Raw genomic sequence first — 72,089 nt, forward strand, 5'->3', positions numbered from 1 at the left:
GTTTTTGCATTTTGAAGAAATGGTATTCTTTAATTATTTTTTTAAATATACTAAATATTTTTCGAATGGAGAAAAAACATTCAGATTTTACCTAAAAAGATCTGTTGCACAGTAAAAAGTTTAATAAGTGGCTTGATATTTATTTTCAATACATTGTATTATATTTTTAAATTTTAAGTTTTTTTTAAATGTATGACATTGTTGAAAGGAGTGAGCGATATGTTTGAGGAATCAATAATTAAATTCAAATAAGTAAATTGATAATATATAATAATAATAAAAACAAAGACCTGAGTTAGACTCAGTTTGGCACCATTAAAATCGTAAGTACAATACAAAATTGAAACAAGAGTCAAAATTGGCTAAGGCGAAAATAACAAATAGTACTAATAACGTATTAAATAGGATATAAATACAGGGTTTTCCATTTAGAGTGATACAATTTTTAAAATTTAAAAACACACATAAATTTTTCAGCGAGACACAATTTTTTGTTTTTGTTTTATTTGAAAGGTTAAATTATGCCATTATTTATGAAGATCATATCATTCATGTGAGCACCGCGATTTTTCTGGACATACCACATTCTATCGACCCAATTTTCATGACTTTTTCATATAAATTTGGCTTTATTTCAGCAATAGTACGTTCATTCAATGTTGTCTTTAATTGCTTAATTCTTAGCATACATTTGTGACTTAACAAAAACCCAAGGAAAGAAATCACAAGATCTAGGCGGATAATTGTCTGGATCATTTCGATAGTGAGTAGAATAACCGAATGATATCGTCCATACATTCTTAAATTTCTAATTCTTTTTCTTCTCCGTCTTATTCCTCACTAATGAGGGTTGTGACCCTTGTCGAAGCACTGACTCTTCTCCAGTTATTTCTTGACTGCAGTGCACTTAGCGCTCCAACCACCGAGGTGCCTGTAGCTGTCTTAACTTGATCGGTCCATCGTGTAGGGATCTTCCTCTCCCTCTCTTCCCCTCCAGGCTACCGATCATAACCAGTCGTTCCAGGCATCCTCATTGCCACGCGCAACGTGTCCAAAGAACTGAAGATCACTTATTTTGACAAAACAATTCGACAAATTCAAGCGTGTATCTTTCTATGATTAAATGGCATAACATATTGAACATGAATGATATGTTTTTTGTTTTTCACTGCTGTATAAAGGCATCTTCCGTATGCTTTCATTTCCTTTGGTAGGTTGCTGTTTGCAGCCAGTTTCTACACCTCAACAGCTGTTATGTCGTTTCATCATCTCTTTTGGGGTCTTCCAACGCCTCTTTTATTCTCCCAAGGTCTCTATCTCAAAAAAATTGGAGTCCATCCTGTCCTACAATATGTCCCACTTATTGCCACGTGATTGATGATATCCTCAATTTTGGTTTGGTTCCTGATTTCTTCATTTGTTACTTTATTCCTCAGACTTAAACCAACCTTTCCATGGATCGCTGTGTGCATTTGATCCTCTCTGCGTTTCCTTTTGTCAGAGCCATAGTCTCTAGTGCATATGTGAACAAATGACATAAGAAACTCAAAAAATAATGAACAGTGTTGCCACTATAGTCTTTTAAAATTGTATCATTGCTTTTGAAAAACACTTTATAATTAAGAATTAAGACATTTTTTATATGTTGCTTGTCGAACTTACTGCCTATCTCTCTACCTATCTGACATGTGTGGCGAATGATAAACGTTGAATAGAATTGCATAAAAATGCCATATTTTAAGTTTTTTTTACACGTATCATATAATATTTTATAATTAATTTTAACTACAATAAAATGATGGTTAAATTTATGTTAATTCTCAAAGAAAAAAGTGGTGTTATCGTTCTAATTCATTATGTATAAATCTATAAATTTCTATTAACTTAAGGCACTCCTGTTCTTGAAACATGAAAACATGCATATCTGTTATTAGGTGGATGGTCACTATGGGAAATTTAACGGCAATGTACCCCAAAAGTAAGTTTGAAGTTGTTTAGACAAGGTATTAAGGTGTAACTCGCGATCCGGATGATTCAAAATACGCTCGGCTGCGCGAAAAGCCGGTCGAATCTCTGCGCACGATTTATAAAAATATATATTGATATTTTACTTTTTTTTGGAATATATATTGAAAATTTTAATCTTGAATTTTTATTAATTCCTTACCTTTTGATAACTATTTTCTTTTCAAAACCATGTATTTATTTTGAAGAAAAACTTATTTTTTCAACACAAAAACGTCATTTTAAGCAAAAAATTAAATTACGTCAAATGTGACCATGTGTTTGAAGAATATTATGTTGTGATTTATCGTATATCGGGACTTAAGGCGGCATATTCCATAGCCAGCAAACTATTTTTTCTTGAACCAAGGTGACATTTGACGTTTGACGCAAATCTTGTATGGAGGATAACGAAACACCAATCCAAATTCTCTATAATTGTGACGCACTCGCTCGCAAACAAAGTCACATCCTTGGAGGATCACTACTGGATTCCGAGAAGGTGAAGCTCTTACCACCAAGATAAGTCGTGAGTTACTTGACTGATGTAGGTCTTGAGAGTGAGCTATGACACATAGGTTGGTCACAATAGACTTAATATGGTCGCAGTTACATAAGGATGCAAGATCCCTTAACCTCACAATATTTTTTTAAAGGTAACATTTTGCTAAAACACCGTTTTTGTATTGAAAAAAAAATTCTTCGAAGCAAAAATATGATTTTGAAAAAAAAAAGTTATTGAAAAGGTAAGGAGTTGAAAAAAAATGATAATTTTTTTTCAATAAATATTCTAAAATATTCGAAGACACGTGTGACTCCTGGCACAGCCGGTCGCGTTCTAAATCATATATTTGCGACCCCTTAAGTGACCATCGACACCGAATAATACTATATTATGTAAATTCTTAATATATTATGAGGTTACTCGCTAAGGAATGTGCAATTAGGAAATACTACGATAATATTGGTACATTTGAGTAAAACTACGCGATATTTTAATTCAAAATGTCGTATATAGTACAAGGATTGACTTTATATCTTGATGATATTATTCATTAAGTATAATTTATATGATTCGCCAAATAGCAACACATTTTAAAGTAATTACAAGTATACAAGAGCGATTGTTAAAATTTTCGATAAAAAAAAATCCTACGGCTGATAAGTATTGGTATACAGTATATAATTTTATTTTTCATTTATGCAATAAAATGGGATTTTTTTTTTAAATTTTGGCGTGTGAGATTATTTCGAAAATATTCGAAATTTTTAGCAGTTTTTTTTACACGAGTGAGGGACCAATCATGACCGGATATTTTTTCAGGTATACGACGTACTAATCATCGTGCTATCTTCTTTATACGAGTACCTGAAGGGCATCTATCTCTTTTTTTCATTCCACAAAATGGACAGAATTTGATTGGAAATCAAAAATTGTGGATGAACAACATAACCAAAGAACTAACCAACACACAGCTTACCGAAGGGGTAGGCAGAGAAAATAGGATGCCACATCGATCTTTATTTGTAAGCAATCGTTGCCTGTTACATATTCATGCATCGCCTCATACACATCCTCCGATTATTTCGACTTCTGACCTGACCATTTTCGAATATTTGAAATACTTGATCATGCCAACTTTTCCTCGGTCTTCCTTTGCTTATATTTCCAATTATATTCGCCTCATATTTTTTAATCTGTTCTATTTTCACACATTTAATTGACATGTCCAAACCATCTCAACTCACCTTTCTTAATTTTATCCAAAATGCTTATCTCAGCTTTTCATTCATTCTTTATATCACCGTGCGAATATCTATCATATGTATATCTTTTAGCTACACATTTGTCTGAGAGATCGCATTTTCACTGTATTCAGTCTACTTTCATCTTTCTTTTTTGTAACGCCATGCTTCACTTCCATACATGGTTGGAACCAGGACTCCGTTTTACGTAAAAAAATTACAAAAAAAGAAACAGCTACCTTTCAGGTACTAGTATAAAGAAGATAGCATGATGATTAGTACGTCGTATACATAAAATAATGAGTACACATCGTCATGATTGATCTCTTGAATTATTTTCGCCCATTTTACGTCTCCTATCTGCTCTTTTCGATTCAATTCGTTTAACAAAAGTAGTTTTCCGAAAAAAGCAAAAATTACAAAGAATCGCATCGTGTTTTGGACCCAATTTTAACAACATAACTAAATGAAATCATACGATCTATATTTTTTTCCATATTATAATAAATTTGACTATCTAACGACCTCTTCGCATAATATAATTTCTTAAAATATTTTGTATTTTTATCCCTACCGGATATTACTGTACACACACGACTCGTGATTTTTTTTCATCAAATTTTTGCCTCACACCGCAAGAAATGATCGATCTCTCGGTTTTCTTATAATGAATTCTTTACTCTAACTATTGAAAGGCACACTTAAGTAAAATATCTTTAACCTTTTAATATACCTGAATTCCTTGTACAGGTTTTTTACTCCAAATTGGACGTTTTACGAACCAAATTGGTTGCATAACACATCAAATGGACGTTATATTGTATTTTATGAAAAAAAAAATACAAATATATTCGTATTAGTACTACATATGCCTCCGTAGTGTAATGGCAAGGGGGGTAAAATAAATATAAGTGATTTTGTTCACTGTCATATTTATTCAATATTACCCTGGACTGGTACCTGAAGCGGAGGGCTGATCACCTTTCCTTCATGTGTAAACGATCAAGATAACACTGCGTTTATATGACGCAGTGCCCTATGCACCATTGGGGTGCGGATAAGGGTTTTATTATTATATTACTACATATACTGCCAGTGTTTATACTGGACCACATATTTTGTTCTTAAGACTAGCAAGTGCGTTAGTCGTCAAGTTGGCAAGCCTGCGCGGCGCGCTCTCATAGTCTGTGCGCGCGATGTATACGCAAGTTATTTTGGTACTTTGACTCATGAGTGCTATTTTTTTCAACCGATGGTGCATACCGATGGCACTGCATCGTATTGACGCAGTGTTATCTGGATTGTTACTTATACAAGGCAGTGTGATCAGCCCTCAGCTTTAAGGATTATTCCAGGGTAGTATTAAATAAATATAAGAGTGTACATCACTGAAATTTATTTTACCCCACCCCCCTAAGAATCGAACCCGAGACCTCCAACACGGTATCTAAACACGCTAATCATTACACCACGGAGGCGAACGTAAATTGATTCATGAATGCTACTTTAAATGTATTTTTAAGATTTTTTTGTGAACTACAATATTTTTCCAATTTGCCTTGCAAGTTTTAAGGTTTAAATTTTATTTGATATTATTTATTAAAAATTTAATTAATTTAACGTCCAATTTGGTTTGTAAACGTCGAATTCGATGTGAAAAACTTTTATCATACAATATGCAGAACGTACATACTCGTAGGTACAGTACGAAGAGCAGTTGTAATTCCAGCTTCCTTAAATATTAACAAATTTTACCAGTGTACAGTAACTCCGATGGACCACCGTTGTAACAGTTAGACTATTCATAAGGATTTAAATATCTAATATAAATATTATGTTTTAATTAATATATGAATAGGCATTCGATTAGATAGTAATATACCTTAAATAAACGAAAAAAAGAGGCTATCTCCACCTTTGGAATGATTTTTAATTTTTACACTATATATCTTTTTCTCTTTATTAAATTGACTTAAATCATTTTCAGTGGTGGCTATCAGGGCATTGAATTTTACTACAAATATTGAAAATTAAAATATCAAATTGTTTCACCTGAAACTCAAATAAAAATTGATTACATAAAAAAATTAAAAAGGTTTCAGTGAAGAAGTACGAATTTTCTATATACGCATGTGAAAATCCTCTCAGATATCATTATTTAAAAAAAAAAATCCTGGAGATTGGTTATATAGACGGATACATTTTCTAAGATGATAGAAATATTATAATTCACAGGTTCTCAAAAAGTTTTAAGTCAATCACCCTCTGCTAAAATATTTTATCGATTCCGGTTACGATATTGCCCTGTTTTTATTGAGTACGATTTGAGAACCTATGCTGTAATTAAACATTGATAAAAACAACATTTTCATTATCACTCATCATTCACTTTTTGTAATACCTCTTAAAAACTTTACATCAAGATACCTGATTTTGGAAAAGCCTTTTCTCAATTAGGTCATCAATGGAATATAAAGAGAGAATGATATATACTTATATAGATTTCTACATATCGTCACTTAAGGAAACCCCGAAGGACGTAGATCCCCAGGCAGACCCTTGAAAAGGTAGAGAGATAGCTGGCAGTCGAAATCCCAAGAGGAACGAGCGGTGGTACAGATAGATCCTTAGGATCTATAGAAAGATGAAGAAGAAAAATATATATAGACTATAGACTATATAGAAGGAATAAATCTCAACCGGTAGTCTTAAAGTACAGTTTTTTAAGTAGTATTACACAAAGTGAACGATGAATAATAAGGAGAGTGTTAAATTACCATACCACAAAGAAAATAATGCTTTTAAAATACAAAATGAACTGAAATTAAAAATAAAACACTTATTTTTTACCACTTGAGTATTATACTATTGTTACAATCAGGTTCGAAAACTAAAGATGCTTTCCATCCACGGGTTTATATATTGACGTAAGTCTATGGAAGCATCTGTAGCTTTTGAAAGTAGCCGTAAATATTATATATAAAACTCAAGTTATAAAAAACAAGTGTTTTATTTATAATTTCATCATGTCTTACAACAAAGTGAATGCCGAAACAAGAAATAATATAAACTCAATACATTTGATGGTGAAATCTAAAATTTAACCTATTTTCTATGGAAAATCATTTGGAAAGACATCGATCTGGAGTCATGGATAGCTTGGAGTCTGATTTGTTTGCTTCGAAGGTTCAGTACGAGTCCTCGCACTTGATCTTCTTCCCCCTAGCTGCCCAGTCATCCCCAGCTTCGGGCCACCCTTCGCGACCCTCCCAGCCCTCCTGCAGCCCTTGCGAGATAGCCTTGCTGACCATCTCCTCTGTGATGGCTCCAGCGCTGGTGAAGGCCTCCGAGAAACGCCCGATCTCGGTGGACCCGAAGGCCTGCTGGAAGGCCGGCAGAGGCACGGCGTCCAGGATGGGCTTCGCCACCTGTATCGGCTCTGCCGGGACTTCTTCCCTCGGCTGGATCTTGGGAGACTTGTTTTTTCTTGTCCTTTCTGATGCGAACACCCTGTTTTCTTCTTTTATTCTTGGCTGGCGCTGCTGGCGTTGGGCGGGCGAGGCAGGGCGGTAGCGAGGGCGTGGAGTGCTCCTCTCATCAGCGTGATATGGTTCCCAGCTGCACGCAGAAGCCATCTGAAATACAAAAAAAAAATACAAAACTTTAAACAAAACAAAAAAAAATGCTTTGCAAGAGAAGGTCTGTCAGGAAGCCTAGATCAGCATTATATTATGTCTATTATCCTTGGTTCTATCCGACCGAGTTACTCCAGGGTATGCTTGGCTACAACAGTTTAGAGACAAGAAGGAATGTGTATTTTATTACGCATTTTATCGATTGTTGAGCGGTATGATCGATAATCCTGAAATTATGGAAATATGGGGTGAAAATAAATATAAGGGATTTTTTCACTCTAATATTAACCACCCTGGACTGGTCCCTGAAGCGCAAAAGTGATCACCTATGTGAGTAAAGATCAAGATAACACAGCGTCAATACGATGCAGTGCCCTAAGTACCACTGGGTAGGGATAGCGGTAGGAATGAAATGAGTAAATAGTTTTTTAGGGCCAGGAGCGCATGAAGAAGGAGGAGGTCGCGGATAGCCTCTTCGCTCGTACCTTGTCCGGCAGGGAAGCTCCCTGCATGGCAGCCATGCCTCTGAGGGGGTCTCGGTGGGGGTACAGCAGAGGGGGTGGCGGCGGTGGCGGCGGGTACCCCCCCTGGAGCGCCACCGGCCGCACGGGGTATGCGGAGCGCCCCCCTCCAGACTGCCACCCGTTCTGAAATCATTGACTCAATTGGTACAAGATTCTTACAATATCATGACAACGCTGAAAGAAGATACTTCAAAGTGCAATAGATTATTTTAGGCAGACACTTTATACATATTTTTTCCGCCTCCATAGTGTAGTGGTTAGCGCGCTAGGCTACCATGCTGGAGGTCCCGGGTTCGATTCCCAAGAGGGTCAAAATAAATATAAGTGATTTTTCAGTCTAATATTTATTTAATATGACCCTGGACTTGTTCCTGAAGCGGAAGGCTGATCACCTTTCCTTCGTGTATTTAACGATCAAGATAACACTGCTTCTATACGATGCAGTGCCCTATGCACCATTAAGGAAGACGAAGAAGACTTTATACAAGGTGGCGCAAAAGTTGTGACGTGATGTTTTTTTGCTGTAATTTTTAATATGGATGAAAAAGTTAAGTTCTGTTTTTGGATTGCGTTCATTTGATGTTTAAACTTTTTTTCTATTAAGTTGAGAAAATGATATCGGCCAAGTGACAGCAGCCAGCATTGATGACAATAAGAGCTCGATTCATGGCATTTTCCATCACTCTTTCTAGATCACTTGTGTGCCACCTTATATTTTCTCTTTTTATTGCATTATTTTTATTTCTTACCTTTCTCTTTTTATTTTATATGACATGAATGAAGGCATATGTTTTTTCGTTGTTTATAATTTGATTGAACAATAACTTCAAGAAATCGAACACAAACTGGCTCATCGAGATTTTAAAAATTAATTTATTGATTTCTTTTATTTGTATTTTTTTTTAATATCAAAAGAACACTTGTTACTTGAAAAATTAACATTTAAGGTAACGACCTTAACTACTCCTATAGACAGGCAAATGATTTGCAAGAACGCGCAGAATACGTTTTTCTCTCATTTCGTGTCTATAGCAGTAGTTTTCAAACTTTTTTGGCGACAGAACCCTTTCGAAATACTTATGGAGCCCGAAATAAGTAAAACTTGGTATAATGTTCATTATTTAATTATGGAAAATGTATAATGTATTAAAGATGTATGATCGATATTCGAACGGTGAAATAAGGAAAGAATGCAAGGCATTATCGATAAAATTAAGAAAAGCGTGTTGAAATGGATTAAACATGTGGAACGAATTAGTAAGGAAAGAACGGTAAAACAAATTTGTGAGGTGAATGTATTGGTAATAATAGTAGAGGAAGAAGAAACATTGCGTTGCATTAGCCTTTGCTAGATCGTAGAGCCACTTTGACTTTATGTAATAAATAAAAAAAGTCACCTGGTGATAATAAAATAAATTAAAGAAATCGATTATATATATTATTATTATAACCCTTATCCGCACCTAATGGTGCATAGGGCACTGCATCAAATTGACGCAGTGTTATCTTGATCATTACTTACATGAAGGCAAGTTGATCACTCTTGCGCTTCAGGAACCAGTCCAGGGTAATATTAAATAAATATGACAGTGTTAAATCACTAATATTTATTTTCACCCCCCCCTGGGAATCGAACCCGGGACCTCCAGCACGGTAGCTAAACACGCTGACCATTACACCACGGAGGCGGACAGTATATTATTACTTTTATATATTACTTATATATTATTACTTTTAAAAATTCTACAGTTAGGATTTTTTATACTTTTTACAATTTATTGTATATATGTACGAGAGGGTTTAATAGCATTTTGTGCTAATTTTCCAAACAATGTCGAATCTTACACAACAGCGAGAGATAAAAATGCGAATATCCCAATTAATTTACAAATTGAGAGTTTACGCGAGTATTCTTATGTTTTAAAAAATAAAATCGAACACTGATTTGAGTCTACCAGGTTGTATATATATATTTTTTTAAACTAAAAATTTCATTAAAAATATGAACAATAACTCATATGACTGAATTATTACTTAAGTGCCTAGAACTGTGGACCTACAGTCCATTTAATCATCACAGTAATTTTTTTATATAATACCCTTTTTTTGTTGTTTAATCTCTGAATGTTTTTTAATAGTTTTATAACATAAATGTGGAATTGTTTGATTGGCTTTTTTTTTAACCTAACCATTTTTTGTTAATGTAATGTAATGTTTACTATTGTTAATGTAACTATTGTTTATTTTATCATTTTTTATATGTAAGCTGTACAATTCCCGAATAAATAAATAAAATAAAATAAAATAAAAATAAATTTGAAAATGCCTTAACAAGGTGAAACAATAAAGAGTTCTACAAATTAAACTCAAAGTCAATAAAAAAATAATATTCTTACTTGATAGTAGCTCCACGGTGCATCCCTTACGCTCTCGCCGACCGGGGGTAGGTACGCTCCTTCCGCCCAATCTAATGCACCCTGAAATCAATATTTTTCAGTTACACTATGCAAGGACTTCGCGACACGATGCCTTTCAGGTTTCAGGAAGATTAATGTACAAGGCTAAATATAGTGAAATGGTTTCTAAATCGGATTTGATGTAATTTAATACTTAGTTATATGTCGCATGCTTTTGCTTAGGAAACCACTAAATATTTAAAAATTCTTCACCCCTTCTACATTCATGCATCTCCTCATACATACCTGCCAATTATTCCGACTCGTGACCTGACTGACCTGATGTAAGGTAGGCAGCTAGACTATGAAACGCATTACCTCTCATTGTAAAAAATACACCATCTCTAATAACTTTTCAGAAACGTCTGAGACATTACTATCTATCATTAGATTCCTAACTGTCCATCAAACCTCCTTCCTTAGTTTTTCCCTCTACCTCCTTCCCTTAACTCCCTTTTTTCCTTTACTTACCTCACTGTCATCATTTTGTAATTTATATTTTTCTTTAAATGTTCAAGTATTGTACTATCTACCCTCTGATTGCAAACAGCTATATCGCGCACTCCTTTCAAGAACGTCATAAATCAAAAATCAACAATTTTCAGTTGTGCATATTTTCGGAATGCCCAGAAAATGTTCTATGTCCCAGCAAAAGAAGCATATTTTTAACTTAATATTTACCCGCTACTGGGCAGAAAAGGGTTGTTTTTGCATTTTGAAGAAAAGGTATTTTTTTTATTATTTTTAAACAAACTAAATAATTTTCAAATGGAGAAAAAAACCTTCAGGTTTAAGCTAAAAAGATCTGTTGCACAGTAAAAAGTTCATTAAGTGGCTTGATATTTATTTTTAATTCATTGTATTTTATTTTTAAACTTTAAAAACGTTCTCCTGAAAAATCAAGTTATTCGATTTATGACGTTCTTGAAAAGAGTGAGCGATATGTGGTATCAAACGTTTTGACCAACATCACTAGTCTGTTTTTGGTTGGTTGGAAGATATTGCATTTAAGCAATAAGCCTACCAATGTACTTTTTTTTTCAGTATATGAAGCTTAAATGAATAAATATTTAAAAAAACAAAAACAATTTGTTAGGATGTTCAAATTACGCAGAAATGTCCGACTGGAGGGAAAGTGCCGTAAGGGTGTAACGCCGGTACAATATCAGTTAATACTCTGAGGGTGTTAGGCGCAGTGGATCGATGTGTCGAGCAGCCTTCGTCTCCCACCCCCGCCACCCTGCACCCCCATCCCTTAGAGTGTCTGACCGTCAACAAAACGTAGCCAGATTCATCACGTAACACGCGCGCATGGGATGCGTTTTTTTGACATGTTATGATGCATGCAACGATATGAGTAATTTCAGGAATTTCAGGAATTTCAGGAAATTCAATCACATCACCTCACTACACAGAATAAGTAAAAACCCAGTAAGATGTAACCCAGTAAAAACCCAGTAAGGTATCGGGTTCCGTGGTTAGTGTCGCGGACTCTTGAGTCAGAGTTTCTGGGTTCGAACCCACTCTACCATAATTTGATACCTGTTTTCATGGCTCACAGAAAATGTATAAAATTTAAGTATTTTTGTAAATAACAAAAACACGAATATTTCCTTTTGTTGCATTTAACAATGAAACATAATTTTTCTTTCTAACCCTTATCCGCACCCAATGTTGCATGGGGCACTGCATCGCATTAACGCAGTGTAATCTTGATCTTTAAAATTAAACGTATAGCCTATGTGTGGGTATTCATTTAAATTTAAGTTTAAATAAAGAGTACTGTGTGTATAAAGTGTATAATGAGAATGTGTGGGTGTACATATAATTTAAAGTTTTAATAAGAAGTACTGGAAGAAGTGTTGAACTTGTTGTGGAAAATCAAATAATTGAGCACGTATGGTCACCAACGCAAATGTGACAGTTGCTGACTGATATCAAGATCCGGAAGGTGTCCTATCTGGGGCATGTGCTGAGAGGAGAGAAGTACGAGCTAATGCACCTAATAGAGGGACGACGAGGTGTGGGCAGAAGACAGATCTCCTGGCTCCGGAATATACGAGTTTGGACGGGGATCAGGACCGTCGAGAAGCTGATTAGAGCTGCCCAAGACAAGGACTCAATTAATAGTCGATATCAGGGGGACTTGACATGACACGCACAGAAGAAGAATGGAGTTGTAAGAAGTATTTGGGAGTTAATATCGGTAGTACTGGCAACCTCTATGATGAAACTCTAAGACAGGCCAACAAAGCGGCTGTAATACAAAGGATGCTTAAGAGGAAAAAAACAAGAAGGGTAAACAGATGAATATTTAAAGCAAAGTTAAAATATATGAGACATGTATAAGACCGATTGCCACATATGGGATAGAGACCAGAGCAGACACAGCGAGAACCAAATCTCTTTGAAGAACTTCAGAAATGAGGGTATTGATGTGTATAACAGGAAACACGTAAAGAGACCGAAAAAAGAATACGAAAATTCGTAAAATGTGTGGTACGGAGGAAATAGTCAGACGAGGAAGACAGCGAAGACGGTTCTGGATGCCCATGTCAATATAATGCAAGAAAAAAGACTGGCCCGAATTGCTCTTCAAGAGAACCCAGATGGAAGAAGACCACCTGGAAGACCTCCAAAGCGATGGCGAGACAGCTGGTAGTCCAAAATTCAATAGACAAACAAACGGAACAGATAGATTCGATGATCTATAAGAAGGAAGAAAAAGAAGTCACAATACCCCATTACGTCACTAACTCTACTGGTTATGCTTTTCCGAAAGGGTTGAGTGTAAATTCTATATTTTTGGCATATTTATTCTATCGTCGATAATTATAAAATAATGTGGAAAATAATACAAAAAATTGGGCTATCCATTAATATGACCATAAATGTCAATCCAATGCATGTGCTTACTCAATACGGGAATGGGTGACATATGTGCAACGAAATGTCAACTGGAAAATTGTCAGATATTTATGATGGTAGCCATTTACATCAAACAATGCTAGATCTAATGATATTATTAATTCATTCATGAAGTCTTACTGGCCTACATTATTGAAGGTATATAATCGTTTAGAAAAAAAAACAGGAAAATGTAAGTGATTATGAGTGGTGATTTCAAAATCAACTTCAACTTGCCGACCCAAAATGCCGAACCATTTTCTCATGGAATGGAAGGCCTGTAGATGACAGTCAACAGTCTGTCTTCTCCTGATAAATTTGACGTGGTTTTCTTCAAGCAATGAGCAAATGCTGACAAGTTCCTGATTTGTCCACACTAGATTATCCCTCCTGTTCCCAACACAGCCTAAACTTAAACATTTTTTTAGCTAGAAGAATTGAAAATTGATCTTTAAACCTTATACATAATAAGCAAAGTAAATAATAAATGCAACTCTCAACTTAAAAAAATACATCAACCTTATATATAATATATATATATATATATATATATATATATATATATATATATATATATATATATATATATATATATATATATATATATATATATATATATATAAACCTTATTCCAGTGGTGCATAGGGCACTAATTTATATAAAAGCAGTGTTATCTTGATCGTTTACACATGAAGAAAAGGTGATCAGCCCTCCGCTTTAGGTACCAGTCCAGGGTAATATTAAATAAATATTACAGTGAAAAAATCTTTTATATTTATTTGACCCCCCTAGGAATCGAACCCGGGACCTCCAGAACGGTACCCAAGCGTGCTGACCATTACACTACGGAGGCGGACATTAGATAAATTTAAAATTGAACACTAACATAGGCCAGTCTACAACCAGATCGACGCAGTATTTTCTCGTTATATATATGAAATTTTCATTCTCAATCATTTGTATTATACTTCAGCTATCATAAACCTGCAATTTTTTTCTAACAGTTATTATTGGTTTATCTGGGAGGAATGATAATGATTGAAATAGTAAAATATCATTTTATTCGATAAATACCATTACGTCCTAAAATCTATTGTGACTGCTATTTCTGAGGAACTGCTTGCTACTTTTATATATTTATTCATTATTTGTTGTTTATTTTTATCAGTGTGAACATAGACAGTGGGGCGAGGATTTAGTCATCGTCGAATTATTTATTATGGGTGTGTTATTATTGTATTTTATTTTTATATTTTATAGATGGGGCAAGTGAACAAAGCTGCAGCCATCTCGGGATGCCTGAAAAATGCTATATGGAAAAACCCTGAGATGAAGATCGGCAGCAAAATCAAGATCTACAAAACTTGTGTCCGACCCATCATGACGTACGGAATCGAAAGTAGAACAGACACCGCTGCCATAAAAAACGCGCTTAAAGTGTCAGAAATGAAGACTCTGAGAAGCGTAACAGGCAAGAGTCTTCGAGATAGAATCAGAAATGCCAGGATAAGGGAAATATGCGAGATCGAAGATGTCGTTAGGTGGGGAAGGCAACGAAGGAGACAATGGTATACGCATGTGAAGAGAATGGAACCATCCAGACTCCCCCACATCGCACTATACGGCCAACCCCATGGTAGACGACTCCCGGGCACACCACCAAAGAGATTGGTTGATAGCTAATCCCTCTAAAAAAACAGGCCGCAAGGCCTATAATAAGAAGAAGAAGAAGAATTTTTTATTTTATTGTTTCAAAGTATTGCAGTTTATGTTTTTTTGTAATGATAGTTTTTAGGATCTCCAACTTATAATTGTTTTATTTGTACATTTTTTATTTGTTGTTTTAATTTACAACTCTAAAATTTAGTTGGAGTTTTACTTATACAAACCACTATTTCTTTAAATTTTATTTTCAAACACCGTATGTGAAGTCCAACTTTGTCAGGAGAAAAAACACGTGTCGCAATAGATTTTAAGAATAGTAGTTTTTACTAAGAAAAACATAAATTTAAAATAGATAGATTTTACGACAAAATGACTGCCGAATTAAATAATTAAATTCTAAAATAAAGAACTAACACACGGTATTTAAAAACGATGCGGAATGCATCAAAACACCTGTCACAATATATTTTAAGAAATAGTGGTATTTACCAAGTAAAAATTTCATGTAAAAAATATGTTCTAGATTGATTGTATTTCCCAAATTAGACCGATGATCACGTGTTTGAATATGTATACTACAAGTGCAAAAAATGTTCGTCAGCGATGGCTCTCCCATCGATCTGCATCGACAGCGTCGGAGGGCGGGTCGGGGGGCGCCGCCCTCGCGAGGGTGGCCGGGCTGGGCGGCCCCTATCGATCTCGCAGCCCTACCAGGGCTAGCCGCCCTCACATGTGTATTACACGACTTTTTCAAAACTACCCTGCCACATCGCTCACTCCTTTCAACAACGTCATATATAAAAAATCGTCAATTTTCAGTTGTGCATGTTTTCGAAATGACCAGAAAATGTACTATATCCCAGCAAAAGCGGCATATTTTTAACTTAATATTTACGCGCTACAGGGCAGAAAGTGTTGTTTTTACATTTTGAAGAAGAGGTATTGTATAATATTTTTTTTAAATATACTTAATATTTTTCAAATGGCGAAAAAACATTCAGGTTTAACCTAAAAAGATCTGTTGCACAGTAAAAAGTTCAATAAGTGGCTTAATATTTATTTTTAATACATTTTATTATATTTTCAAACTTTAAGCGATCTCCTAAAAAATATGTTATTTGATATATGACGTTGTTGAAAGGAGTAAGCGACATGTACCATACATACAGTCTGCGTAGATACCACAGGTTCAATCTTTATACTGACATTTCTTTGTGGAATGCATTTTATAGACAATAATAAAAATAAAATTTAACTTTCTAATTATATTTTATTTTCATTAACTGATTTGGCAGTCATTTTATCTATCCAATAGTAGTATTTAAATATATTATATGGTACAAACACATATAATATATATTAAAATTTATATATACATATATAGATATTCATATGTAAGTAAGAGTATAAAATTACACATGTACAGCGGTAAGCTTGTCGTGTAGATTACTGGGACTTCACGTCTCCAGGGAAACAATTTAAACTGATACTAGCATGCTTGTATTCTGCGTCTGCTTATAAATAGTTAATCGTCTATGCGACATGTTTTCTTTTTATTAAATTTTTAAAGAACCTCCGAGCTGAGTCAAAAATCAAAACCATGGTACAAAAATTTACTAGGTCCAAATTTTGGTTTATAAATTGTCGATTATTTTTTACTTGGAAGTTATTTAAATGAAGTTGTTGTATTGTAAGTATGTCAACAAAGATCAAGGGAGATTCTGGGCTGGTTTAAGTGGTGACTTTAGACGAATATCCGGTAAAACGATGTACGATAGATGTTCGAATGGTGAAATAAGGAAAAAGTGTAAGGCTGAGATAAGCATTAAAGAGAACTTTATAAAATTAAATAACTTTGTTTTAATAACTTTTATATCGATACAATTTAACCTACCGGTTTCGACAAGAACCTTGTCATCCTCAGGGTTTATGTTAATTCAAAACATTAAAATACTCTCACCAAAAAACTTCCACACACATGTAAAAATCCTAAATGTTTAGGATTTAGGATTATTATATCTAGGATTTTTACGGAGTGTGTGGAAGCTTTTTTGGTGAGAGTATTTTAATGTTTTTGAATTAAAATAAACCCTGATGATGACAAGGTTCTTGTCGAAACCAATATGTTAAATTTTATTTATAAAAAAGTGGTTATAACAAAGTTATTTAATTTTATAAAGTGTATAAAATATGCCACAAAGTATCTGCGGGAAACATTCAAGAAACATTAAAAAGAAAATTAAGAATGATGCCTTAAAATGTTTAGGATATGTGAATCGAATGAGTGAAAAAGAATAATAAAACAAATGTGTATATGAGGGAAGTATGAGTAGAGGAAGACTGAGAAAAATGTGGCATTATCAAGTATTCCAAATACTTGGAAGATGAATGCATCGAAATTCGATCTTTCAAACGAAGTGCGGCAAAACGATGTATGGTAGATTTACGAATGGTGAAACAAGGAAATAATGCAAGGCTGAGATAAGCATATAATCAGCGGACGTCTAGATAGTCCGGTTTTGACTTCCGAAATAACGTATAATGTACCCACCCGGCTACCGTACCCGTCACACGTCACAATCTTTATTCCGAGTACCTGTCCTTCCAACTAATTATGCGCAGAGTTCACCTATGTTTCGAACGGCTAGTGAGTACAACTCATGTTTTAGCCAAGTTGACATTTTCAATTGCGGAAAATCTGTGTTGAAAAGTCGAATGGTGAGCATATTGTCCTCACAGGAACTTTAAAAACTATGCTTCTCAGCATTGTATGCATGCCCCTACTAGAATCAATATCACACACACATACCCTCTTACTCACATCACACATGCCCATTTTCTCTCGTAAATACGAGTTCATTTGCTAGATCTACACTAAATATTTTATACAAATCTTTGTGTTTATGTGGTTTGGTATAATCGGCTTGTTTAATGTATATCTTTGAATGTTTTGTTTTACATATGTTGCTGTTGTTGACCAAAATAAAAATAATAAATAATAAAATAAGCATTGTCGAGAAAATTAAAAAGAGTGTTTTGAGAAAGTTTGTACATATGAAAAGAATGAGTGAAGAGAGAAATTTATGATGCAGATGTAGTTGGAAATAGGAGCAAAGGAATACGGAGGAAAACTTTAATAAAAGAAATCAAGTATAATATAAGGTGAGGAGTCTAGGAGGAGAATAACCGGCGGGTATTTTTGAGAAAATCATGAATGTGGACGAGACAAGGAATGTTTGCAAACACAGAATAGTGTGGCGTTATATTCTCTCTGCCTACCCCTGCGGCTTGATAGTCAGTTAAGTAACATTTTGACAAAGGTCCAAAAAATGATGACGTATCAATTTCAAAACATGGAGTGGTTTGAATTAAGACTATTCAAATAAAATTATCGGAAATTGCTGACGAGAATTGAGGAGAGAAGTAGCAATATACACAATAACTCTCCAAACGAGGAAAATGAATCCATAAAAGTCATTGAAAACCCTGAAGGGGAAAATTCGTAGGCGTCGCTTCATTATCGAATGAATTTTAGAAGGAAAAATCATCGAATAATACTGAATTGGAGTAGGCAGACCAGTGGTCGTTATACTGCGACTGGCGAGCTGGATTCGGTTCTTTGGCACTGTGTGGTATTATGAAAATACTGGTTAAAAACACATGTACACATAGATGGTGCCGAGAACTCACACGTGAAAGAATGTGTGAATTGAAGGATAAATACAAAATACCAAAATTTGAATAGAGTGCTCATCAATCATAAGTAGAATGGTGATTTTACAATTAAAGTAGTGTTTAGTGATTACTTAAATCAGACCATTGTCTTTATTGATTTGTAAATATATGTAGAATATATATATATATATATATATATATATATATATATATATATATATATATATATATATATATATATATATATATATATATATATATATGTATTTATATATGTATATATATGTATATATATATATATATATATATATATATATATATATATATATATATATATATATATATATATATATATATATATATATTTATATATATATAAATATATATACATATATATATATATATATATATATATATATATATATATATATATATATATATATATATATATATATATATATATATATATATATATATATATATATATATATATATATATATATATGTAATGTTACGATGTATAATGTTACGATGTCGATAAATTAAAAAAAACTGTAAGCGTGATAAAAACCACAGCACTACATCGATTTGTATCGCATTTCGGGTGTAACGTTCCCAGTTATCAGAACGTGATACGTTTTCCCCTCTCCGCTACAGAGAAAACGTAATAACATTACATAAAGGTCACGTGGTATCCCCCCCCTTCGGCGCAAAGACGTCACGAGTGCGCACGCGCCACCTGTTGCTGGTGGCGGGAAAACTGATTGATAGAAGGGGAGGGTGAGCTGGAAGGAGGTGAGAGGGGGTGCAGTGGAAACCAGTGAAATATCCACAAAAGTCGGGGCGACTGGAGCTTCCGCTTCGCGCGTTGCTCTCGAGCCGGAAACGACTACAAAACTTTTGACGTTGAAACCCAAACGCGATCATCGCATATTCAAATAAAGAAAATCATAATATAACACTCTCCTTATCATTTTTCATTCACCTTTCACTTTGTATAATAACACCTAAAAACGTGGTATTTTACGCGAAGTAAACGATGAATGATATGGAGTGTTTTATTACCATACCACAAAGTTAACAATCCTTTTTATGCGACAGAAAAAATAGATTTTCAGAAAATATATTATTTCGAGAAATAAAAATACTTTGTGTTTTGATCCACTCACATTTTTATTAACCAACTAGTTTCGGCAACAACCTGTTGCCCTCTTCGGGGTTTAATTTATGACTATTTCAATATTCAAAACATTTCAGAAAATAGTTCAAGTAATAAGTATTTTAACTAATTTGGTAAAAAAAATAGTTTTCTTTAATTGGATTTATTTTTATTAATGTAACTATTTTTATAAATGTAATGTAATGTTTATTATTGTTAATGTAACTATTGTTTATTATATAATTTTTTCATATTTAAAGCTGTACAATTCCCGAACAAATAACAAAAAAATAATAAAAATAAAAATCCAAAAAAAAAACAATCTAACGTAGTAACCGCAGTGATATGCAGAGAGAATTGAAAGCCTCACTACGCTGACTTTACGAAAATTCTCCTCTTCCACATCCATGCATAAAGCGCCCTTGAGGTAGTATTTTACGAAAATGGCGCTATATAAATTATCCAAATTTTTTATTATAAATGTCTTCTACACAACCCGCCGACTATTCCATCTCCCGACCTGACCGCTTTTAAGTACCTAAATTACTTGATCATGCTAATTTTCCTCGGTTTTCCTCTGCTTCTATTTTTATCCATACCTCGTCACTAATAACTACCTTGGTAATTTGAAGAATCCATTAAGTAAATATTTTATTTCGTAAAATATTATTTGGCTGTTCGATGTGGTAATTAAAATTTCAAAAGAATTTAAAATTAACGCCTTGCATTTATTTTTGTGTAGTTAAATTATTAAATTAAGTTAAGTTATATTAAAGAAACCACACGAAAAGACATCCTGAGCTAAATAACATTATCAACCCCGACACTTTTAAAAAATAATTAAAAGGGTGATGTTTATTTTTGGTGATGAAAATAAGAAAGAGATGGAAAAGAAAAGAGATTCAATTTAAGAGCGTTCTCTATTTAGAGCCTCGGATTATTTTTACATACTGGAAAACGCTTAAAACATGATTTTTTTAAATGCAGCTTATAATACGACCGGATGTTTTTTTCAAAACATTTTGAGTGTTTCTAAATACTTGTTCAAAAATCTGAATTATATCCCACTTAGTAGTAAAATTTTCATTTTGATATATCAACAAAGATGAAGAAGAATATGAATATCTGGGTATTTACAGGGCTCATAGGTTGGTTAAGTGATTACTTTTACAACATGAAAAACTTGTAAAAATAACTCCTTAGTGTAGGTTACCTAGATTTGAAACAAGTATTTGGAAACACTCGAAAAATTGTAAATAAAAGTATTATGTTTATTCAATGTTTACACTGTCATTGATTGGTGCTTCAATTGGTAATACTGATACTAATGGTTTGTGATAACCGAAATATGATACATACGTCCGTGATTCGATATTATCGAGATAAAGAGAAAAAATTGCATCTATGTATTGTAGTCTCGGATTTTGCGCTTAGTGATAAATATTTCTTGCACAACGCGTGGTACCTCAGCTGTCCATAATAAAAACTAACTAACTAACCATCACGCCGCTTCCCCGCAGGGGTAGGCAGAGAGAATAGAGCGCCACACCACTCTGTCCTTGCAAGCATTCTTCGCCTCTTCCACGTTCATGCATCTCCTCATACATACCCGCCGATTGTTACGACTCCTAACCTGACCACTTTCAAGTATTTGGCATACCTGATCGTGCCATGTTTTTCTCGGTCTTCCTCTGCTTCTTTTCCCACTAACATTTGCCTCATAAATTTGTTTTACCGTTCTTTCCTCACTCATTCGTTCTACATGTCCAAACCATCTCAACACACCTTTCTTATTTTTTTCGATAATGCTCATAATCAATGTCCATAATCAAGTATGTCATATACTTCAAAGTGGTCTGGTCAGGAGTCGGTGGGTATGTATGTTTTGGTTTTTTTTTAAAACCAAGTGTCGTCTCTTTAACGCCTGCAACCCAACAGTGTTGCTGTACGGATGTGAGTCGTGGCACCTCACCAAAGCTCAAAGCAAAAAACTAGCAAGTTTTGAAAATAGGTGCCTTAGGCGAATACAGGGTATAAAATGGTATGACTTCGTCAGGAATGACGATGTGAGGAGAAGAACTCAACAGCCCCTCATACTGGAAGTCCTAAAGAGGAGAATGTGGACATGGTTGGGACATGTCCTTAGAATGCCACCTGAAAGCATCAACCCCTCATGTCTCTTCTTCCAACCCCGAGGATTCCGACGCCCCGGAAGGCCGCTGACGACCATTCACCGACTATACTCAGTGGAACTTCGAGACGCCGGCCTGACCTGGGAGGAAGCCAAGGAGATGGCGCGTGACAGAGTGACTTGGAGACGTCTCGTGTTGGCCATATGCTCCACCTAGGGAGCGAACATGGAAGGAAGAAGAAGAAGAAGAATGTATGTATGTTAACCTCCATAAATATATTTATAAATGTGAGGGTTAGGAGTAAAAAATAAATTACTTAAACCTTTATTTTAAACAATATAAAAAATCAACAAAATCAAATTTTACATACTTGTCTGCGACCCATCATGACGTATGGGATCGAAAGCAGAGCGGACACCGTTGGCCCAAAAAAACGCGCTTAGAGTGTCAGAAATGAAGACTCTAATAAGCATAGCTGGCAAGAGCCTACTAGACAGAATAAGGAACACCAGGATAAGGGAAATATGCAAGACCAAGGTGTCGTTTGGTGGGGAAGGCAACGAAGGAGACAATAGTATATGAGGTAAATAGAACCATCAAGACTCCCCCCCACATCGCACTGTACGGCCTACCCCTAGGTACTCGACAGCTGGGAATCAACAAAGCAGGAGGCTAATCCCTCTTAAAAACAGGCCACAAGACTTACACCGAGAAGAAGAAGAAGAAGAATTTAAAAAAAAAACACAAACAAAAAATAAAATAAATACCTCGTGTAGTCAACTTTGAGTAATACGCAATAATATATATATATTTTTTTATTATTTTTTTTAAAAATGAAAATATATTTTTTTTAAATAATGTGAAATTGTTTTTTGTATAAAATAATATGAAAATATTTTTTTATATGAAAATAACTCATGTAATTGGTGATAATCCAGATTTTGTGAACAAGTATTTGGACACACTCAAAATGTTGTAAATACGCAATAAATATATATGGAGTCATTGTTCAAACAATGCGTACAATAAAAAAGCACTTAATTATTGGGTAAAGGAGTTGGGTATATCTGAACGACCTTTTTCAGCCCTCAGAGCCGATATTATCAGTTTCATCACAATCACCTCCAAACCCGTCGCGCTGCATAACGCCCCACGTATCTACCCTCCCATATCGCGTCCCAGTAGCAGTCAAGTGCCTGTGGAATGACGTATTATCTCTGGAGGACTGTTCCACCGCAACCTACTTGTGTATTGATTACACTCGCGCACTCTGTAATCGGCATGGCTTGATACACACTCTTTGCGGGATGTTGCCCTGGTCGCTTCAACCGACGAAGACGCGGTCGTCAAATCATCCGATAAGATTTTGTTGACAAATACAACGTTGATCGTTGCACTACTACTACTACTACTACTACTATTACTGCCATTCCCCGCATGGATAGGCAGAAATGATGGAACGCCACACATTTCTCTGTCCTGACATCCACTCCTTGCCTTCTTCACATCCAAACATTTAGTCTTACATGCCCTCCGATTACGCAGATTTTTCACACCTTGGATCTGATCGTGCCAAATCTTTTTCGGCCGTCGTCGTTCTGCTTTCCCACTCACATTTGCCACATATATTTTCTTCTCGCTATCCATTTGCTCCGCATGTCCATACCACCTTAAAGAACTTTTCCTAATATTTTCAATTATTTTATTTATTGATTCGGCATTAACTTTCTGGAATGACATGATTATTTTATTAAAATTAAACACTCGAATAAACCACTTTATCGAGTTTAATTTTTATTTACTAGTTTCGAAAACGACAGCTGTTTTCATCTTCTGGTACAAATTAAAACAGTTGGTTAATAAATTTATTAATTGGTTTTAATTTGTACCAGAAGATGAAAACAACTGTCGTTTTCGAAACTAGTCGTAAATAAAAATAAAACTCGATAAAGTGGTTTGTTCAAGTGTTTAATTTTAATAAAATGTTCAATTATTCCTTTTATTTATTCTCTTTTACCCACTCCTATGGCGTTGGAACGTATAGCTTTCTTTCTCTTTCTTCTCTCTCGTGTAACGAAACGTTACGCATCCTTGAAATTATCGATTTTCGAATCACCGCTTAAGAAGTTGCATTTCAAATATCATTGATCGTTATTTGGTGTAAATATTGTAAAAAATCAGTAACAATTGGTACAGTTTATTTTCGACAATTTACCATACATAGTGCTGAAAACTTTGAATATATGAAAAAGACAGCATCGCTCTAGGACCAATGCATTTTTTTGGTAAAATTATTCTCCTAAATCAATAACGAAATAGCAGTTGGTGTTAGCTAGTGCGTAATTAAGCAGTGCAAAAATTGGAAAGTGCAGCAGACCGTAGGGCTAATAATATTATCCATAATTTAATATCCATCGCTAAACGCACGCGTAAAGTTCATCAATATTGACTACCTGCACAAAGGGTGAGCTTTTGCTATACATGAGTACAGTGATTCCTCGCATAACGAAGTTTCTGTTCGTCCATTACGCGACTCACTCAACGAACCTCGCTTTACACAAGACTGTTAGCCCCGTAAATGCCCAGACATCCATATTCTTCTTCATCTATGTTGATATTCCAAAAAATATTTCGTACGTCATTATTTTTTTACGTGGAAAATATAATGAAAATTCTTATGTTTTCCTCGTCCAATATCGATGGGGATGAAAAACCCCGACGATTATTACAAAACGTGGATGTTTGAAGCCTCACAAATGCCCCCAGGCGAGACCTCACCGCCGGGAGGCAGCGAAGGCTGTATGTGTGTAGACTGGTAGACTGAGGGGATTCTAGGTACTATCAGGGCTGTGCTAGCGCCACCCTGAGATCGATACCCACCCCGAGCTGCCTAAACGAGATATGGATTTTCCTGTAAATCTCCCAGCTAGCCCTGCATTACAATATTACAATACCTGGAAAGTGGACATGCTCTGCAGTAAAATGGAAACGTTCATAACTTCGAATGTTAAGGAGGTACTCTCAAATTCAGTACGTTTCAGTACGCGACTGGCTGGGCGAGGATCCACGCGTGTCTTCGCGCACAATAAAAAAAAATGTTTTTTTTGTTAAACATATATCGAATAGAATTCATCATTTAGCTATGTCGTATTAGAATGCATAATCAATTTTGTATGTATATATATATATATATATATATATATATATATATATATATATATATATATATATATATATATATATATATATATATATATATATATATAAATATAAACTAACTAACTAACCATCACGCCGCTTCCCCGCAGGGGTAGGCAGAGAGAATAGAGCGCCACATCACTCTGTCCTTGCAAACATTCTTCGCCTCTTCCACGTTCATGCATCTCCTCATACATACCCGCCGATTGTTACGACTCCTAACCTGACCACTTTCAAGTATTCGGCATACCTGATCGTGCCATGTTTTTCTCGGTCTTCCTCTGCTTCTTTTCCCGCTAACATTCGCCTCATAAATTTGTTTTACCGTTCTTTCCTCACTCATTCGTTCTACATGTCCAAACCATCTCAACACACCTTTCTTAATTTTATCGATAATGCTTATCTCAGCTTTGCATTCTTTCCTTATTTCACTATTCGCACATCTATCATACATCGTTTTGTTACACATTCTTCTGAGAGATCGCATTTCGACTGCATTCAGTCTACTTTCATCCTTCTTTTGCCAACTCCATGTTTCACTTCCCATACATTAGAGTTGGAACCAGGACTCCGTTGTGCACTGCCAGTTTAGCTTCCGCTGATAGGTTTTTATTTGCTATAACTGATTTCAGTGCACCGTTCACTTTGTTCCCAGCATTCACTCTCCTTTCTATATCTTTATCAATCTTTCCATCCCTATATATATAAATATAGTTATGTTAAATATATCAAGCTCAATATACTTGAGCTTGATTCCGATAAAGTTCACATTTTTAAAGATACTTCTATTTTCATCAATTGGCACTTGTCACTTTGTAGTAAAATATATAATTTTTTTATTAAAATTTAGAATTAGTTTCACATACGGTATTCAAAAATGATGCCGAATATATATTAAAACACGTGTCACAATAGATTTAACAAAAAAAAGGTATTTACTCAGTAAAACTTGAATTGAAAATAACTTTATATGCATAACTTTCCAAAATAATTCAATATTTCTTCTCTCAGTCTCTTAATTGAGACATTTTAAATCTCGATACATCATCTGAAGGTTGATAGAATAAATTTGAATAAAATATATCAAAAGCTTGAAAATTCACGTAACTCTGAAATTTATACAGCCGGGAAATTAGAGACCTCTCACAGATTGTACGCATAATTACGATGGTATTCATTCGGAAACGATGGTGTTTCTAGCAATGCTGAAAGTAAAATTATCAGGTTAAGACCCCTTTTCAGTAATGGGAGTTAGGTGTGGCGTCTGTTATAGCGGCGCCTGTTCGACCGTTGCCATAGCGACTGGGAGAAACGGCGCCGCGACGTCAGGGAAAAATCGCGCCTGAATTTTCAGGAAATTATCAACCCGACATATCCATTGATTGGTAGCGATTCGTTGCGTCAATCTCTATTAACGTGACGCAATGTGTAAACGAGGAAATGTCGTTTTAACAATTAGTACAAAAATAATTGAAGAATTATTTTTGTACTAATTGTTAAAACAGACACAGAATTTTTGAGTCTGCTAAGTTGTATTTTATTGTTAAGAAACACATAAAAATTAATATTGTGACAATTGTTTCACCTAGTTATGGCAATTTTAAACGAATGTCACAACAATATTTTTTATGTTTTTTTAAAACAAAAAATACTACTTAGTAGACTCAAAAAATTGTGTTTGATTTTAACAATTCATATTTAAATTAAAATGGAGTTCTACATTTTAAATGCCAAATTAATAAATAATTTTTTACTTTTATTAATGGTTTATTTACTCAGATGATGACTCAATCATTTTAGAATAAATAAGATATTTTAAAAATATAAACTATTCCTTTTTTTTACATCTCGACATAGATGAAGGATTTAAAGGTCTGGGTATTTAAGGGGCTTATAACCTGTCATGGGCTGGTTGAGTGATTACCTTACACACGTGTAAAATTTGCAAATATTACCTATGATTAACAACCACGCTACTATTTTTTTAAACATCTAGAAGAAAAGGTTTTATAAAGCAAAGGCTCTTTACATTTATATGTGAGGTCCAAATCCTGGATTATATTCACGTACTCAAGAAATTTTTTATACAAATTAATTTTACAATAAATCAGAAAAAAAATCAAATATTAATTAGGGAAATCCATAGGGGTTTTATGAGTTTTTTTTATGTCAAACATTTTTTACATTGGATTGGACGAAAAAGTGAAACGCTTCCAATTCTACGAATTCAACAGGCAGTGAGAGAAAAGAGTGGGAGAATCGTTTTTACTCTTTCTGTCGCATACGTCATAGACATTCAACGCGCCGCTTTTACTGTGTCAATACGTAGCACAGGGAACCTGTAGACATGCATATTTATAAAAAAAAAAACATTTATAAAAAAATATATTAAAAAACAAGCTGAAAAAATTACTCAGTATATCGGAAATAAAAGTTTAAACTTAACTTGGCCTAGGTATATAGAATATGATGGCGCTGCCATTGTGAACAAAAAATCATGTTTTTTTTTACCTTCGACAAGAACAGTAAACATTTCAAAGCTTTCTATGAACATTTTTTAAAATGAGCAACGTTGTGATAAAAACCATGAGCTATCGGTGAATAACGGGAGTTTTAAGATTGATTCAGAAGAAAAAAATATTATCTTACCCTGTGTACATCTTCAGCTCTCTCTCGCATTCTTCTAAGTCGTTCTTTACCATCATATGCATAATCTGAAAATAAAACATTTTTATATTAAACATAATTTTTGAGTGTATCCAAATTTTTGTACACACAAAATTGCTAAAGATTTCATACATATTTCAATAAAAATGAAGACGTGGTGATGGATATATATATATATATATATATATATATATATATATATATATATATATATATATATATATATATATATATATATATACATATATATATATATATATATATATATATATATATATATATATATATATATATATATATATATATATATATATATAAATATATATATATATATATATATATATATATATATATATATATATATAATATATATATATATATATATATATATATATAATATATATATATATATATATATATATATATATATATATATATATATATATATATATAAATATATATATATATATATATATATATATAAATATATATATAAATATATAAATATATATATATATATATATATATATATATATATATATATATATATATATATATATATATATATATATATATATATATATATATATATATTTATATATATATATATATATATATATATATATATATATATATATATATATATATATATATATATATATATATATATATATATATATATATATATATATATATATATTTATATAAACATATATAATATATATATATATATATATATATATATATATATATATATATATTTATATATATATATATATATATATATATATATATATATATTTATATATGTATGTAAATATTTTTACTATTTAAAAGTTACAAAAAATACAATTTAATTAATTTAGTAGACATTTATACTTTTAACATGTCTTATACTAGTAACGCTATGCCTCTCAAAAAAAGGACTTAGCTCTTGTGCTTGGAGAGGGAGTAACAATAATTGTTTTTTGTTTATAGTTATGAACGATGTGATTTTTTTTTAACATTATTTTTTGTGTGTGTTTTTTTTTAATTTACATGGATATTATAAAAGGCATTTAATTATTTTTGGAAATATAATGATTGCTATTATTATTATAATTTTAGGAAAGTTATTGATATATTTGATTCTCAAATTAATATAACATTGAATTGTTTAGTATTGCATTTTGTTTTGCTATTGTAAAATCGTTTTGGGATCTTGCAGATAAACTTTTCTTTAGATTCAAATATTTATCACCTTTTCACAGTTAAAGAATTGTTTTTTCATAATAATTTCTACATTAGGGACTTGGAATGTTGAATATAATTCTGTGAAATTTGTTTTTTATTTATTAAATGACCCTAATAATTACTTCTTGTTATTCGATTTATCATATTTAGCTAAACCAAGTACTGTTCGCGAACGCGACTCTTTGGACGAGAGACTCTACCGGCTAGATAAGCAGAAAACCCTGAGACAGGAATGTAATCGATCGTAAAATCTCAAATAATCCAGAGTTTTATCAAATTACCTCAAAATTACGAGAAATCTCTCTTATATTTGCGAGGAAAAAATATAATATCACATCTCAATTTGCTACATCAATCGATGTAAATTAGAGAGTGATTTAGCTATAGTTGTTAGTTTGCAGGAGATTTATATAGCAACTATTTTTTATTTTATGTTAACATCTCAAATAAGATGAAGAAGCATATGGAATTTTTAATTTATATTTTACTAAGTAAATGCCACTATTTACTAAGTGTAAAACTTACTACAAAGTGACTGCCGAATCTTAGAATGAAATAATATGGAAGTCTGATATCTCAAATAATATGAAAAATATGGAAGTCTGGGTATTTATAGGGATTATGACCAATCTTAGGCTGGTTTAACTGATCACATTAAACACGAGTTACATTCTGCGTTCTACCCATGATTGACAACTAACTACTAAACAAATTAAATTATCGTGTGCCGCATAATGTAAGTAATATTTAATTCTTGTTGTAATAATTGCAATAATTGTTTTATATAATCACAGCATTGCGTGGCTGTATATATTGCTGACAGCCGGACACAGTCTGGTTAAACGGAAAACAAATATGAAGAAAAAAAAGCACAACTTTTAAATATATTTAATATAAAAAAAAATATAAATATATATATATATATATATATATATATATATATAAATGTTTATATATATATATATATATATATATATATATATATATATATATATATATATATATATATATATATATTTATATATAAATATATATATATAAATATAAATATATATATATATATATATATATATATATATATATGTATATATATAAATATATATATATATATATATATAAATATATATATATATATATATATATATATATATATATATATATATATATATATATATATATATATATATATATATATATATATATATATATATTTATATATAAATATATATATATAAATATAAATATATATATATATATATATATATATATATATATATATATATATATATATATATATATATATATATATATATATATATATATATATATATATATATATATATATATATATATATATATATATATATATATATATATATATATATATATATATATATTTATACATATATATATATATATAAATATATATATATATAATATATATATATATATATATATATATATATATATATATATATATATATATATATAAATATATATATATATATATATATATATATATATATATATATATATATATATATGTAATATTTATTTGTATATGTATTTTTTTAATTAACAACAAGTGGTTGTGGTTTTTAATTTATATTTCATAAAAATCTAATAAAACAAACAAAAATAATAAAGAAAATTATTAAAATAATAGTAATTTGGTACAATTCATTGGTGGTCATATAATTCAGGCAGAAACGCCGCCCACCCAAGCGTTTATAACCGCCCTCCACTGCACCCGCCCAGAGCACGTGTTATCCACCCACCTGTTTGCACGTGGCCGTGGCGCGAGTAGTCCAGGTCGCGCGGCGGCTGCACGTGGTGCGCGTACGCGGGCACGGGCTGCGGGCACGGCGGGCCCAGCGCGTGCGGGTATGGGCCCGCCCAGTAGGCGGCCGGCGGGTACGCGTCGTAGTAGTAGTAGGGCGCCGCCCTGTACTCCGGGTAGTTGCAGCAATCCATCGGGACAATTTCACTGTTCTTGCTTTTAAACTCTTTCAGTTGGCATTAGTGTTCGATCATGGTTCGTATTTTGCTTTTAAACTCTTTCAGTTGATGTTAATGTTCGATCATGATTCGTATTTTGCTTTTAAACTCTTTCAGTTGGTACGATTTCACTAGTTTTTTATTGCTTTTAAACTCTTTCAGTTGGCATTAGTGTTCGATCATGGTTCGTATTTTGCTTTTAAACTCTTTCAGTTGATGTTAATGTTCGATCATGATTCGTATTTTGCTTTTAAACTCTTTCAGTTGGTACGATTTCACTAGTTTTTTATTGCTTTTAAACTCTTTCAGTTGGCATTAGTGTTCGATCATGGTTCGTATTTTGCTTTTAAACTCTTTCAGTTGTATTATTTTTATGACATCTCAAACATAGATCGGCTGTCTAAACTTAAAACACAGTAAGGGGCATTTTTTGTTTTTTTGTTGCATTTTTGGACTAGAAGTAGAATCTACGTGTCCAAAAATGCAAAAAAAACGTACTGCAAAAAAAATGTCCCTTACTGTGTTTTGTGTTTGGACAGTCGAGATGTAGAAGAATATGAAAGTCTAAGCATTTACGGGGCTTTCGACTGTCATATGCTGGTTAAAGTAATCACTTTACACACGTGTAAAATTTACCAATTCTACCCATGATTGACAACCACACTACACAAATTCTAGGAAATTAAACTCTTTCGTTGTTATTAAGGTGTTCGATCATGATTCATATTAAGTTTTTAAACCCTTTCAGTTGTGTTATTTTTTTGATATCTCAACATAGATGAAGAAAAATATGGAAGTCTGGGCATTTACGGGGCTTACTTTACACACGTGCAACATTCACCAATTCTACCCATGATTGACAACCACATTACTCAAATTCTTGGAAGTTCTACAGATATATATATATATATATATATATATATATATATATATATATATATATATATATATATATATATATATATATATATATATATATATATATATATATATATATATATATATATTATATATATATATATATATATATGTATATATATATATATATATATATATATATATATATATTTATATATATATATATATATATATATATATATATATATATATATATATATATATATATATATATATATATATATATATATGTATATATATGTATATATATATATATATATATATACATATATATATGGGTCGAAAGCCTTGTGTATACTTTGCTTTCCGTATTCTTCTTCATCTATGTTGAGATGTCAAGAATAAATTTAACTTTAAATACTTGAAAATTTAAAACAAGTTAACAATCTATATAAATCTGAGTTAAATTCCGTAAAAATATCATGTACGAGTAAATAGTTACAACTGAAAGCTTCAAATGAGACATAAAGCTCAAAAACTTTATGTGAATGAAAAGTTAGTCCACCCCTCTCCAACCCTCTACTACCAGAAATAACAAACCAATCAAAACATTGGAATTGAATAACAAACTTGTTCACCCTTAATAGTGAGTGATTTGCCTAGAATTTTCATTCACGTGAAAATATAGTATTTTAATCGTAAAGAGTAAATCCAATCAAAAGTAAGAATAGGTTATTAAACTTATAAATCTGGAGCCTAAGTTAAACCATGATAAGTGGTTTTGCATAATCCGTAGCTAGATTTCAGAGTCACTTGGACGTTATCTAATTCAACAATAAAAAAGTCACCCTTAAAATGTAACCGTACATTATAAAAAAATAATATTTAACACGGTTTCATGTATATGACATAGAATAAGAACAATATAGGAAAAGTGGGTATTTACAGGTCTTAAACCCTATCATAAGGTGGTCAAATGATCATTCTAACCATGATTGACAACCACACCACATTAATTTTGGAAGTCATACATATACAATGAATCTCATGACGTTCCATGATTGAGTTCATATAGGGCATCTGTAATTGGATTTAGAAAGCTTTTACTTAACAGAGACTTTTTCATTTACATATATGCAAGATTTGGACATACTCTAAATGTTGTAATTATTAATTTTTTATGATGCGTGGTATGACAACGCAATATTATAATCATTCCCCAAAAACAGAATATATTTTATTAATTATCAAAATTTATTTTTATTGATTAATTTTTAAGTCTTTGTGATTTCAGGGGCAAGCAAAGTGACGCAGAGGAAACAAGTTAATCCAAGGAAAGGGACTGAAAAGTCAAGAAGAATTATCTACAACCTGAGGACGAGGAGAGGTTTCCCCAACAGTCTACAAAGACGATAAACGAGCCAAGAAGAAGAAAATGATTTAAGTCTATGTTATTAGGAAGATGTTTTTTAAATCATTTTTATTAATTAAGCATAGTCTTTCAACGCGATAATATGATTTTCAAGTATTAATTGTATAAATGCTCTTCTATTGCAGCATTTACAATATTTAGATCTCGCGATTTACTGAATGAAATGTGAGCATATAGTGAATTCTACATATATTTTCCATTTGTATTTGGCGGGAATCTCACTCACACATACTGAGATGTTGACGTCAACAATATTCATATGTCATTATTTGAACGATTTTTTTTTATTGAAATAAGTGTGTTATATCAAAATATTTGTTTTAATCTGAATAGATGGTAGAAGTATTTAAATAATCTATCACCCGAAGTGTGTATAATCTATTCAATGCACCTCGAAAAAGCTCTGAAAGCTCACTGTATTAAAACTGAAATACTGTTTTTAATTTAAAATTCACTTGGTAAGTACTACTATTTCTGAAAATCTATTGCAACACGTTCAAAACCGTATTATTAAAAAAAAAACATAAAAATAAAATTTGTGACAATTGTATCGCCTGTTGGCATTTTTTAACTAATATCTTATACATTCGTTTGAAAATGCCATAACAAGGCGAAACAATTGTTAAAAAATATTTTTTTATGTGCTTTTAAAACCAAAACATATTTTAGTAGACTCTAAAATAAGTGTTTGATTTTAATCATATTAAATATATAAATTGAATTGGAGTTTTAAAAATTAAACGTCAAATCTAGTTTTTACACACTGTGTTTAGAATATGATGCGGAATGCATCGAAACACGTGTCACAACAGATTATAAGATAAAATAATGTTTACTAAGTGAATTTTTTGTTAAAACTGTTAGATTTTTACCGAAATGATGGGATTTATAAATAAATAAGAGTTTTACCTTGGTGTTTACAAACAATGCTTAGAAAATTATGCTTATCATGTCCTCACTCAGGCTTCAACTTTTTAAGTTTTATTGCCCATCCCTACTCATGAATGGATTTACTCTTTATGTTTAAAGTTACTATAATTTCATGCAATTTATGAGTAAAAATTCTAGACAAAAACACTCGCTATCTCGCTAGAGGCATGAGTTTATACATTTCATTGATTCTAAGTTAACAGTGAAGTTACTTAGGTGAACGATTTTAAATTTTTGTGTAATAAATATATAATCATTCTGCTTTTATTTATGTTAATATGTAAAATGATATGTGACGCGTTGCGTCTTATTAAGACATTATCAAACACTCAATTATAAGACGAAACGCGTCACATATTATCATATATATGTATTTGTAAATAAAGTAGATTTCAATCCAATAACTTTCTTACATTTTGGATTTATTGCTCAAAAATTTAAACTCATTTACCTAAGTAACTTTTCTGCTAACTTAGAATGAATGAAACGTTTTAACCTAGAATTTTCACTCATGAATTACATGAAATTATAGTAACTTTAAACATAAAGAGTAAATCCACTCAAGAGGAGGCATAGGCAATAAAATAAGGCAAATAATTATACCAAATCATGCCTTAAACCTTTACTATAGCTTACATGTGATTAGTATTATAATACAATACAATACTTAAATTCATTCAATTTAAATTGATTTTGTCAGAAAAATTATATTGAATTATGGTTTTCAACTCCTGCCTTGTTGGATTTATTTCCAAAAATTTAAATAGGAATTCTACCAACTATCTGTGGTTACAATAAATATTATGTGTATGATTTTAAGACATTATCAAACACTCAATAATAAGATGAATTCGTCACATATTATCATACTATTTAAATAAAAGTAGAATTTATTCCAATAACCTTGTTTAATTTTTTAATTATTTAACAAAAATTTAAAAAATAATTCTACCAACTGTCTGCGGTTACAATAAATATGTATGATTTTGGTTGTTTGATTTTACGCACTGTTTTGATCGCGATTTCCGCGCTTTCCGCGGCGGAGCGACGCAGCCCTCGGACAGTGCTCGCGGGCGGGAGGTCGCGGGCGGACTGAGGCCGCCTCGGGCCGCCTAAGGAGCGAGGGCGGGCTGCGCGCGCCGCCTATCGACCCGGCGCCAAATTCAAAAAGGGGGATAGACGCAGTGGGCGAATCTCAACTGGCGATGTTTGATTTTCGCGCCGGAAAAAGAACGGGAAAATCGCTTGAAAATATGGCAAAAAGAAACCTTTCACGACAAATACAACCGCTTTTTATTAAACATTAAAATCATAAATTTGTTAAAGCTCGATGGAAAATGTTGCAAACTTTATCTCAAGATTTCAGTGTAAATGTGAGGTAAAATAAAGCAAATAACATAAAAAATAGATTATATATTTTTTTAGAACCTTGACATCTATTTTATCATTTTACTGTTTACTTTTAAATTATTTAACATTTGTTAAATTTTGTTTGTTATTTATTATTGTAAATGTGTTTATGTTAATGTTCTGTTAAATTTCTAAATAAATAAAATAAAATAAAATCTAAATTTTGTTGCATGCTCTTCGAAAGATAAAGCAAACATAATGAAGAAAGATTTCAGCATAAATATGAAGAAAAATATTGTAAATGAAAACTGATATAAAAATAAACCATTTTTTTAGAACATTAAAATAAATAAAAATAAAAATCTATAAGCAAACGTAATTGAGAAAGATTTCAGAGTTTCAGATGTGAGGTACTTAATGAGTTGTATAAATGTTTAAAATATCATCTTTAAAATAAAACGTAACATGCTAAATACAAAAGAATTAGTAAAAATAATACCTGATTGCATCAATGAATGTTATATAATTGCAGAATTATTGAAGGTAGACACATGAAGGCATATATGAATTTTTATATATATATATATATGTATATATATATATATATATATATATATATATATATATATATATATATATATATACATATATAAATGTATATATATATATATTTATATATATATATATATATATATATATATATATATATATATATATATTTATATATTTATATGTATATATATATATATATATATATATATATATATATATATATATATATATATATATATATATATATATATATATATATATATATATATATATATATATATATATATATATATATATATATATATATATATATATATATATATATATATATATATTAATATATATATTTATATATATATATATATATATATATATATATATATATATATATATATATATATATATATATATATATATATATATATATATATATATATATATATATATATATATATATATTTATATATATATATATATATACTGTGGAAGATGTTGTTTCAGAACATGGGAAAATATTTCATGCATTCCATTTATTTCCCCGAGGAGAGAAAGTAGGGAACTGATATATCCGATCAATAGGGAAGTCTAGATAACGCAGGATATAAGCACCAGCAGATATTTTATTAATTATTTGTCAGATACCTTGAAGCGTACGAAACCAACATTCATTAGGTTTTGTATACAAAAATTAAACACTCGTATACTGGTAAAACTGTTTTTCAACTTTTTAAATGTAAGCATGCCTAGTTTGAGAACTATAGACGTTCGCATTGCAAAAATTGCACAGTCGAATATATATATATATATATATATATATATATATATATATATATATATATATATATATATATATATATATATATATATATATATATATATATATATATATATATATATATATATATATATATATATATATATATATATATATATATATATATATATATATATATATATATATATATATATATATATATATATATATATATATATATATATATATATATATATTTATATATTTTTTTACAATATTAATAAAAGTAGACAACACTGTTGGCATGATCAAGTATTTCAATTACTGGAATGTGGTCAGGTCAGAATTTGGAATGATCGGCGCGTATGTATAAGGAGATGAATGAATTTGGAAGAAGCGATGATTGTTTGCGAAGACCGAGTAGTATGGCATTTTATTCTTTCTGCCTACCTTTTTGAGGAAGAGACGTGATTTACGTTTTTAAAAATTTGAAATTGATCACAATTTTTATTTTAATGTTTAAAAAAAATACATTATTTTAAAACCGAAAATGTAGGTATGTATTTTGATTATGAAATATTCAAATCACGTTTTTATGATTCAAATCATATTACATGTTTTTTGACATCTCAACGTAGAATATGGATTCAACTGAATATGAGTCTGTGTATTTACACTGTTAATGACATGTCATAGGCTGGTAAAGTGATCACCCGTGCAAAATTTACCATTCTATCCATGATTGAAAAATACACTCTTCAAATTTTGGGAACTCCTAGATATATAAAAAATATAATAACTGTACATGTGTGTTGATAACTGACATCTATGTTGGATTTAAAAAGCTTTTATTTAGCAATTAACTTTTTATTTGGATATATCACTTAACCTGTGAATAGCCAGACTTCAATAAAAAATCTTTACCTACGTTAAGATGTCATTTAAAAAATAAAATCCTAAATGGAAAATAACCAGGTTGTACTGATGTCATATTTAGACACCCAAAATATTGTGACTTATCATGTCATTAAATTATGTGCTTTAAATATTTAATAAAAATATATATTTTAAAATTAAGTTTTATAAAATAAAACAACTTCGTTTTAACCACTTTTTATTGGTACACTTTTTCCAAACGGTTTCGACAAGAACCTTGAGTATTTCAATGTTTTAGAATTAGTACATAAACCCTGAGGACAACAAGGATCTTGTCGAAACCGGTTGGAAAAAGTGTACCGATAAAAAATGGTAAAAACAAAATTGTTTTATTTTATAAACTTTATAAAATGTGCCACAAAGTATCTGCGAAAAACGTTAAAGAAATTAAAATTAAGAATAATTTAAACGGCCCGCTCTAGGATTATCGTCAAAAGACGTCACGAATGTTGGCCCCAACCTCCCTTAGCGTCTCAGACCAACCCTAGTTGAAGGTGAAGGACACTACTAATTACCGCTTTATTGGAAAGGCCACGAAGATGAAACAGTGAGCAGGACAAGCAAATAGCAATAGTTATATTTAGATTAGGAATTTATTTATTTATTTTTCATCATTCATATTAAAATAACAATTTATAATCATGTGACATCACTTCGTTTTCTCGTACCAAGGATGTATTTTATGATACTTTAAAAATTCTAATATGCAATTTAATAAGTCATAGTCACATGATACGATTATTTCAGATCTACTCATTTATTTACAACATTTTCAGTGTGTTCAAATACTTGTTCACAAATTTGGATTATCTCCATTTATAGGAATTGTTTATGTGAGTCTAATCCAGGATTTTGACCTCACTAATATAAGAGTTTCTGCTTACTAAAAAGCTTCTTTTCATCTCGCCAATAAGTATCTCTAGTAAAGTTCTAATGATTCAAGAATAATATTTCTAAATTGGTTCATATATATATATATAGAACTTCCAAGAAAATGAGAAGTGCGGTTGTTAATCACGGATAGAATTGATGAATGTTTCACGCGTGTAAAGTGATCACCTAAACCAGTCTATGACGGTCGTCAGCCCCGTAATGCCCAGACTTCCATATTCTTCTTTATCTTTGATGAGATGTCAAAAAATAATATTCATTTATGGTATATTATCCAATTAAGAGTAGCTCTTTTTATTAAAAATATTTTGAGTGTGTCCAAATACTTGTTCACAAATCTGGATTACCTCTAATTATAGGAGCTCAATAAAAAGGCTTTTTCATCTTACCAATAGATGTCTCTTGTGAAAATTCCAGTGATTCTTGTACAATGTTTCGAAATTGAATCATATACATATAAAGCATTTCAAGAATTTGAGAAGTGCGGTTGTTAATCATGAGTAGAATTGGTGAATGTTACACGTGGGTAAAGTGATCACTAAAACCAGCTTATGACGGTCGTAAGCCCCGTAATTGCCCAGAGTTCTATATTTTTCTTCATCTATGTTGAAATGTCAAATAATAATATAAAGTAAATATTTGTAGATTTTTCTAGCGAGAAATCCTGGTCTTTTGAGGAAATCCATTTGATTATCCAACTTGACTTCAAGTACGCACACAAACAAAAGCTAGTGCCATCTATCGGCAAACGCCGGTTTCATACGCATACACACAGGGGCGTGCTTTCCATAAAGGCAGAAAAGCAGTGCGTATCCCAAATTTTAAAATTATGATTAAATATTAAAAACGTAACCAGTACGTACCCTACCTTACTAAGAAGTATCTAGCTAACCTTACTACCTACTTCTACTGCCTATCCTAAATAATTATCTGCGCATACACCTAATATTATTTTTTTAAGTCTTCTTCTTCTTTTTGTAGATCCTGAAGATCTGTTTGTGCCTCCGCCTGTCGCTCTTGGGATGTTGACTCTCAGCTATCTCTCCAATACTGTTCCTGGAGTTCTGCGTCCTTCAGGGTTTCCTTGAAAGGCGATACGTGGAAGTCTGTTTTTTTAAACGGATTAAAAAATGTTTTGTACTCATTATGTATAAAATACATTAATATGTGTGCATGTTTGCTTATAGCCACAACCGGAGAAAGGTTAAATAAAAAAATGTCTGACGATGCGCTCATCCTGTGAAGTGAAACGGTTCTGTGTTGTTGAAGGCGATACAAAGGGCCGGGGTGAGTGGCCAGGGGTGGGGAGAGGGGAAGGATGTACTTACTACCCCTACAGCCTCTCGCCTTCATCCCTCACGCGACTCCTGGGCCGTCTGCTCCACCTAATGACAGACACGATGAAAAACACTTGGGAGGAATTAATTGATGACGCAATGAGTGAACCAATCATCCCTCAAAGTTTAAATCCACACTTCGAGAGTAATTTGTTTGTATTTTTTTACTTTTTTGTAAAAGAATATAAAATTCAAAATTACTATGCTACACTACACAAAGTAAATGCTTGAAATATTAATAATATTGAGTAGCACCGTGGCGTTGTAGGTTAGACGTTCGACAGCGAAACTGGCGTCGCCCGTTCGATTCCCGTAAATTGCAAAATTAATTTAAAAAATATTTATTTTCAATTTATTTGTGTGTTTGCGGTGTATTTTTCCCATTTACGTTACCTATCTTTATTATCTTACCTGCAGACAAGCATCTAAAACAGACGCTATGCGGGTTATTTCTTTAATTAAAAAAAAAGTTATTTGTTTTATAATTAAAATGTGACTTTGTTTTAAGATCACTATAAATTTATAGTGATTTTAAAACAAAGTTACATTTTAATTATAAAATGGAAAATCACAAAGATAGTGCTTCAAATATAAATTAAAGTAATTTGTTTATTTTCGTGAACAATCTATTATGTAAAAAATATTATACATTTAATATTTAGTAAGAAAGAAGGATGAAGTAGACTGAATGCTGTTACTTTGAGGTAATGATGTGGAAAGATCTAGAGGAAGACCAAAGAATTCATGGATGCTGTAGAAAGGTAATATGGTTTGGAGGCATGGCCTAGGTCAGAGGTCATGCCTTCAAATAATGTTTCCTTTAATTTTTTATTTTATTTTTTAAATCTCATCAAAGATGAAGAAGAATATGGAACTCTGGGCATTTACGGGGCTGACGACCGTCATAGGCTGGTTTAAGTAATCACTTAACACACATCTTTGTAAATTATTATTATTTCAATATTATTAATTGAAATTAATATTATTTTTAAAAAAAACACACAAAATCTGGATTTTCCACAATTACAGGAGTTATTTTCATATTATTTTTGACACTCATCAAAGATGAGATATCAAAAATAGTATTAATTATTAAAATAATATTAAAATAATAATAATTTACAAAGATGTGTGTTAAGTGATCACTTAAACCAGCCTATGACGGTCGTCAGCCCCGTAAATACCCAGACTTCCATATTCTTCTTCATCTTTGATGAGATGTCAAAAAATAATATGAAAATGACTCCTGTAATTGGAGATAATCCAGATTTTGTGAACAAGTATTTGGACACACTCAAAATGTTGTAAATTTCTTTTCATTCTTTATAGGCAGAAAAGCAGTGCCCACCCTGGATTTCGAGCGTTCCATATAGAAACACGACCAGTGCCTACTATACCTTGTCCTTACCCAACCCTACTGCCTACTCTTATTAATAACTCTGTGCACGGGCCTTGGTGACGTTCCCCATGACAAAAGGACCTATAACCTAAAGACGAGGAGAGCTGACCCCAACAGTCTTCAAAGACGATAAGTTGGGATGAAGCCAGGAAGAAGAAGAATATAAGCATATCAGTAATAACCATTGTTCCACTCTGTACATATAATAAAGACTTCCTGATAACGGATGTTGGTGCTCACTTCCTGAAAACCTTTTTGATCCCATTTTCGTTCATTGCAGGAAGTCGCAGTTTTTCAAAATAGAATTGAATACAGCCTTAAAAATAACCTTTAAAAATAGATTTTAGAATCTCGTACTTATTTTTTATAAGTTCTAAAAATGTCTACCATTTAATTAATGTAGACACAGAAGCAAAATATTGTAATAAATATTTCTTTGAGATATTTTTTTTATTTCAGAAGGGTCTCATATGAGGTTTATTTGTATTTGAGGAAGCACAATATAGAATTGTATAATTTTTCTGATAATGTTAATAAATTATAAATTACATGTATAGGTAAATGAAATATAATTTTTCATTCAAATATGACAAAATACTGCACTGAATATGAATAATGTTATAAATTTACTGAACAAATCAAATAATATTTAAAAAAAACAGATAGAAAAATAATATTGTTTTAAAAGATGTAGGTTGGTATTCACACAGACTGACAGTATGTGTAGTAGTAATATGAATACTACTACTACTACCAATATCACGCTGTTTCCCAGCAGGGGAAGGTAGAGAGGATGGAACGCCACACTCTTCTGTCCTGACATACACCCTCTCCTCCTTCCCATCCATACATCTATCTAGTCATACAGCCCTCCGATTACGTAGACTTTTGACACTTAAAATTCTATCTTTTTTATAAAATACAATTAAACGTCCAAATTGTTTTGTAAAGCGTCCATTTGAAGTGAAAAACCTTATAATACATCGTTTTGCCGCACTGTGTTCTTTCAGTAAGTCTACTTTTATCCTTCTTTTGCCAACTCTCTTCGCTTCCATACATTAGGTTTGGATACAGAACTGCATTATGCACAGCTAGATAAATATTCAAAAAATCATATTAAATATAACTTTTAAAAATATAAATAATATGAAAGCTATTATTTATATTTTTAAAAGCTTAAATAAGTTTATCTAAGTTTGGCGGATATAACGTTCCTTAATAATTTTGTCAGGTAATTTTTTATTAAAGAATTCAAATTGTCTCTTTTTACAAATTGCACGTGATACGTTTGTAGTAGTAGCCGGCTAAAAAAATAAGTTGAATGATGGTGCTATTCTCAAAGCATTCCAACGATGTCAAAAGCATAAGAAAGATATTTCTAAAACTTCATTTTGCCTAGGCAAACATTTCACAAATCGCTCACTCCTATCAAGAACTTCATAAATCAAAAATCGTCAATTTTCAGCTATGCATGTTATCGGAATGCACATAAAATGTTCTATATCCCAGCAAAAGAGGCATATTTTTAACTTAATATGTACCCGCTACAGGGCAGAAAGTGTGAAAAGGTATTGTTTAATTATTTTTTTTAAATATACTAAATATTTTTCAAATGGAGAAAAAAACCTTCAGGTTTTACCGAAAAAGATCTGTTGCACAGTAAAAAGTGCAAAAAGTGGCTTGATATTTATTTTTAATACATTGTATTATATTTTTAAACTTTAAAAACGTTTTCCTGAAAAATCTTTTTATTTTATTTATGACGTTCTTGAAAGGAATGAGCGAAATGTAAAAATAAAAGAAGAAATAAACTTTATTGTTTTTGTTTTATTATATATTCAGAATCATTCATATCTGTGATCTGAAGACAAGGCACGAAGTATGAAGCCCATTAAGGGGGTACCAAACAGGCAATTCAGTAAGCGAAATAGTATAAAATGGAAGTATTTTTGTAAATAATAAAAACACAAATATTTCTCTCTTCAAAAAGTCAAATATACAAATATTTTTTACTCGCTATGCGAATTACTCGTCATGAAAGGTGGTCGTTATGAAAGGTTGACTCCAATATTCCTTTGTAATGTTTTGAATATTGAAAGCATTAACTTTGTGGATCATATTGATATATTATTTTCAGAAATAAAAAGATTTTGTGTTTTATTTTGTTAATTAATATATTGTTTAAAAATAAGAAGGATCGATTTCTAGCAATAATACATTATTGATCCGTCGTCTCAATATTCGTTGCCATAATTTCCAATCAACTTTGACGTTTCAGAAAATGATAACCTCAAAACTCCCGCAGTTTGTTTGCACAGAAGAAATATCTCGATAATATTAAAACACAGTCTTTTTATTTCTCAAAATAATAATTTGTAATGTGTTTGAAGTCTTCTTTTGAAATATCGGTACAAGAATCGATTTTGAATTCGATCGTGAATATGTCCCAAAGCATGGGTGCGCATTGACGTAGGTGTACAGGTCGACCTCTCCTTTGTTACCCTTCCCGGTTCATCCCGCCATCCGTCCCTTGGTACACCGACTGCCGACTGCCGACTGCCTCGGTGCTAGTGCCGAGTGCATCGATCGACCTACTTAGGCACGATCTCCTCCTGCAAACACTCACGCAGACCTAAGGGCTTCCAACCTCCAGCCGGTGGTAGAATACCAAAATGTATGCGGAGTTTTCGGCATATTGTCGCTTGAAAATGTGCGTTAGCGATTTAACACCAGACGAGCTTCTTCGAAACCCTTAAAGAGACTTTAAGAGAGGATACCTACCTCTAAAAGAGTTTAAATAGTTTAACTTTATCTAACTTAACGTTACTTCACATTACTAATTCTGAGTAAGTACTAACCGTGTGCTAAGTTTAAAAAATTAACATAACCTATTCTAACCTAACTTTACTATTTTAACCCATCCTTAACTTACTCAACCCGACCTATGTTTGATTTTTTATCACCAGATTACTAAACTATCCTACGAGTGACGTTACAACATACAGGCGCCGTGGCGTAGTTGGGTGAACGCTCGACTGCGAAACTTGCGTCGCGGGCTCCTAACCTAACCTAACCTAACCGTGTGCTAAGTTTAAAAATTTAACCTTACGTATTCTAACCTAACCCATCCTTAACTTACTCAACCTGACTATGTTTGATTTTTTAACACCAGATTACTAAACTATCCTTACGAGTGACGTTATTACAGACAGGCGTCTTGGCGTAGTTGGGTAGACGCTCGACTGCGAAACTGGCTTCGCGGGCTCTATTCCCGCAAATTCAAGAAATATTTATTTGTAATTGGTCTGGGTGTTTGTGATGTATTTTTCACATTTACCTTCATTATCCTTGATATCCTACCTACAGACAAGACTCTAATAAAGGCTTTGCAGGTTATTCCTTTTAAAAAAACCTTTAAAAAATACAGCATGGAAATAAAACGGAAAGATGTTCAAAAACTTATGTTTTTTTTTATTAGATGTAATAGTTACATTCTTTGGGTCACGTAATAATGAAAAAAAATTAAAGAAACATTAGAAAATAATGCAAGGATGAACTAGGGATAGTATAAAAGATTAAGAAGGGTTCTTTAAAGTGGAATGGACATGTAGAGAGAATGGATAGCGAGAGAATGACTAAGAAATATGTATGTCGAATGTGAGCGGAAGAACAGAGCGAAACACGGAGTGGGCGCCATGCGGCCCGCGAGCCGCTGTTTGCCCACCCCTGATGTAATGTTTGAGAAGATGTATGAATGTAGGAGGGGCGAAGAATATTTGTAAAGACAAAGTAGGGTGTGGCGTTCTATGCTCTCTGCCTACGCCAGTGGAGAAGCGGCGTGATGGTTAGTTACTTAGTTTTAATGATCTAAATAACTAACTGACAGCAAACACGCCGCTTTCCGCAGGGGTAGGCAGAGAAAATATAACGTAATAATAGTCTGTATTGGCATACAATTTTTGCCTCTTCCACATTAATGCATCTCGTCATACATATCCGCCGATTACTCCCACTCCTGACTTGACCACTTTCAAATATTTGAAATACTTTATCGTGTTGACATGTTTTCCTCGCTTTCGCGTCATAAATTTGTTTTCATGTTCTTTCTTCATTCATTCGATTCACATGCCCAAACCATCTCAATACACCTTTCTTAATTTTATCGATAATGTTTATCTCAGCCTTGCATTCTTTCCTTATTTCACCATTCGAACATCTATCATACATTGTTTTGCAGCACATGAGTCTGACAGATCGCACATTGACTGCATTCAGTCTGCTTTCATCTTTCTTTTCTTTTTCAAACCAAGTTAAAAATGGTATTTATTTTATTCGTATTTGAGAGAGAATTGTAAAAAATTTATGATAATTTAAATAAATGTTAACAAATTACATGTTTAAGTCAAATAAAATGTATTTCTTTATTACAATATGACAAAACAAAATAATGCTACTATTAATCGAAAAAATGATAATAATATTATGAATAAACAGATGTTATATGCGTCAATAGAAATCTTCAAAACACTCTGTGCACTATGGTTCTTCGTTACATACCATCGTTTGCAAATGTAACGAGTTTTCCTCTTAGTCGTTAAATGCATTCAAATTTGTGATCTAGCAAGTCTATAAGTAATTTGGATTCAAATTTGTAAGTAAGTACTTTTTTACCGATTTGGCGGTATTTTTAACATGGCAATTATTATAAGAACTAAATGTTCTATTTTATGAATCTGAAAAAACAAAGCGGCGTTCAATTTTCTTTGAAAAAAGAATGCGAAAGTGGGTAGTGCTGATCGTATTGATCATAGCCGTATGTTTTGGCGGGAAACTCGCTTCGCGCGCTTTCAATACTACGTTCGGCGTGCCAGCCGAGATAGCGAACCGCATTGATTTCTGCGATATTGCGCGGCCGTCCTTGTCTCTCGCGCCGAGAAGGCGGGCGGGGGGAAGAGGACAGCGGACGATCGATGACGTCGCACTAGGATAAAGTGGAGCCCCATGACGTCACGGTATCGAAGTCAGTTTCCCGCGTAATGAGGACGTATGAAGAAAGAGCGGCGGCAATTCAGCGTCTCAATCTTACGTCACCACTATGCAAAAAGGGAGTGATCAAGTTCTCTGTTGAATTTTCTCACCCTTTCTATGGCTGAATCATTTTCTTCGCTTTTCCTTGATTCGAGAATTACGTAAATATATGTTGGGAAGCTACACAGGATTCCTGGTTTCAACCCCTAATGTATAGAAGTGATATATGTGGCTAGCTAAATAATGATGAAAGGAAACTGAATGCAGTCGAAATATGTACGATCTCTCAGTGCGGCAAAACCATGTACATTGATAGATGTTCGAATGGTGATATAGAAAAGAAAACAAGGCTGAAATAAGCATTATTATCGATAAAATTGAGACAGGTGTGTTGAAATCGTTCGGACATGTGGAACGAACGATTTGTGATTTTTTAATTCAAATTTTACTTGGTAAAAATCACTTTTTCTTAAGATCTACGGACACGTGTTTCCCTTTGAAATTTTAATCTTTTTCTTTACATTTTTTTTATTGTTATTAATAACGTGAGTTATCGGAAGTTCGTAAAACCGTCAGATATTAATTATATCCGTATTTTTTTTAAATTGATTTAATCCCTTTTGAATTTTGTATATTAGAAGCATTGTTAATTCTGCAGTATGGTAATATAACACTCTCCTTATCATTCATCGTTAACTTAGTGTAACACTTTGTATATACTTTAAAGTGGTATTACACAAAGTGAACGATGAATGATACGGAGAGTGATTAAATCCCTCTTGGCTTAATATCAGTAATTAATTCGGCAGTCTCTTTGTAGTAATATCAACCCATTTTTAATTTAAGTTTTACTAAATATAATAAAGACAGCTTTTTCTTAAAATCTATTATGATACGTGTTTCGATGCATTCCGCATCATTTTCAAACACCGTGTGTGAAGCTAGGTCTAAATTTTAGAGTTGTGTCCTTGGGACGTTGAATACAGTTCGTTTGAAGTAATAAATAAGTCGCCCTTTTGCTTCAGTGCCTACATCTGCAGCATTATCGGGAATTGCTCGTAACTTACTTGGAAATTATGGCCATACGCACAAACTTCCAACGCTAGGGAGGATATTTCAGGTCAAGGATGCATGAAAAGTTTGCATTTTTCATGAATTTCAGGATTATATCGTGAAAATATTATACGAGAGTATGTGATAATATTTTGGAGTATTTTCATTATGTATTTCCAGAAATAGCTAACGAACTATAACAAAAAAGTACAATTATGATTGATTGATGATTGAAAATTATTTATTAATTTTTTCAAAACATATTACATGCATAATCAAAAATATAATATTCCCGAAGAGCAGTTTCTGTTTCTCATTTTGGGACATGGGATTTAGGTCAATAATACTGGAACACAAATAATAATGTTACCAAAAATATTTTTACAAAATAACCAAAACTAATACATGGCAAAATATAAAAAAAACAATAAACAGGAATAATAAATATGCATAAGAGGCATATTCAAAGGAAATTAATGAGTAAAACATAAGGTTAGAAGCATATTTAAAATAAACAAATGAGAAAATTTAAAAAAATGAGAAAATTTAACAAATGCGAAAATATAAAAAAAACCTAAGAAATTTTTCGGATATTACACTAAGCTTTTCTAATATTTCAAATTTCGTTACAATGTTGTGGATAGAATACCCGGTCAAATTATAGGCGTCACAAAATATTGAATCACGTTTTCAGGCGTCTCCCAAATATGTAAAATAATTCGGTAAATATCTTACATTCATTAATTTGAAAAGGTCTCTGGTAAAAAAAAGCTTACTCAAATCAACCGTATACTGTACACGCTCATAATGCTATATATGTACGAGAATATATGAGTTCAAATTTTCAAGTAGTGTGGTTGTCCATCATGGGTACAATAGTGAATGTTACACGTGTATAAATAATCACGTAAACTAGCCTAAGACAGATTTTAAGGTCCGTAAATACCCAGATCATCTATATCATCTTTGTTCAGATGTCTAAAATGTAACAGTTTTGAGTTTATTAACGTAAAAGCGACTAGTTTCGAGAACTATGGATGTCCTCATCGACGCGTGAAAATAAAAACAGTTTGAAATTTTAACTGTTAGTGACAATATTTGTACTTCTCAAAACTCGTCTTGTTTATTAGAATAAAATTTTGTAGCAACATTTCTTGATGGGACTGCATCTTATATAATATAAAAACAACCATATAGTTTTTTCACTTTTATTTTGTTTGTCCAGGGTTTCGTCGTTACCAACATGATCAAACTGGTGATGTCAGTGACGGCGAAAACCGGTTACATTACTGGTCAAATGAAATAAAATTGTACAAAAACTTTATAGCTATAACTTGTTTTTATTATATCATAGAAATCGTGTTTATCTTATATTAATAAATTCAAAAAGTTGGCTTATAAAAGTGTTTTATTTGTATAAATATATTTATTTTATAACCATGCATCTAAAAGCAAACAAAAGTTTTATTTATAACTCAGCAAGCAAACAAACAATATCGTATTTTAATGCCGTAAATTTTCAAACGGCATCAAGATGTACATTTTACGAATCGGCATTGATTTTTCCCATCTACATTCAACAGGTCCTTGACATCCAACTGAGTGTAGCTTTATAATATAATTAGGTAAAACAAATTTAATTCGCTTTCAATACGCAGTAGTTGTTTGCGAAATATTGTATAAATTTACTTAAAAAATAGAAAATGTCATTAATGTGGTATCAAAATTATAAATGACGGCTACATCACATATGCTCTATTGTTTAATTTACCTGAAAATTGATGCTGAAAAGTAAGAGCGAGTAATACATTTCAACATCTCAACACAGATGAAGAAGAAAATGGAAGTCTGGGTATTTACAGGGCTTATGATCTGTCGTAGGCTGGTTAATTTTAAGTGATCACGTCACCAGATTTACGATGTCGGGAACGACGAAACCCGGTCATTGTTTAAATAAAACAAAATGAAAAAAACGAAATGTTGTTTTTATTACTTAACGTATTATTATTATTCTTCTAACCCTAATCCGCACCCAATGGTGCATAGGGCACTGCATCGTAAAGAAACAGTGTTATTTTGATCGTTAATCGTGATCAACCTTCCGCTTAGGTACCAGTCCAGGGTCATATTAAATAAATATTACACTGACAAATCACTGATATTTATTTTGACCCTCTTGGGAATCGAACCCGGGACCTCCAGCATGGTAGCCTAGCGCGCTAATCACTACACTATAGAGGGGGAATTCTTTTTATTAGAATATTACAATTTTTAACACATTTTTAAATAATACAGTTATGTCAAGTTCATGTAGGTTAACGTTTATTCCGACATCTCGTCGATGTTTCAAAGTATAAAGTATATTCGTGAGGTAGCAGAGGAGATCTACCCACTACCTCCGGTAAAATCGGAAAATCGATACCTCCGCGTTCGCAAGCCGCTTTTTGCTCCTCCCTCATTCTCCCACGTGGAATCAGCTACTGTACTAGTGAAACACGTGTGTACATAGTACATATGTATGTATGTATTTAGTATCTACATATATAGCAGGTGGTGCAATCGGACACCAAAATCCGTCTATTAATTCAAACATTTCTAACGCTTCATAAAGAAGTACGCCACCTAAAAATTTATTTTATTTTACAATTATTTGACTTATCAACAAAGATGAAAAAAAATATACAAGTCTGGGCATTTACGAGGCTTATGACCGTCATAGGCTAGTTTAAGTGATCGCTATTCACACGTGTAATATTCACCAATTCTACCCATGATTGACAACCACACTATTGAAATTATTGGAAGTTCTATACATATGATCCAATTTTGAAACATTGTACAAGAATCACAAGAATTTTCAATAGAGACATCTATTGGTGAGATGAAGAATAATCGTATTACAAAATGTGGTGTGGATAAATGTGTAGTTTATTTTGAATGGTATTTTAGAAGCATTGTTAGACAGACGCCGTAGCTTGGTTGGGTAGACGCTGGGCTGCGAAACTGGCGTCGCGGGTTCGTTTTCTCAATGGCAAGAAAGATTTATTTTTATTGAATTAAAGTTTTATTTAGTAAATACCACTATTTATTAAAATCTATTGTGACACGAGTTTCGATGCATTCCGCTTCGTTTTCCCGTACATCGTATGACACCGAAAATGATGCGAAATGCATCGAAAAACGTGTCATAATAAATGAGTGGTAATTACTTAGTAAAACTGGATTTATATAAAAATGGATAGATTTTTTTAGACACAAAATGACTGCCGAATCAAAAAATTAAAGATTTGTATGATGTATTTTTCACATTTACTTTCCCTATCCTTCTTCCCCTATCGACGGTCATAAGCCCCGTAAATGCCCAGACTTCCATATTTTTCTTCATCTATGTTGAGATGTCAAAAAATAATATTGTTTTATTGTATCAGGGCGCCAGGTCTGAGCAGGAGGTGGCAGGCATCGTGCATCGCAGGAAGCAGCGGGCGCTTCCGAAAGCCGCCGCTTTTTTTCGTCGCTTTTCGCCCAACGTAAAATATTGCGCAAGGCCCTCGGCCCGTGAGATATTGATTATTGAATGGCGCCGACCCCGCCCCCCACACGTGCCGGACACCGTGTCACACGTTGCGCGCGCAGGGTGCACCGCTAATTGACAGTTCGCGACTTCCCGCCAAGACAGCGTCGAGAGGGCCATCCGCTTTCGGTGCATCGCCGAAGAAAACGTCAGGCCGCTTCTGCCTCAAGCCATCATGTGAGACGTTAAAAGTAGCTACTTTGGGTAGCTACCCACACCCACATACGCATTCTTTTTCCAGATAAATTTGAAAATTAAAAAAAATATGTATATACATTTTCGAGGCCTTAAAAGTTGCTACCCACACACGCTTTCTTTTCCTAGATAATTTTTCAAATTGAAAAAATTGTACATATTTTTCACCTTTTACTATATGACGCCTTAAAAGTAGCTACCTACACACGCAATATTTTTTCAGATAAATTTGAAAATTGAAAAACAGAACATATTTTTATACGAGGCCTTAAAAGTAGCTACCCACACACACACGCATTCTTTTTTATTTAAAATTTCAAATAAAAAAATTCATAATATTATAATTTATAATTTATTTTAAACGTATTTTATACATTTTCTTATACGAGAACTGAAAGGTAGCTACCCACTGTTTTTTTTTCAAATCACATTTAACTTCGCAGATTACATTTTTAAAAATACAATAATTTTTTTCAACGTTTTAAAATAATTTTACTGTAATTTACTATTACTCATACGAGGTATTAAAAGTACTTACTCACCCAAGTATTTTTTTAAATTAAATTTTAAGTACTTTTCGCAGACTTGTTTCAAATTAAATTTTTATAAATAGAACATTTTTTCCACTCCTATATTAAGCCCTCGCATGAGGCCTTAAAAGTAGCTACCCACTCATGAGTTATTTTTTCAAATAAAATTTAACGCGGTTTTCGCAGAATGTAAAAATCCTCATTTGTTTCAGATTCAATTATTAAAAATAGAACATATTTTTACCCTTTCTCAAATTAAGCCCTCACGTTAGGTTTTAAAAATAGCTATGTTCAAAGTGTCGTTAGATAAAAAAGTACTCTCCTCACAAATTTATTTATAGTGAATTATTTTAAGACTTGCTTGATCACTCGAATAGTTTTAAATGATGCGAAATGTATCGAAACACGTGTCACAGTAGATTTTAAGAAAAACAAGTATTTACTAAGTTAAACATTAATTTAAAATTAATAATAAAAAAACGCCTGTAGGAGGCAAACTCGTTACGTTTGCAAACGATGTCACGAAAAATCATTGTGCCCAGGGTGTTTTGAATATGTTACTGACATAACGTATATAAAATCATTTTTTCAGTAAGTTGTAATTTTATTCATATTTATTATACTGTTTTTTATGTTGAAATAACAAAATGCATTTTATTTTGCGTTTATATCTTATTAATTATAATTTATTAACATTATCTTAAACATGTTACAATACCATACTATGCTCCCTCAAATACAAATAAGCCACATGTAAAGTCCTTCTGAAATCTCTGAAAAAATAAATAAAAAAGCAAACAATTTTTTTGTTTAACTAACTAACTAACTAACCATCACGCCGCTTCCCCGCAGGGGTAGGCAGAGAGAATCGAACGCCACACCACTCTGTCTTTGCAAACATTCTTTGCCTCTTCTACATTCATGCATCTCCTCATACATACCCGACGATTATTACGACTCCTGACCCGGCCGCTTTCAAGTATTTGATATACCTGATTGTGCCAAGTTTTCCTCGGTCGTCCTCTGCTTCTTTTTCCAACTACATTCGCTCCATAAATTTGTTTAACCGTTCTTTCTTCGCTCATACGCTCCACATGTCCAAACCATCTCAACACACTTTTCTTAATTTTATCGATAATGCTTATCTCAGCCTTACATTCTTTCCTTATTTCATCATTCGAACATCTATCAAACATCGTTTTGCCACACATTCGTCTGAGGGATCGCATTTCGACTGCATTCAGTCTGCTTTCATCCTTCTTTTTTGTTTTACTGTCTAATATCTTAATTAAATTACACTTCACTTTTTTTATTTATTTCTTTTTTAAATATGTTAAAGAGTTAAAAAATACTTAAATTTTCCGTTATTAATTCCACACTAGATATATTTTTTTTAAATATATCCTAAAGAGTTAAAATTACTTATCTACATAACATTTATTAATATTATACTAGAGATTTTTTTTTACTTTTTTTTGTAAATATGTCAAAGGGTAAATATTACTTATTAAAATTACCCATACAAATTCCACATGGACATTTTTTACACTTTTTTTAATATGTACGAGATGGTTAAAATTACATAAAATGCATGTGACTCACTAAAAAATCACATTGAAAGTACTTTACTGTTTTAAAAGTAAACGTATCGCGACTGTGCTCAATCATTAACTGTATTTATTTTTATGTTTATATTGCGACTGTTTTCTCGCAACGAAAGCAGGGCCGGATTGACGTCTTAAGCCAGACAAATATTACCAATTCGGCGCTTAAGGGAGTAAACTTTTCAGTCTGTTGATTTTTCACGAAATTTTTCAATTAATAATATCTGTAGCAGTTTCAAATATTTAATTAGTGTGGTTGTCAATCATAGGTAGAATTGGCGAATGTTATACGTGTGTAAAGTGATCACTTTACCAGTCTATAACAGGTCATAAGTACCGTAAATACCCATATTTACATATGTTTTTCCATGTATATATATATATATATATCTATGTTAAAATGTCAACAAAATTATGTATCTTTTTTATAAGTAACCAGTTGAGTTCTTCTCTCATTTTTTCTACATTTTTATATATATTTTTTAAGCACTATTCTAATATAGCTTTATTTTAGTTAATTTCTAGTTTATAATTAAAATACAATTCTGTTTTTAAATCATTATAAATATTTTATTATAACTTAATTATACTGTCTACCGGTTTCGAAGATAACCGTTTTTTTTCAAGACTGATTAATACTATTATTAATCTTCTATTAATTTAATATACAATGCAATATGCTTGTATTTAATCAGTCTTGAAAAAAAAGCGGTTAGCTTCGAAACTGGTAGACATTATAATTAAGTTTTAATAAAATATTTAGAGTGATTTTAAAACTAAGTTATGTTTTAATTATAAAATAGAAAATCACAAAGTCATTGCTTCAAATAATAATTAAAACATCTAGTTTATTAAGATTTTATTGAACGTTTAAAAATATTGTACACAATAAACGTATAAAAATGCAGTTTTTTCCGTTATATGCATTGTTTTCCCGCGCACAGATGCGCCAGTCAGGTAGCTACTTGAAAAGTGACGGCGTTCTGAAATTTTTCCGCGGCTAGGAGTGTAGGAGTGTCGGCTGCCGGCTGTCGGCCCTCAGTACAAGGGAGACGGTCGATAATTCACTTGCGCAACATGCCCCGCCAGCGTCACCGGCCGCATAGCCCGCCGCGACCGCCTCGCGCCTCGTCGGCGGAGAGCGGAGGCGCTGAGCGCTAAATGCCCCACGACTAGATCTAATTAATCGAAATGCGACCATGAAAACGCCGGTCGCGGAATCAATCATTAACCCATGTTACATCATCGCGAATCATTGAGTCGTTCAAACTCGCGGCTTTAACGGGTTTTTTGTATAGAATTTTTACCTTTGAATTACATGATATTATAATATTTGTACTCTTTTTGTTAACTTAGAATCATTGAGTCGTTTTATCTAATGGCTATAACGAGTGTTTTGTCTAGAATTTTCACTCATGAATTACATGAAATTATAGTAAAATCTAACTAACTTCATCCCTTACTTAGAATCATTTAGTCGTTTAAACTCGTGCCTATACTTCGGCTTGCCAGACTTCCCGGTAAAAAAATAATTTGATTATAGATAATAGAAAATGATAAACTATGAAGAATTATTTAGGATAACTACTTTCTCAATTCTTTACTATTACCATTTCAGAAATTTGGCAAGCCTGCCTATATTAAACGTTTTTATTTGCAATTTTTACTTGTGAATTATATGAAAATATAGTAAATGAACTTCATTACCAACTTAAAATCATTGTGTCGTTTTATCTCATGCCATTAACGAGTTTTTTTGTCTAGAATTTTCTTACTTTACTTTGCGTATGGCGTTTGGCAGGAAGTATATATTCGTAGTTCTCATTGCTAACTTAGAACCACGGAGTCGTTTAATTTCGTGCCTTTAATGAATGTTTTGTCTTGAATTTTCGATCCCAAATTTTATGAAATTATAGTAACTGTGCTAATAATTAATATCTCCACTGACTAGATGTAATTAATTGAAGTGCGACCATGAAAACGCCGATCGCGGAATCGATCATAAACCTAACTTCATCCCTGACTTAGAATCAATGAGGGGTTAAAACTCGTATTTTTAACGAGTTTTTTGTCTATAATTTTCAATCCGGAATTTTGTGAAGTTAATGTAAATCTACTTCATTGCTAACTTGAATCATTTAGTTGCTTGGTCTCATGCGTCTAATTATTGTTTTGTCTAGAATTTTCACCTATGAATTACATGAAAACGCCACGTGAAACCAATCATAAACCCAAGTAACTTCATCGCTTAGAATCATTGAGTCGTTTAAACTCGTGCCTATACTTTGGTTTGCCAGACGTCCCGTTTTTCAGACAAAATCCCGGTGTAAAAATTAAATTTGATTACACAATATATGAAAAAAATTATTAACCGCGAGGGATTATTTAAAATAATTACTTAGTCATTTATTTCAGTGCGCTGGGGGCATTCCGGTGTCCCAGTTGAACATTTTTGAAATCTGGCAAGCCTACCTGTAATGCATATTTTTGTCTACAATTTTCACTCATTAATTGCGTGATTAGTAAATGAATTTTCAGTCATGAATTTCACTCATGACTGGCGCCGTGGCGTAGTTTGGTAGACGCTCGACTGCGAAACTGGCGTTGCGGGCTCGATTCCCGCCAATTGCAAAATGAATTGAAGATATATTTGTTTCCAATTGAAAATAGTAATTAGTCTGTGCGTTTTTTCACATCTACTTTACTATCCTACCTGCAGAAAAGCCTTAAAATAGAGGCTTGCGGGTTATTCCTTTAAAAATAATATATGTGTAAAATTTTCACTCATGAATTACATGAAATTATAGTAACTGCATTTCATTGCTAACTGAGAATCATTGAATTGTATTAACTCACGCCTTTAACGAGATCGCGAGTGCTTTTGCCTAGAATTTCACTCATGAATTACGTTACTTTAACCATACAGACTAAACTCACTCACAAGTAGGAATAAGCCATAAAATTTGTAAAGTTGGAACATAGGTAAGACCACGTTAAACGGTGTTGCATAAGCTGTAGAGCTAGATTATAGAGTTACTTGGATGTTTTATTTTCATAGTCTTCAACGGTTTGATAAAGATATGGATATCTTTTTAAATATCCTACCGTATTTTTGGCATCCTTATTGAATTTCCAAAAACAGTTAAATAAATACTTAATTCTTTTAAAAGCAAAGTTTAAATAAGAATGAAATGTATATAAATAAATATGGACATCCATTAAAAGAATTTTAAGTGATTTTAATCGATCATACGACCAAATATTAAGTTGAATTATCGCGGAACATTTTACCAAGTAAAAACAAATCCTGAAGTTAGGAACGAAATATTGTAGTGGCTTGATCGTTGGTCCCAGGTTCTACATGCGCCCCTAGCGGATTTTATCCGAACTATTTACAATTTCCCGCCGTTCAGAAATATATTACCTTTATAAACAAACTATTGTACATCAATGGGTCAATTTCTACGCCAAAAAGTTCCATTCAACGTAAAAGCCAGGGGGGGTCGACTCGTAAACGTCAGATTGTTCAAAAAACGACCAGAAATGACGAGACACACTAATACACTAACAAAAACACCAAAACGGGAACGAAAAATATGAGATACCAAGATATTTGAACAAGTTGTTCAAATATTTCAAATAAATATAGACTAACTATGGGTATAGACAATTATCGATAGAAAAATAGAAATCCGTATATGAAGAACTTGATAATATTGAGTATTATGCCAAAGTTAAAGTTAAATTTTGCGTTTAAAAGTGTAGTTTTTCTTACTTGACACAACGCTCCCTTGAACTTCTGCAGCACCCCCCAAATGGAAAAAAATTAAAAACGCCTAGCCAGACTTCCAAAACGTCCACAAAGGGGCGCTGGCACCCCCGTTAAGAAACATAACTTCAGGAAGTGGTGGGCACTCCTTCCGCCCTTTTAAAATATTGTATTTTCTAGAATTTTAAATATAATATAGTAATTTGAAAATTCTATCGTTTTTGTTTTTGTTGAAAAGCCTTATATTTATACATAGTTTGAGACAATAATTTCAAAAAAGTTACCATTACTATTTACCATTGTAAGGCTGAGTTGAGTAACCATTATTAATCGCCTGAACTCTTTTTATAAATGTCGCGTTTTAGCCGTGACCTTTCTATTTTTGTTTACACTGAAATAAATAAATTTAGATAGTGAAATATCTTCTTTGTAATATTATTATTTTAATTTTGAAAATATGTAAAACAACAAATTTCAATATAAATACCATTTAACCTAAAAAATGAATGATAAATATTTCGGCGGGTGGATTTGATATTCAGCCGCGGCGAAGTCACGCCCAGCCGGGAGCTTAGTACTTCTAGCCATTTACGTCACTTCCGGCCGCTGGCGAATATCACTTCTAGCCATAAAAAATCGAGGCAGTTGGCGGTCTTTATATAAATTAGTTAGTCTGTGAGCAGGGGGGGTCGACTCGTAAACGTCAGATTGTTCAAAAAACGACCAGAAAATGACGAGACACACTAATCACTAACAAAAACACCAAAACGGGAATGAAAAATACGAGATACCAACAAGTTGTTCAAATATTTCAAATAAATATAGACAGACTATGGTTATAGACAATTATCGATAGAAAAATAGAAATCCGTCTATGAAGAACTTCATAATATTGAGTATTATGCCAAAGTTAAAGTTAAATTTTGCCAATGAAAGTGTAGTTTTTCTTACTTAACACAACGCTCCCTTGAACTTCTGCAGCACCCCCCAAATGCAAAAAATTTAAAAACGCCTAGCCAGACTTCCAAAACGCCCACAAAGGAGCACTGGCACCCCCGTTAAGAAACATAACTTCAGAAAGTGGTGGGCACTCCTTCCACCCTTTTAAAATATTGTAATTTATTATTAGATTAAAACCAATATTTTTAGCTTTTCCACTTTTTTATTTGACCAGCGACCGGGTTCCGTCGTTACCGACATCATCAGACTGGTGATGTCGGTAACGACGGAACCCGGTCGCTGGTCAAATAAAAAAGTGGAAAAGCTAAAAATATTGGTTTTAATCCAATAATAAATTAAAAATGCAATTCCATCACGAAGTGTCAGTGGATAATATAAATCTATTAAAATATTGTATTTTCTAGAATTTTAAATATAATATAGTAATTTGAAAATTCTATCGTTTTTGTTTTTGTTGAAAAGCCTTATATTTATACATAGTTTGAGATAATAATTTCAAAAAAGTTACCATTACCATTTACCATTGTAAGGCTGAGTTGAGTAACCATTATTAATCGCCTGAACTCTTTTTATAAATGTCGCGTTTTAGCCGTGACCTTTCTATTTTTGTTTACACTGAAATAAATAAATTTAGATAGTGAAATATCTTCTTTGCAATATTAATATTATAATTTTGAAAATATGTTATACAACAAATTTCAATATAAATACCATTTAACCTGAAAAATGAATGATAAATATTTCGGCGGGTGGATTTGACATTCAGCCGCGGCGAAGTCACGCCCAGCCGGGACCTTAGTACTTCTAGCCTTTTACGTCATTTCCGGCCGCTGGCGAATATCACTTCCAGCCATAAAAAATCGAGGTAGTTGGCGGTCTTTATATAAAATAGTTAGTCTGTGGTAAAAGCGGAATCAAAGAAAGAACAATGTACGTAGATGACAGCTGAGGTTGAAATGGTGTGGGTATTTCTTTTTCTTTCTACCACAATTCATACTACCAATTTTCCGTTGGCCGCCATAAGAAACCAAACAAATAATTTGCACTGATACGTTATTTACGGCGAGCTCTTCTAGTATGTTATTAGCTTATTTCTCTGGACTGAATCACTAAATCGTAGAATTAATTCCATAATTAAAGCTAACCTAATTTTTCTCTACAGAGAAAGAAACTTTGCTAGTAATAAATCCAAATTATCAGACATGGAAGTAATACATGTAATGCTTTCTGATACATTAGATGTCAGTCGGTTGAATTATTTGTTTGTTTATATATACTTACTTAATCTATTTTCGTAGAGATAGCAATAGATAAATATTTGCTTTATTTTAGTCGTCGAAAGATGTCTCGTACGTATTGCGGTTTGAAACTTAGATACATTGATACAAATCATGTAGCGAAAACAAACAAAATAATGAAATAACTACAATAAAAAAGGGCGTTTCTGGGTAAAAATGTTACTTTGTATATAAAATAATAATACACGAGTTGTATGCATATCACAGGCGTAATATTCAAATAAAAGTAGGTGTATTTGGGTCTCATTCTTTGTGGTTTTATCATAAATCCATAGATTTTGCAATTTTTGTCTATAAGTTATCGTTTTTCCATATCTGTCATTTTGCCGATTGTACTCTGTGGTTGTTGTGAATTGATCGACTATATTTTCCTCAAAATGTCAGTAATTTAACTAAATATAACATCAAACAGAATAAAAATTACAATTTATTTAGAATTAGTCGATCTCATAATTTCACTAGAATGTCACTCCCGATTTGCCGAATATGTTTAAAACCAGAAAGTATGTTGTTACCGCTGTTTCAAAAATTCAATCCTGAGTGCAATTTATTGTACAGCGACATGCTCAATATATGCGCTAACTTGAAGGTTGGTATTTTTTATAAATTTGTTTAGTTTAATATTAAAACATATGACTAAATACGATTTTTTTGCTGCAGGTGAGGTTAGGAGACAATCTTCCAAATAAAATATGCTTAGACTGTTTGAGAAGCTTGGAAGAGAGTTATAAATTTAGGTGTCTTGCAGAAAAGTGAGTACTGATGTTCATTTAGTTGTTTTTTATAATTAATTCTACTACTACTATTACTACTGCTACTACACGGCTGTCCAAATTTAAAACACAGTAAGGGACATTTTTTTGTAGTACGTGTTTTTGCATTTTTGGACTAAGTAGAATCTATTTAGTCCAAAAATGCAAAAAAAAAAACTACAAAAAAATGTCCCTTACTGTGTTTTGAGTTTGGACAGCCGTACTACCACCACCATCACGTCATTTTCCGTAGGGGAGAGAATAGAATGCCACAATCTTCTGTCCTGACATACACTCCTTGCCTCCTTCACATCCATACATCTAGTCATACATGCCCTCCGATTACGCAGACTTTTAACACCACCAGATTTTAGGTTCTGATTGATCTGATCGTGCCAAGTATTTTTCGGCCATCCTCGTACTATTCTTCCACTCACACTGTTCTTCCACATGTCCACACCACCTTAAATAAATCTTCTTAATCTTACGTTCCTTTGAAACATCTTAATTTTTAATTCTGTCATACAATGATTTTCTACATCTGTCATACAGTCTGAGGGAGCGCATTTCAACAGCGTTCACTCTGCTTTCATCCTTCCTTTGCAAGTTCCATGTTTCGCTTCCATACATCAGTGTAGGTACCAGCACTCCGTTGTGAACCACTAATTTGGCTTCTATGGACATATTTTTATTGGCAATCACTCTATTCAAAGCACCATTTATTCTACTCCCTGTATTAATTATTTTTTTAATATATTTGTCCACTTTTCCATCCCTTGTGAACATGCTTCCTAATATAAATTGATTCACTTGCTATTATTAATTGTACATATGAATTTCTTGTTATCCAGATCCAATAAGATACTTTTGAAGCAACCCGATACTGAGAATAAAAACAAGGTTATGTTCGAAGACATGGATGACTTGAAACTTAAATTAGACACCAAAGTCATCACCGAGGCTACTCCGGCCGTAGACAGTCTAGCCATACTTGACAGTGTCGGAGAAATTGCCATTTGTAATACAAGTATTCGTAAAATAAACACGTCAGATCAAACCAAATTGGAGGTATGTAATTTTGTTCCTCGTACCACTTTTGAACCTTCATGAGTCTGGGTGAGGACCTATCAGACATCGAATCCGTGTTAGTTCATAACGAGGAAACTATTACTTCTGGTGTGATTGTCGGTTATGTCCACTTGCTATTTTCTATCTTATTATTATATTCTTATTTTATCTACCTGTCCATACACAGGTATGTATGTATGTATACGTATGTCGCTCACTCCTTTCAAGAACGTCATAAATCAAAAAACTTGATTTAACAGGAGAACGTTTTTAAAGTTCAAAAATATAATATAGGGTCCGCCATCTAAAGTTTTTTTTTTCAACTAGTGCTTATTTCGTGAATGGTAACACTTAGCTCATGTCTGATTTGACAGATAATTAGTTTTATCCTTCCGCTGAGCGAATATGGTTGTGTATACGCTTGAACAACGCTGGGAAATATTGCGACATTACTTTGAAAATCATGGTAATGTTGCAGAATGTGTGCGAAAATTGCGTACGGTTTTTGGAAGAAGAGAAGCACCGTCAGCTCCGTATGTTCGTTATCTTGTGAAAAAAGTGAAAGAAACTGGCATCCTCATCGATAAACCAAAGCGTGAAAAGCCAAAAACAGTGCGTACACCCGAGAATATCGATGTTGTGGCAGAAAGTGTGCGTGAAGCGCCATCAACATCAATTCACCGTCGTTCTCAACAATTGAACATTTCGGAGACATCATTGAGACGAATTTTGCATAAAGACCTTGGTATGACGCCATACAAAGTCCAATTGGTTCAGGAGTTGAAGCCAACTGACCATCCAATGCGTTTTCGCTTCGCTGAGTGGGCCTGCGATCGAGTTACAGAAGATGCCGATTTTGCCAAAAAAATCATCTTTTCGGATGAAGCTCATTTTGATCTTGGCGGGTATGTAAACAAGCAAAATTGTCGTATTTGGGGCACAGAAAACCCGCACGCATACATTGAAAAGCCGGTACACCCAAAACGAGTCACTGTTTGGTGCGGATTTTGGTCCAGAGGCATAATTGGGCCATTTTTCTTTGAAAATGAGCAAGGAGTGGCCGTTACAGTCAATGGCGATCGTTATCGGGCCATGTTGAACGGATTTTTGTTCACAAAAATTGAAGAGGAGGATATTGGCAACATTTGGTTTCAACAGGACGGCGCTACGTGCCACACAGCCGAAGCTACACTCGATGTTTTTTATAGCATTTTCAAAAAAAAAAAGTTATTTGGCGGACCCTTTACAATGTATTAAAAATAAATATCAAGCCACTTATTGAACTTTTTACTGTGCAACAGACCTTTTTAGGTAAAACCTGAAGGTTTTTTCTCCATTTGAAAAATATTTAGTATATTTAAAAAAGTAGTTAAACAATACGTTTTCTTCAAAATGCAAAAACAATATTTTCTACCCTGTAGCGGGTAAATATTAAGTTAAAAATATGCCGCTTTTGCTGGAATATAGTACATTTTCTGGGCATTCCGATAACATGCACAACTGAAAATTGACAATTTTTGATCTATGACATTCTTGAAAGGAGTGAGCGATGTATGTTTGTATGTGTATGTGTGTATCTGTATATGTAATAATTTTTTATGTTATATTTGATGTAAATTGTTATGTACATAAACTAATAAATAAATAAATAAATGAGTAAATGAGTAGCTCTCACGAGAGGTGGTATCATTCATGATAAAAATAGTTAAGGTCATTGGCACCAAGCTAGGACACAAAATGCCGAACCCTTTTCTAGTGGATCGGAAGGCTTGTTGATTACAGTCAACAGTACAACTTCTGAGGAATTTTACGTGATTTCCTCCCAGCAATGAACAAATGCTAACAAGTTCCTGATTGGCCCACACTAGATTATCCCTGCTGTTCTCAACACAGATTCAAACAAAACATTTTTTTTTTTAACAATTTAGTTGTGTCCAGATACTTATTCACAAAATCTGGATTATCTCCAATTACAGGAGTTATTTTCATATTATTTTTTGACATCTCATCAAAGATGAAGAAGAATATGACCAGCCTATGACGGTCGTCAGCCCCGTAAATGCCCAGACTTCCATATTCTTCTTCATCCTAGATGAGATGTCGACAAATAATATCTTTTTTAAGTTCATGAAACAAAAATCCACTTAATGATCAATAAACCTTGTACATAATAAACAAGGTAAATAATAAACGCAACTCCCATCTAAAAAAAACCCCTTTGATGTGTTTTAAGGAAGATTTTATATATTTTTGATTTATTTTTTTAAATATATGATAATAACACATTGTTTGCGAGAAAGCTTATAACCGTCTTTTACATACTGTTGGTAGTTAGATATGTTTAAAAATTTTACACCAATGTTTTAGGAAGAGTTCCTCATCGAAGAGTACTTGATATCTGATGACGATTCTGATTATGAACCACCCGCAAGTATAGGCAGAAGAAAAAATCCTAAATGGAAGTCAGTTTCCCCAATCAAGGGCCACCCAAAGGCTATAACTGTTGAGAAGTATGAGAAAAAATTCAACCGTAAAAGTGCTGTGCCGATCAAAAATCGGAATGTTTACATTCTGCCCAACGATAGCAAGATATGTAAGTTATTTGTGAAAATTATGAACTTATTCAATTGATTCGGCAGTCACTTTGTGGTAATACGCTCGGGCCTCGTATAACATGGTTATATGGTTCCACAAAAACCCGTGTTATACAAGGTTTGAAGTTCATACGAAATAAGGGTTTGCGTTCCAAAAGATAGTTTATATCGACATGCCCTACGTAAAGTGCACTAACTACATTTTTGTCAATTTTGACATATTGTGTATGTATCAACTGACCGTTATCTACAAATATAAACAAACAAAAAAATATGTAAAATAAATTACGCCTAGTTTTCAGGCGTATGAGACGCTGTCTACATCGAATTTTCGAAATTAACTGAACTCCTAAAATGCTAACTACATAATTTTGACAAAGAATAAAGTTTTAAAACGATTTAATACATTATTTTATCGTGTATTTGAATGTATAATACTAGTTTAGAATTTCAGATAAAACCGTTATTAATTAATAAAAAAAATATGTTGTAAAATTCTTCTAAGCTCTCTCCTGTAAAGTAACAGATTTGCAGATAGAGTACTTTACGTGGGAGCCGTCAATATGAATATGTACTTAATTTTTTTAATAACAAATATTTTATTTAATTCATTTATTTTTCTGAAACCGTGTACAATACATGTGTATACAAAAAATATGCCACAATTTATATATCCGTGTTATACGAGGCCCAAGTGTAATATCTATCCATTTTTAATTTTAGTTTTACTTGGTAAATACCACTTCTTAAAATCTATTGTGGTACGTGTTTCGATGCATTCCCCATCATTTTCAAACATTGTATAAAGTGTCACAATAGATTTTAAGAAATAGTGGTATTTACCAAGTAAAACTTAGAGAAAATGAATGTTGACAGTGACGAAAAATATTTACCTTTTTGTTTACCTGAAATTTTTTTCTTTAAATCTTCATCCGCACCCGATGTAACATAGGGCGCTGCATCATATAAACGCAGTGTTATCTTGATCATTAACAAATGAAGGAAAGGTGATCAGCCCTCCGGTTCAGGTACCAGTCCAGGGTAATATTGAATAAATATGAAGAGCGAAAAAATCACATATTTAATTGGGAATCGAATCTAGGACCTCCAGAATGGTAGCCGAGCGTGCTGACCCTTACACTATGGAGGCGGACATACATTGATACACTTTAAAAATTAGTGGTATTTACCAAGTAAAGCTTAGAGAAAATGAATGTTGATGGTGACAAAAAATATTTGCCTTTTTTTTTGTTTACCTAAAAAACATACTTCCCAAATATACTAAAACATCGACCCGTTCCATAATTTCCCCATTTGCCAATATTTCACACCCAGATCTACATTCATCTCTTGCTGAATAATATATTTTACTAATGATATGTTGTAATATGTTATATGATTTATTTTATTTAAGGCCACATCAAAGATTTCGAAACGTACAAAGACTATTTGAAAAAACCCGGAGAATTTGTAAGACCCGTAAAAAAATCATTTTCTATAAAACCCGGAACCGTGTTAAAAGTATCGGCAGACGTATTAAATTCACCCGTCAAACCCAGCAAAGGTATTAAAAGAAAGCTAACTTCGGCCCAAAAAGCAGCAATGTTCCGGCCGATAAGTATAAAGAAAGGTGAAGAAGACTGGGACGCCATGGATGATGAGTGTGACGTCAATGCGGTGACCATGGATAAACCCCGGACTAAAGAGAAAATGGTTTGTCCCGTATGCGGATTGTTGACGTTCACACTGGGGAAACACATGTCTACACATGATGGTATTGCAATTTTCATTGTATTTATAAAGAAAAGATTGTATTTATAAATCGGCTTAATTCGTCAAGCGTCTATTTACTTTACAGGAGGAATTAAAGCATACTTTTTTGGGAGACATTAATTAACCTTTTAACGCGTTCACTTTGTTCCTGAGAGACGCCCATGCGCGGCAGTATTTCGCTTTTATCATGTATTTAGATAAGAAACGATTTATTTTCCTAAACAAAAACGTTTAATGGGATTCATTGTGCCTTTTTGGTACTCTATAATACATGCGTGTCACATTATTCTTGAAATATATCGTAATATAAACAAATAAGATTGTAACATAAATAAATCAAAGCACGCATCGTGTGTCACTCTTACCCACTGGCGATGCGTAGCGTCGAGAGTGAGACAGATATAGGGCATGATTATGGTCAGGGATCTATTATTTTATTCATCCTTGTGATGTTACAAATTATTAGCCAGATATTTCAACAGATGTCATAAGGATTGACGTATTATTTTATCCAAAGTTCCACACCATGAAAAAATCCCTCCAAGTTGAACTGAGGTTCGAAACTTGGAGCAAAGTAAAAACACATACGGTTATGTCAGCCGCGTACGGGGAATGTTTTGTGAAAACACATACGGTTATGCGAGCCGCGTGGATCCGGTTAAAAACAAAGTTTGTGTGATGCCATCGCGATGATGGTGTCAAAGAAAAAACATGAAATGAAAGATTGGTAATTTTGATATAAATCATATTTTCTGGTGTAAATATTCTTTTTTATCCAAAAAAATATTGACAAAATGAAATTATTTCATTCAAACCCTTACCTGCACCCCAATGGTGCATAGGGCACTGCATCATATAAACGCAGTGTTATCATGACCGTTAACAGATGCACTTATATTTATTTACCACCCCTGGGAATCGAACCCGGGACCTCCGTGCTGACCACTACACTACGGAGGCGGACAATACGGATATGAAAATAATAAAAAAGTAAAAACAAAGAAAAGAAAAACTAGCAGCTCCCCATATAAAGATTTGTCTGTAGAAATTCACTCCCAGACAGGTTAATATATCATGGGTGTACTGGCAAAAAACGTTAAACTCAAAAATATGCAATTTTGACTTAATGGTACAGTACTATAAAGTTTTCAACGTTGTGTAAACTGGCAAAAGGCACTTCAAAGTGCTTTAAAACGTCATATTTATATGGTTTTACAAGTAAATTGAACTTTAAGTTTGATAGCGGGCATTTTATTCTGGCTGAATGCTTTGATAACAGGGATTATTGAAACGGTGATTTTATTGTTGACCTTTTTTTATTTGTATATATAATTTTTTTAAGGGAATAAACCATATGAATGTGAAACGTGCAAAAAATCATTTTCAATGAAGGCTTACTACGATAATCACATGAAGAGGCACACTGGTACCAAAGATAAAATTTGTGAAGTTTGCGGAGCAAGTTTCTATTTCAATAAGTCTGTAGTCAGGTAAGTTTTCATTTATATTTATTCATTCAAACCCTTATCCGCACCCAATGGTCCATAGGGCACTGCATCATATAAACGCAGTGTTATCTTGATCGTAAAGACATGAGGAAAGGTGATCAGCCCTCCGCTTCAGGTACCAGTCCAGGGTAATATTGAATAAATATTAGAGTGAAAAAATCACTTAAATTTATTTGTTTGAACCCCCCCAGGAATCGAACTCGGGACCTCCAGAACAGTAGCCGAGCGTGCTGACCATTACGCTACTTAGGCAGACAAAAATTTTGATTTATATTTATAGGTGTCTCAAATTTATATGAAACTATATTCATATTTTTTTGTCCGCCTCCGTGGTGTAATGGTCAGCGTGTTTAGCTATCGTGCTGGAGGTCCCGGGTTCGATTCCCAGGGGGGGTGAAAATAAATATTAGTGATTTAGCACTGTAATATTTATTTAATATTACCCTGGACTGGTTCCTGAAGCGCAAGAGTGATCATCTTGCCTTCATGTAAGTAATGATCAAGATAACACTGCGTCAATTTGATGCAGTGCCCTATGCACCATTAGGTGAGGATAAGGGTTATAATAAAAAAAAAATATATACATATTTATCTCAACTTGATACAAAACATTATAGGAAACTCAACTTGTTATGAAACATCTATCGTTTCTCTTTATATGAAAGAAAATGAAAATCTGATCGTCCTAGGGCTTACGATCTGGCTTTAAGCTACCTTGACTGCCAACTATGAGATAACTTGTAGATTGCGTTCTTTGCTAGGACGCCGACTACGAGTTATCTCGTTCTGTGTGTACATACTTGCCATATTCACGCAGCTACGATGATATTCCTATTATATCAGGGCTAATATGGATTGATGTCGCATGGGAAGAGAACAATAACTCAATGCTGGCTTACAGGAACAGAAAATTTATGAATAAATTAGCAGAAAATATAATTATGTACTGCAATTAGAGTTTTTAATACTATAATATGATTAAATGAAATTGATTTTTAAAACCGGAATTTAGAAAATTGCCGTGGCCGTCAACGTGTTTAGCCAAAATGTTGTCAAGTTCTTTCTTCATACATCGTTTTTATATCTATCATACATGGTTTTGCCGCACTGAGAGATCGCATTTCGACTGTATTCAGTCTACTTTCATCCTTCTTTAAGCAACTCAATGCTTCACTTCCATATATTTTTTTTTTACCTAACGTCTAAGTGACTGAAATCTTGCAACGGCTTATGCAACACCGTTTATCATGGCCCTACTCAGGCTTCAACTTTATAAGTTTCATAGCCTATGCCTACTCGTGAGTGGATTTACTCTTTATGTTTAACCTTTTAACTGCGTTAACTTTGTTCCTAAGAGATGCCCGTCATGTATTTAGCTAAGAAACGATTTATTTTCCTAAACAAAAACGTTCAATGGGATTCATTGTGCCTTTTTGGTACTCTATCATACACTTGTGTCACATTATTCTTGAAATATATCGTAATATAAACAAATAAGATCGTAACATAAATAAATCAAAGCACGCATCGTGTGTCACTCTTACCCACTGGCGATGCGTAGCGTCGAGAGTGAGACAAATATAGGGCATGATTATGGCGCGGACTAATTGCCGACCGCAAGAAAAATCAGGGATCTGTTCTTTTATTTATCCTTGTGATGTTACAAATTATTAGTCAGATATTACAAAAGATGTCATAAGGCCAAGGATTGACGTATTATTTTATCCAAAGATCCACACCATGAAAAAATCCCTCTAAGTTGAACTGAGGTTCGAAACTTGGAGCAATGTAAAAACACAAACGCTTATGTCAGCCGCGTATGGGGCATGTTTTGTTAAAACACATACGGTTATGCGAGCCGCGTGGATCCGGTTAAAGTTACTATAATTTCATGTAATCCATGAGTGAAAATTCTAGGCAAAAATACTCGCATGCACTTCCATACTTTAGGGTACAAGATGTTATACCCATTATATATTTAGAAGTATATTGAAAGCTCCTGCCACATTCCTATAGACACTTTCGATTTTCATTCGGACCCATCCATTAAAAAAATTTTAAGTGTAGTGAATTTGTATTGAAATGTAACTTTTATATTTCAGACACATGCTGATCCATAAAGGAGAGAGACCCTTTTTGTGCAATCTGTGTCCCAAACGTTTTATTGCGGTAAGTACCTTCCGTATTCGTAAATCAATTTGATATAGAAATATAGGTACATGTAGATATAGTATATGGATCAGACAGAGAACTCTTGAAGCGAAATGCAATTAATAAAAGTAAAATTTCACTCTCGATTATCGATTATCAAATCGCCACCTAAGAATAGATTTTAACATCTTAAATGTAAATTTAATAGGAAATTTCTTCTTGGTATGTATATAACGTGGTAATATTTTTCTTTATAAATTGGGTGTAAATAATATGTAAAGTGGGTGTATAATAATAAAATAAACAATGTGTTGCTTTGTAATTAAAGAAACGACAATAAAAGTTTATTCTTAATTAATCTTTACAATAATTTTTATATCTATCTGATTCTGACAGTTAATAATATTATATTTTTTCTATCGGATCTCTTTTGTTTAATTCTGTGCGACGCATGCGACATCTGGTGGTAGAACTGTTTTATGTAGGTACTATTTGTAAGTACTTAATAAAATGTATAGGTAGGTACCTAGTTATTTTATTACATGTATTTTACAGAATTGCGATTTGACACGGCATAAAAAAGTACACGCTGGTTTCAAACCTTACTCGTGTGATAACTGCAGTATGGCCTTCAACGCAAAGCAACAACTCAGGACCCACATGCGCATCCATACGGGAGAAAAACCCTTCACGTGTAATGTAAGTCATTTCCTCAATAATATCATAATATTTGTAAAATAAAACCCATAAACTAAAATGAAATAGATCTCAACATGGCAACATTTAACAACTGATTCCAAATTTTCAATCTTTTTGGTTATTGATTTATGAATTTAATAATACACAATATTCTTTTAAAAAGATATTTTTTAAAAGATATTCGGACGGGTGTTTTTAACGCCTGCAGACCGCTGACGGTGGGATTTAATAATTGTGTACGTATAGTTTAGACCTCAATAAAGAGATTGGTACATAATATTCAAAGTTATCACTCAACCAGCCTATAACAGGTCATAAGCCCTCTAAATACCCAGACTCCCATTTTTTTGACATCTCAACCATGGGAAGAATGGTAAATGTTGCACGTGTGTAAAGTGATTCATTAACCAGCGTATGACAAGTCACAAGTCACAAGTCCTGTAAATACCCAGACTTTCAAATTCTTCTTCATCTATGTTGAAATGTCAAAATGTAAAAATAACTCATAAGTGAAGAAAACCCAGATTTGTGAAAAAAAATTTGGATGCAATAAAAATATTGCAAATAATGTTTAATTTTTTCTTTTCTTTTAGGTCTGCAACGTAGCCTTTACATACAAAGTGAACCTAAATAATCATGTTTATAAAGTGCATGGAGTTAATATCCGTTATAAGCAGATATACACTATCACATCAGACGTTTTGACGGAACAATACGCACTCGCGGGGCAGGGAGTTGATAAATGTTTACCATCACTGGGATATCTCGATGAGCAGTGAATTGATTGTTATTCCTATTTTTTAATTTATCTATAAATAACCATTAAATATATTATGAAGATTGTTTATAATTGTTTTATTGAAGTGAAACCTCATAGGTGGCGATTCGATAATCGACAGTTGGATCAGAATGGGCAGTGAAATTTCAAGATGTGTCACATTTTGTCGGCACATTTCGTTACATGAGGTGAAAGCTGACCAATCATCTTGAAGCGCGCTTTTGCAAGCTTACTGGGAACGATTGTGGCGCCATCTCTACACGGCGAACGAAATTACCAATAGGGATAGCGTTTAGAGCAGCATGTTTTCTGTTTTATCGACACAAATTTATGACACATTTTGAGTGTGTCCAAATACTTGTTCACAAATCTGGGTTTAATTTGCTTATAAATCTGGGTATAGTCTGCTTATAAGTAACCAGCTATTTTTATTCACGAGATTTTGAGTGTGTCCAAATACTTGTTCACAAATCTGGGTTTTCTACACTTTACTCTAGAAGTGGAAAAAAGCCATATTTGTGAACAAGTATTGGGACCCAATAAAAAAGTTCTTCATAAAAAAGTGGTCAAATAATATATCTACATAAAAAATTAATGTTATGCTTTCAGAGGTTTCCCAGGATGTAAAAATAATCCGGGGTTGGGATATATCATATTTTGGTGGCCAAAGGGCTAAAATTCACCTTCACAAACTTGTCTTTAAATATTACTGTATTATAATTTGGCAGTCGTAATGATTCGTAATTTTTTTTGATTGTCGAAAATCACTTATAAAACCAATTCAATAAGAGGGACACACGTACCTACCTATCTTTCTACCATAAGTGAAGTAATATTGTCTATGACTTATTGTCTATGGTATCTGTTTTCCCTTTTTGTGTTTTTGACGTTTATCAAGTATTTTTACGTTTGGCATTTGTCCCCGCGAGTCGAATTTTTGAATTATTATCATTAGTTATTAATCTGAGTACCTAATTTTTTGTTATTTCGTGGTTAATCTTGTATTTTTTTCGAGAGTCGGAATAATTTTACGATGTCGCATCCAATCTGTCGAATATGTCTAAAAGCTGATAATATTATGCTGCCACTTTTTCAAAAATATACTTGCGAAGGTACTTTACTGTATAGTGACATGCTCAATATTGTTGCAGATTTAAAGGTTTGTTTTGTTTTAGAAAAGTGTGAATTGTTTGCAATAATTGTCAACAGTTACCGGCATTTAATTTATCGTTTTAGGTGATCTTAGGAGACAATCTTCCAAATAAAGTATGTCTACTGTGTTTGCAAAACTTGGAGCAGTGTTATGAATTTAGAAGTCTT

General features: G+C 32.6%; 2 protein-coding genes across 2 annotated transcripts in view; one reads left to right on the forward strand and one right to left on the reverse strand.

Annotated features, from left to right (window-relative positions):
- Positions 1 to 5,700: 5,700 nt before the first annotated feature.
- LOC148312971 (uncharacterized) lies at positions 5,701 to 35,313 on the reverse strand. Its single transcript, XM_088271166.1, has 6 exons — positions 35,176 to 35,313; positions 30,780 to 31,399; positions 27,751 to 27,815; positions 10,306 to 10,386; positions 7,871 to 8,032; positions 5,701 to 7,385 (listed from the first exon to the last, which is right to left on the reverse strand). The coding sequence occupies exons 2-6, from the start codon at positions 30,973 to 30,975 to the stop codon at positions 6,939 to 6,941; spliced, it is 951 nt and encodes a 316-aa protein (XP_088127292.1). The 5' UTR covers positions 30,976 to 31,399; positions 35,176 to 35,313; the 3' UTR covers positions 5,701 to 6,938.
- Positions 35,314 to 59,778: 24,465 nt separating this feature from the next.
- The window catches only part of LOC148312972 (uncharacterized), a 30,351-nt gene continuing 18,040 nt past the window's right edge, over positions 59,779 to 72,089 (forward strand). Inside the window, exons 1-11 of the mRNA XM_088271005.1 lie at positions 59,779 to 60,035; positions 60,107 to 60,198; positions 61,050 to 61,266; positions 63,634 to 63,859; positions 65,275 to 65,634; positions 66,976 to 67,123; positions 69,244 to 69,310; positions 69,848 to 69,991; positions 70,585 to 70,766; positions 71,775 to 71,928; positions 72,006 to 72,089. The exon at positions 72,006 to 72,089 is cut by the window's right edge and continues 8 nt beyond it. Of these exons, the coding sequence (XP_088127131.1) occupies positions 59,910 to 60,035; positions 60,107 to 60,198; positions 61,050 to 61,266; positions 63,634 to 63,859; positions 65,275 to 65,634; positions 66,976 to 67,123; positions 69,244 to 69,310; positions 69,848 to 69,991; positions 70,585 to 70,766; positions 71,775 to 71,928; positions 72,006 to 72,089 (1,800 nt within the window). The 5' untranslated portion in view covers positions 59,779 to 59,909. The remainder of the gene's footprint in view (positions 60,036 to 60,106; positions 60,199 to 61,049; positions 61,267 to 63,633; positions 63,860 to 65,274; positions 65,635 to 66,975; positions 67,124 to 69,243; positions 69,311 to 69,847; positions 69,992 to 70,584; positions 70,767 to 71,774; positions 71,929 to 72,005) is intronic.

Source organism: Brachycentrus maculatus, unplaced genomic scaffold (assembly GCF_059751285.1).
Source record: "Brachycentrus maculatus isolate JH-2025_06_01 unplaced genomic scaffold, ASM5975128v1 h1tg000028l, whole genome shotgun sequence".
NCBI classification, from domain to species: domain Eukaryota; kingdom Metazoa; phylum Arthropoda; class Insecta; order Trichoptera; family Brachycentridae; genus Brachycentrus; species Brachycentrus maculatus.

Bases quoted from the DNA above. Each gene is read 5' to 3' on its own strand.
- LOC148312971 (XM_088271166.1), bottom strand. From the start codon at position 30,975: ATGGATTGCTGCAACTACCCGGAGTACAGGGCGGCGCCCTACTACTAC. The intron at 10,387-27,750 runs GTAAGATAATAT...TATTGATTTCAG, and splicing joins GAGCTGAAGATGTACACAGG to GGTGCATTAGATTGGGCGGA. The intron at 7,386-7,870 runs GTACGAGCGAAG...TTTGTATTTCAG, and splicing joins GAGCTTCCCTGCCGGACAAG to ATGGCTTCTGCGTGCAGCTG.